The following is a 72089-nucleotide window of genomic DNA, read 5'->3' on the forward strand; positions in this document are numbered from 1 at the left end:
ATCAACTAATTAAGATCAAACAATTTGACTTAAAAATTGTCAAGTAAGATAAAAATTATCTCTGCCGAAAATCATTAAATAGTCTTCAAAATTTGTGTATTACCTTTTTTATATAAACACAACACATGCTTTTCTAGTATTCAGAAGAAAGCCTTTCTCCAAGTGTTTTATTGGTGAGGACAGAGGTCAAATCGATACCTTCGGGTCAATCTCATGTACATATAAACTGTACCACGGTGATGGCGCTTTATTCTACATTTTCTTAAGGTAACACGTAAATCATACAAATCAAGTAAAATGAGTTAGAAGAGATGCAATTTAAAAATGAGCCGCGTCACGACAAAACCAACATAATAGGTTTGCGACCAGCATGGATCCAGACCACCTGCGCATCCTCGCAGTCTGATCAGGATCCATGCTGTTCGCTATCAGTTTCTCTACTTGTTATAGGGTTTGTCAGCGAACAGCATGGATCCTGATCAGACTGCGCGGATGTCGATTTTGTCGTGACGCGGTTCAAATGAATAATTAGCCAACGGTTTTAAGCCCGAGGGGGCATTGTTCATTCAGGATCGATTATAATGTTTTAATTAAAATATATATTTTTGTTAATTAATTTGATAGTACTGCTTTTGCAAATTTTGTTTGTAGAGAGGCTTAAAGAAGCTCAAATCTGTTAAGGGCCTTACTATATTGATACAAAGAATGGTACTTAAGTTTCTATTGTATTTCCTCTCCCCTCCCTATTCCCTTGTTAAAGAAACAAGACCCTTTTATATATTCATCATTTTATTGACGTTACGTGATGACGTCATTTGTGACTCTGTTGCGCCTCTGTGTTCTGTGAAAGTCGATAAAAGGCCACGTAACCTTTATTATCATTTGAAAGCACAGTTAATAGCGTTACTATAAAAAATAACATTAAATGTATGAAAAGTGAAAAATTAAAAAAGGTCAAACTTGAAATGATTAAAATCATACAGGGCACTGGAAGGTCGTTATATTTCCCTTGCCGGTCTCGACGATGAAGATGTTTCTGAGTTTCAATTATCAACGACTGTAAAGGTCTTGACGAAGCCAAAGCTGCTCCGTAAGTATTATCAGGCTCATCCTGAAATTATTTTTTTTTTACTTTTTAACTTTCAACGTTTTTTTACTATATTGGTTGAGGCATGGTCGCAGAGAAGTCAATCGAAAGTGATATTGACTCTAGGTGACATATATAAATAAATGAGTAGAAACCCCGGCCAGAAAAGTAACTTTTCAAATATAAAACACGAACATGGCCATTTTATATCTAAAATAACTGACATTGGAATCTAGGAAGCTGAAACCTTAATTCAAATGTGTCTAATGAAAACTCCCGAAAACGTCCTTTAGGGATTGACATATTAAAAAAAAACACAAAATAACATATTAACAAACTTGCCTGGATAAAATTCATATGGGTGTTTGCCACCATTTCTTTTGCTGGAACCAAGTGAGCAACCATTTTACTGGAAACCCAAAATCCTTGGCTCAAATTTGAATCAATTAATTCATAACATCTATTTAACGTCATGTTATATTTCTCTCTCTTAGATAATCAGGTGCTTTGTAACACACAACATGGTATGGCAGACGGATTTCTCGTTGATGAACAAATCAGTGCGTCGTCATGGCAGCTTATGTATCCCCCATCCTCTGCTAGGCCATTCTCCTCCGGTTGGTGTGCGGATGTGTCGGACAAAGATCCATACATAATGGTGTGTAATATTATTTTTTTGAAAAAGTCATTGCTGAGACTTAAAGTACCTCGTAATGTGCCTCTTATATATAAAAACTCATAATCCAATTGATACTTTGTAAGTTTAAGACAAACTATTCGAAGATTTACTATTTTATAACCATATGTATGTCCTGTTCTTAAACGTATAAAGTCTGTGTATATTTGGGCATGCATCAGGAAAATTCTTACTACTTTTATTGGATCAGTAAAGGAACGATTGTATATTATATGAACGTTTAAATGCATAACGGAATATTGCAGAAAGTATTCAGCTGGTAATATCAAGATCTGTTTATAAGGTTATTGGCAATAGTTGTTCTAAAGAGAGGTAAAGGTTTTTCTATAAAAATAGGGAAACATAGCCCAATCCCATAAACTTGGATATAGAGTTAGGTGAATTACCTTGAAGTGGGTTGGTCTACTTTGGGCACATTTTTGTCCTTACAATCTTAAATATTGAAGAAAAAAACCCACAATAAAACTGTTTTCTCTTGCTCAATCTGATCCACATATTTAAACAGATTTGTTTTTATTTCTGTATATAAAGTTATCATTAAATGACCTCGTACCCAATTATTTCTAAAGAATCATTTCTTTAAAATAAAAAGAAAAAAAACAGATCTGATCTAAGTAATTCCAATGATATCGGCAAATAACTAACTGATAATTATTTCTATGAAATACTTAAACACAATACCGTGCATGGACAACCTCATACTGAGTTTCCAACAATTTTATTTATGCAGTTTTGAACGTTCTTTAGGGATTCTTTATTTCACTATAATAATTGTGAGCATTTTTCTTCGCCAAAGGCCATCTTTAATCAGTTTGACTTCTTGTAAAACTTACAGTAAAGAACTGAGTATAAGAGGATTTTTTATTGGTCATTTCAAATTCCAAATTTAAATCACTCTGGGAAACCTCATTGATCGTTCTAAAATAAAATGTAGTAAAGGATAGTTCTTGTTTCCTTTTTTTACACAGGTTGATATGTTGTATAGCGCCATATTTGAAGGTATCACCGTTTTGAATTGGTATGAAACAGTAGAAAGTATCACTGATGGTATATACACTAAGGATATCATTTTAAAAGGCGTCAGTACTATTCAACTGAATTACTTTTCTAATATTGATGAAAAGAATGAGGGGCAACCAATGGTAAGTAATATCTGTAAATATGTTTAAGGTACTTCTTCACTGTGAACATAGATTTGTTCATTTGCGACCATAATCTGCATGCTATTATGCATATAAAAACGGATATAAAAACTTACGCATATAAAAACGAATCTATATAGGCATGAGATCATATGTTTCTTATGTTACTAAATTTTATCAATGTTAAGTTGTTTTTGTATCTCGGCTAAGAACCTTTATTAAACTACATTACAGATACTCCAGCTCGATAAGTTTTTGCCTGTTGATACACCGCAGACGTTTTACCACAAGGCATTAGTGGCAAGGTACATAAAAATACGTGTGGTCAAATCAGTGAGTCCTGACACGAACTGTTTGAGATTTGAACTTATTGGCTGCAAAAATAAAAGTATGACTTTAATTGACTTTAAACCAAATCATATATCCAAGATAAGATAGATTTAAACATATTTGTCCTTTAAAGTAATTTATTTTAGTTATTTAGTTCTTTCTTAATCGGCCGTCTAAATGTAAAATGATGATTTTGAAAACATTTATGATGATAGTTGTGATAATGATGAGGATGATGTGGGAGGAGGATATTGATGACGATAATAATAATATAAGCGAAAACAACCGATAAGTTGGAAGTATTTTTAAAATTTATCAATAGACAATGGATGGCAGTTCATACAACCATTGTCTGCTGATGAATTTGTCAATTTCTGATGGTTTATTGGTTCTTAATTATTATTTATAACTTTTAAGAATGACAATATCAAAATGATATATTTTTTATCAGAAAACTTGTATCTCCCGGAACTTAGTAAATTGCACAAACATAGAGGACTGACCGACACCGTTAAGTATGGCAACATTAATTTGCAACAAGTACAGTCTGTTATCACAAGTATTGGTTACCCGACACAATATAGGAGTGGGATATCATATACATGGACAATAAAAACAACCGACAACAGATACATCGAGCTGCTGTTCAGTCAAGTATCATTTTCAGAATTTGAGGTAATGCTATTGGTGTATTATAGCTATTTGAATTTACATTATTTGAAAAAAAAATCATTCGAGTCATCTATACATTTTTATTGCATTTTATAATGTTTTGAAATGCTTATGAAAAATATGCCCATTATAGATCTATCCAGTTTAACATTGGTCTACATTTATATAAAATGCTACAAAATTATAAGGTTCTTTATATTTGAATGAAACAAAGAATAATTGATTTTGACCGTATATAGAAAACATTATTTAAGAAGTTGTATAAAGCACACAAGGAGGGACACAATGCATTATAGAAAGTGATCAAAAAGCCTGTAGACATTAAACGGACCAAAGCCGAATGGCTGGAAGTGCAGGCTTTTCCTAACCATTTTGGAAAAAAATACCTTGCCCAGTTTATGAAATTTTGCGTTGTAAATTGCTTAATTCAGAAAAATATTCAGTGCCTTTTGAAACCTACATTCACGCTATGTTGGCATTGCATTCTCAATTGTTTATTCTGACCAATTCAAATATCAGTCAAAACATAAAAATATATAAAAATAAAATAAAATGTGTGGAAACATCTGTCTGATACCATAATGGAATGAACTTTAGCAAATTCGTAAGTTTTGATATCGAGAATTTCAATTCAATAGGGAATTTGTTTTGTTTTAAGATTGGAAAAATAAGCATATGTGCCATCGGGTATAGGTCTGGTTTCATATTTATACCACATAACACAAATTCAACGAAATAATAATGTTTAAAAACAACATTTCTAGTAAAATATACTGGACTCACATACCTGTTATATCTTCCTAGCGGGTATCCACCACAAAATGTCAGCGGTCTGATGAAAGGACAATACATTAATACTAGACCATTGACGTCGTCTTGAATATTATATGATCATTTACAGGCCAGCTGAAACTTAAGTTGATAATGAGGAAACAATTTAACATAAGATATTATACATACATGATAATGGATGATAATAAATACAACTTCTTGCGTGCTCATAAACGTATAAAGATTTAAAACACGAGAAAAAAAGTGCATTTTTAATATTGCAGATGTTTTCTGGTCCAACTATAATTGGTTCGTGTAATCAAGACAGTATTGTACTAAAGAATGCCTATACGGATGAAAAGGGGTTAACCATCGACCAAGGGTTTAATAATGTCATTTTTGTGATTCAAAGTGATGTTCGTTATTTGTCACTTACATTTAAAACATGTGTACCAACGTCAAGAATAGTGTCTCGAGGAACAGGCTTCGAGGCATTTGTAAAGTTTTCAGGTAAAGTAGACTGCTATTATATTGCAAATGACTATTTTATATTAACCGACAATCTTATAAACATCGTCATCTTTCTTTGGTTTTTTTTTGTTTTGTTTTTTTTTGTAAAAATTCACTTTGTGCATAACGGAATGGTAAACACTTTTAGCTAGTTATTGAGGATTGCCAGGCGCATGGATCCTGTCAAGGGTAAACTGATGTTAATCCCTGAGCAATCCAGGAAATGGTTATTAAGTGTTACAATAAAGCTTGCTACATAATAGAAATAAAACAAATTCTGTATAATTCGATTGAGCATAAAAAGACTTGTAAAAAAAAAAGAAAAGATGTGCTTTGCCTGTCTTCACAATTTTATGATAAATATTTTACCTCAAAATAAACGAGGGTAAACTTTGCTCTGATTTATATATTGAGACAGTTGTTTTAAATGTTTAAAGAATATTTATCATGTTCCTTTCCCACTCCCCCTCGTTGCTTCACGTTATGTCAATAAACAATATATGTATATCATCTACAGATGCACCTACGTGTTTTTCTTTGAAAAACGATCTGCCAAAGGAGATACTGAATAGTTGCAGTTTACCTGCGATGCTCTTGGCGTCTTTGTCCCAACTTAACTTTCCATTTTCAACCGCTTCTGAAAGATGGAGAATAGATGTCCGGAGGTTTTCTGTACATCTTGAACTGATTGACTTCAATGTCAGATGTGATTCAGGTATCATGGGTGTTTTTATGTTTGTTTATAGGCAATAAGATATTGAAATAATATTCTAGAGTGCGCAGGAAATTTTAACTTACACACAAATTATTGATTATTATTCGCCAACGGATCTCTTCTGAAAGTAAGAGCTAAGATGAAATTTTGACTGGAGCCAAATTTCAATAAACAAAAATGTTTCAATGAAGGTTTCTTAAGCATTGTTAACTAAATGATTTACTATTTAGGCTCAGTATTTTCTGTTACTGACCGTTTCTCCGGAACAAAGACCTATTGCAATCTGAACTTTGTACCAAAACATATTTATTCGGAGTCAGAGACGCTGGATATTGACTTTGATAAGGGTGCAATCACAGACAGTGCGTTGCGTATATCAGCTAAGGAAGGGTTTATTGTGGCTTATAGTACAAACACAGAAGATTTAAGTCATATGCTAGACTCATTTGGGACTAACTTCCAAGGTATTTTGTTTGTGTTTTAATGTCAATTAAGTGTAGTTGGTAGTGTTAACCAGTTTCAACACTAAACTTACTGCACCTGTAGATTAAACGTCCAGTTGTAGATTTCTTCATTATATTTTCATGGAATATTAAAGGTCCATAAAAACATTAAATTTGAATTTCTTATATAAATGGGTGCACTTAAAACAAAACCATGTTAAAAAAATAATCAAGAAATATACTTAGAAATAAATTGAAAACCGTTTGTTTTTGCTATTCTTAGTACGATTTGTGTAAAACCGTTGCAATGCTGTCTTCGTCAAATTAGACTTGTCTGCGCTATTTAATGGTTACAAAAAATATCACAAACACAATTATTCTTTTGTGTAAACCAGGTCGCACAGTAACTATGCATTATCCCTGTGTTACAAATGGATAAGTCAGTCAGTTTGCATAATACTTTTAAAACTAGAAAGGTCCATTAACCCAACATGAAGAAATTGTTATTTATTTTACAGTGATGTACCAGTTATACAGAAATGACAAATATGGATATGATGGTGAGTCTTTTTATCATCTTATTATGGAAAATCTGAAATATTTGGATTCATGTAATTGCTGAAATTTTAACCATAAACGGAATTAGGAAAAAAACAACCCCCAAAACCCCCAAAACAAACAAACAAACAAACAACAAAAACAAAACGCATACAAGTACAAAAAAACTTGCAGCAACGTTTGTTTCATATTATATTATTTACAAACTATTTCTTTAAATAAGCAAAATATGGTGAATTTCGAATTGAATTGAATTGCTTTCATGATTCTCCAGATTATACAAACTGCCACTTACAAGATATATATTGACCAATTTCATATTTCCGTTCTAGCAGTATTTGCACCTTTCCAACTAATAACAATGCAGTTATACCTTTATTTATGCATTGTACAAAATTAATTTTTTTATATAAAATGGTTACTCGCGTGTTTTGAAATGACGTCATTTCGGCGAGTCTGATGTTTATGGTGATATTATTTCACTGTGATGAATGAAATGTAATGATTAAGTTTCTATGCATGTATAAAAAACCTAAAAAGAAAATAACCAACAAAAACAGCAGAGCCTCGCTTCCTCAGATTACTTTAATCCTCTGGGTGGATATTCCAGTCTGCGCCGCCAGTCTCTTTGAAAAAAAAAACGAATGGATAAGAGATTCAGAAATGATGTGTTTTTTTTTGTTTTGAAATACGGATATGTTATATTTAATGTTTCTTTTCAATTGCTGCTAATGATAGTACAAATAACTATGAACTAAATCCGTATCATTATTTTTGTTCCTGTAAGGTTTGAGTTGGCAAAATGCAACACTCCTAGCGTATAAAGGTAGGTATTAAGTAATAAAGTAACATATTTATGTACATCAAACAAAAATATTTATATTAATTAATGTTGTTGGCAATTTATAAAAAGTATAGCCTGAGTGTGTTGGTGAATCCATAAAGACGAAATATTTTATCATAACAGAAGGTGCTTTTATTAGTTATGCATAATTTGGAATGATATAATCTTATACATCACTCCCAAAACAGAGTCATTAAAATTTGTCTCTCGATGGAGATATTATTATGGCAGGATAGTAACAAACAAAAAGTACATGGTCATTCTTATTTTGTGACTCTTTGAAGGATGTTCGAAGATGTTCGGAAAATGTTACAGTATATTTTATCGTTTGGGCTCTCCGTGGAAAGCAGCTGGGGAAGAATGTTGGATCAGAAAGCACAGGCTTGTGTCTGTTCATTATTCGGAGGAGCAACAACTTCTGAAATATATGTTGAGGAATTTCAGATATACAGATCTAAGTCCATATAATATAGAAAATGCATTCCCAAAGAAGACAGGACAAAGTGACTCGTTTTTCTATGCTCACATAGGCAAGTTATTTATTACAATGATTTTAACATTAAAGCATACATTTTGTGCACACTTTAAAGCGGCTTCCACTTTTTCATTTTGTGTTGGGAAAACAATTCTAAGTTTTGTTTCAAACTAAGTATTTCAGTAACTCTGGAAAAGTGCATTGTAAGCTTTCTTTAAAACAGCATCCCGAGAGGCTATTATTAGATTGACAGTGACGTTTGTTTCTAAATATAGAAGGCTGGGAAGCTAATCGACCGCTTTACCTATTCAAAGGTAGATTAGAGGTATCGAGTATTTTCTTTATTGTTTATGTGTTTTATCGTCGGCAAATTTCAATTTTCACCTTAATTCTTTCGATTTGACAATTATATGAAACGATTTATCTAAAAATAACATATGTAACCTGACCTAAAGGCCGCTTTAATATAAATAGTCCGTTTCTTTTAGACAAAAAAAGCAATTTTCAGTATTTTCCTATTTATATAACTGTATTTTAAGTTCATATAAAGTTAGATTGATGGAGCAATTTGAATTTTTCATAAGTAGTACAAAACAATATTAATCTGAAGAAAAAAATATACAAAGTATTTTATACTGAATATTCAATGACTTACATTTTAAGGTTTAACGCGTGTAAGAGAACGTGTTGGCGGAAATTTTCACGTATGGGAAGATGGGTCACCTGTTACATTTACCGCATGGTATGAACGTTTATACGTATAAATGTTGAATTTTGATATGCTTGTTTTTATATATACAATATAAGCTATTATCTTGTTTACTAGTAAGAGAATAACATAATATTCTACTGTAAACAAAGCATTGGAAAAATGAGGAACAGAATAACTTAATGTTTTAATTTTTACGTTTATTTTAGTGTTACCATTATCATCATTATTAACTATTTCCAATAAATAAAAATAAGCATACAGATGTATATTCACTGGTCTTTTAATGTCATTTTTTCTTTATTATTTTTTTTTGTACTTTTTTATCGTTGTAAAGAACACTGTTACAAAAGATTCAAATGTATGAACTAATTCAATGCTAACTTTAAATGAACGGACAGTGATGTGCTAATTATTTTAATTATTATTTCGCATGAATATGTTTGATATAGTTAAATTTATTATCTTATCATCATGCTTATAGCATAGCCCGTTTTTAATACGGTAACGGTCTTGCTTGCATATTTTAACATTTTCAGGGCTATTTTCTGCTTTATCAGATCCTGTGACTGAATTCGTACATTTAACAATGGTCTGTTTTTTTTCCAGCTTAACTTCAAATCACTTGCCCCTAACCACTGAGGGTTCTTATCCCGTCAGAGCCTTCTTTGTATTTTTTATTTTAGGAAATGTTTTATTTTTTATCCTGTAAGGTAACGGAACATCGGTGGATTTACTAATTGGTGCGTTCGTGCTTGAAATAATGCACAGAGGATACCTGACCTCTTTATCCACCATTAAAGCTTGAAATTCGCCACATGACATAACAGCGACGGTGTGACTTAAGACAAAACAATACGACGTCCAATCCAACCAAATATTATAACATATAAAAAAAACTGTTTACAAAACTTTCTCCTTTTTCATAAAAGAACAATGACTCTACAAAAAAAAAACCTGCTGCACTTTAAAATTGAGGGTTGTTTTACAGTTTAAAAGATTATTCCGGTATACCGAAATGTTCAAAATAAAACTATGCAGATATTTTTCTAGGAACACAGGAGAGCCGTCGATCATTGGAGACTGTACAAGAATGAGTTTTCATCAAGCACACCGGAACAACACATGGGAAACTGCAAGTTGCGAGGATGACTTGGCAAATTATTTTATATGCGAAGAGCCTATCTCTGAAAAACTACTTAGTAAGTCCTGATGATGTAAAGCCGTTTTAGCAAAAGCATATTTCAAATAAAATTCCTTGTTAAACCAAGACAGGCATAGTACAAAACAATGTACCCCAATAGGACTTTCAGCCACTTCTTTTAAGTAAATCATCAGTTTATCATATTGCAATTATTTTCTATCATGTAAGGTAGCTGTCTAGCTTGCTCATGTAACAAAGATGGTTCTACTCAGGTGTCCGTCCGTACCTGAAATAATGCACGATGAAGCAACTTAGATTTTTCTCAACAAGTCGCCATATGATCGCCATATGATCATGGAAGTGTTGCCCGTCCGTTTGTTATAAGGTTGATAAGTATATTTTTGAGAATTAATTATGATAAAATTAAATTAATTATTAATTATATTAATTAGAATATGAAATGTAAAACATGGCAAATTTAGAATTATTAATTATATTAATTAGAATATTAAATGTAAAACATGGCAAATTTAGAATAATATTTAGATAATTTTTTTATCAAGTCCATAAATGCCTTTTAATGAATGATGACTTGTATGTCCTCACTGTATTTCAAAAATTAAAGTTTTTACTCAATTTCTCACTAATGTTACAGCTTTGTCGGATTCCTTTAAGCCTCATTTGTACAATGGAACTCTGAATTATACGGAAAATGGTATACCGTGTCAGCGCTGGGACAGTAGTTATCCACATACACACGGATATATATTGTATGAGTATATTTTCCCCAGTGGAGACATGATGCTTGAGGAAAATTATTGCCGTGACCCTGAGGTTAACGGCTATATATGGTGTTACACTATGGATCCTTCAGAGCGCTGGCAGAAATGTACACAACCACCTAAAGGTTATTTTTGTTCTCATCTCGATGTGTTCTTACTAGTATTAATTTTAAATGATATGCAAAAAAAACCATACAATAGAAATCCTTGAAATATTTTTATCAAAATTATAACTATATTACAAACAGAAGGAACATAACAGATATTCAAATTGAATTAATGTTTGTTATGTATAGTGATTTTTTTTCCTTCAAAACTTTGGTCATTCTTTACTTTGGAAGCATACGCTGCTTTATGTGTGACACTGAAGGTTTCATTTTCACTGTCGTGTGTATATATCATGTTTTCTAAATATCTTTTGTCATGTTAGAATCTTGAATATTGGTTAAGACGGTACAACGCGGCGTAGATAACTATTACCGTCCAAAATAGTTTCAATTCAACCACGCTTGCAACGTTATCAGTTTTGCTGTTTTGGGTGTTCTTTAAGAATTTTATTTTGCAAACATGCTATGCTGCAAATATAACTTGAATAAAATAACAGAAAGCCATTGCATTTTTTATTTTGAGTTTCTTCATAACACAGATGAATGCATGATGATGATAATTATACTTGGTTAAAATACGTATAATTGCACAAACCAATACATGTTTGTTTTTGTATAACAAAGTGCTAGAAACAATTTTTCCTCATCGCTATTCCGGCTGGCTCAGCAAGACCTCTTCTGGTAGAACTTGCCAACGTTGGGATAGTCAGTATCCGCACCCACATAAAGCCGGAGATTCAAATTCGTCTTTTCCGGAGGATACCGTAAAAGATGCCGAGAATTACTGTAGGGATCCAACGATGGAAGGCACACTTTTCTGCTACACGACCGATCCAAATAGAGAATGGGAGCCGTGTAACTATAAAGGTTAAGAGTTAAATGTAAACTGTATTGTATTTCTGCTTATTAATAGTCTAACTGCTTTTTGGAAAGAAAATGATGATAAAAACAAAACAGACTATTAATTATATAATGATAATAATAATAATAATAATAATAATAATAATAATAATAATAATAATAATAATAAATGTGGCTGAGTGGTTAAGGTCGTTGGCTAAAAACTATCGCTCCGTACAACTGTGTGCTCGAAATCCAAGGGGAACTTTAGATTGGAGAAGCTTTCCGGTTTGATATTATATTGCAAAAAATACCTGTGAAGTTTTACTCAAATATTGATTTAACATTTTTTGAGAATATTCCTGAAGTGTAATATGTTGGAGATAGCATCATATATAGTTAGCTAAACAGAACGTGTTTTTTTATAATTACACCATGAACTTACATTTTAATATTTTTACCTATACTAAGAGTAATATGAAACAATTTGTAATATTTTAAATAATCTTTTGTGAGCAGTATATCTTTTTACTTATCTGCGTCTTTTCAAACAAAGATAAATCATATTCATATTTGTTTCGAAAGTCATACTCTTTTCTGGTATTTCGTAATAGCCTTTATACAGCGGTCAATGTAGTGTTTAGCGCGCTCCAATATTGTTTGTATATAACGCAAATGACGTTACGTCAAAATGTTATTACGACTAGTGTAATTTTTTGTTTTCATAAAATGGCTTTATTACGCTCCTGCATCCTAGTTTATGTAACAAGTAAAATGGTTTCCTGCGGGGAACATTTTTAATGATATAAAGATATTCCATTTAACTATTTTCAACATTGTTTGGGGGGAATAAATAAACGCGCGGTTTTATCAGGAATATAGTTGACAATAATCGATCAAAATAGAAGAAGGTCTTTGGAAACTGGTGACCGTTGATGATCGGAGAAGGTCGAACATACACAATTATTTCTTTTTAAGAAAATGATTAAATAGGCCTACCATTTTATGAGTAATTCCGAGCAAAAAAAATAAATACAATGTACACAAGTTTACGCAGAAAATATCTCTATTTATTCTGGCAGATGCAACTACGAAAATTTTAATTTTGTATAAACAATTTATTGTTTTTTAAATTTGAGATACATATTAAAGAAACATTGATAATTGTCAAACATATCATTCAAGTTTTTCCACCTTAAACGGTAAAATAATTATAGAAAATTAGAAATATCACGTAATAATTTTTGTTCTTAATTAGGTGTCACTCTGACTAATTCCCTAGAGGTAAATCCGTAACGTACCGCAAACAGTATTTAGCCAGGCTTTCGAAAAGGTCAATTAACCAATCATGTTTACAGATCACATGCTCCTCCATGTACCGAAAACAGGTCACGTGCTCCTCCATGCCTCAAAAGTTAAACGCGTACCAATACCCTGCGGTCTCCAGACCGCAGGGAATAATTTTTTCCTTATGTTTTTTCAGACACGGAGTCAGATCGTTGTTTTATTACATTGACGCCGTATACAGGACAATGGAACCAGACACGTTCTGGTAAACACTGTAAAAACTGGCATACAGTTAACCTAAACAAACAATTAAAGAACAATTTTAAGTTTCCGGATGGGTCAGTAAAACAAGCTGTTAACTACTGCAGGGATCCGTATAAGGAGGGTTTTCTCTGGTGTTTTACATCAGAAATAGCTGCCCAATCCGAGCCATGCTTTATTGATTGTAAGTTGCAAATATGCGCTCACAATATTAATTTTCTAACACTGAACAATCATAATTAAAAAGAGTCAAAGCATTAACATTCAACACTTATTTTATGAATACATAATAAATACATGTATCTTATTATCCTTTAATTGCAAAGTTCATATATTTAGCGTTCCGTAAGGATTCCTTATTTTCTGTTTTATTGTTTCAAGATGGACAACAGTACAGTAGATGCGTCGCATGTTAATATATTCCAATGACTGAAAAAATTTCTTTGTCAACGCCAGTACTTCAATGTAGATAAGAATTATGATCCTGATGAAATATTAGGACCATGACATAATGCAGAATATCATAACTTGATATAAATATATCCGAACACATGTCTACTTCAATGTTACTAATAAATTCTATTCGTCCGTATTTCGATGCAGATAAATACACAGCTGCTGGTTCTTCAAGTATAAACACAACCGTGGAAGGTTCATTTGAATGTGCCAATGGTGATACAATTTCAGTGCAATATTTGTGTGATGGTATACAAGACTGTGTTGATTTTTCTGATGAAACAAGTTGTTTAGGATCAGGTAAAGGTAGACACTACTTTCAAATTAAAGTTTTTAAAGCATGCTAGTAGTACATTAGAAATGCTCGTTATTTTACTCTTTGTTTTGTAGGATATAGCTGATCACATATTCTCAAGCGGAAACCTTTTGTTTCTGGCAATTCAAACCTTTTCGATGTTAGGTTCAACATGTTTGGAAACGACTCATGATTGCATTAATTGACGTGATATCTACTGAACCAAAAATGAAACGCATGGCGTTTTTTCTGGTCTATCGTTTGAATGCTGATTTAGCCAGGACTAGTTGCCATTTGCCATTAGCTCTTTAATGAGCAAACTCAAGAAGTTTAGCCCTGTATAAATGTGCGTCATGTCAAGCGAACGTTCTGATCTTGCACTGTTTGCAACATTTTCCTTTCTTGTAAAATCATCTCACAAGGTGTTTTTTGGTGTATTTTTTTTCCGAGCATCCTGTGGTTGCTGACCTTATTCGTTTCAGTTTATTCATATGACCGCATTGTACTTTTGTCAGCCGTACCATGATACTGAAATGTTATATTTATCTAACTAGCGGTAAGAAATGAGAGGTAAATTATGCGATATAGCAATATTTATTGAGTAACATGTTTTTATTTAACTGGAAACAATCTACAGAAAAAATTTTATAACTGTTATACTTTTTTCTTTCTTATTATTAAATAAGAAGGCCGTACTGGAAATAATTATACATATCTTTGTGTGTGTACATTTTGTAAGTTACCTTCTCTAAATAAAGATTTTATTTCTTTTATTATTATTATATGTATTATTATTTTAGTTAAAACGCTTCTAAGAAACACGTCCAGTTCAAATCATGTGACTATCCACAACACGAATGGGTCATTACACTTATGTAACAATGGGGAATGGATGTCAATGCTTACCCGATGTGACGATGTTATAGACTGTCCCGATGCTATTGACGAAATTAATTGCTCCAAAGTTCTTGGTATGTAGACATCTCATTTTCTTTTGGTACAAAGTTGTCTTGTTTTAAACCTTTTCAGTATCTTAGGTGTTCCATTTTGCGTCATTTTAACGATAAACAAGTAACTATTTTAAAAAAGAGCAAATGATCATATTTATACATTTTTCAACTGGTCTTGTTTATCACTTATTAAGACGCAAAGCATTTTTTCATAACCTCTTGTTTATCACTATTTAAGACCTTAATGTGAAATGCACATAATTTCCATATAAGGTTGTTTATCATTTTAAAGAATTTAAACGAGATATGCAAAAAAAAACATTTTTCATATTGCCTTTCATTACATAAGATATTGAAAGAGATAGATATAAATTTTAAAGCGCAATAAAATTTTTTTTTATTTTGTTATGATTATATATGTATTTTTAGATACATGTGTGTTACCTCTTAACCCATTTTTGTCGTTTACAGATACGTACACGAGATCACAATGTTCGAAAGATGAGTTTACATGTGGTGACAGTATGTGCATACATGTAAGTCAGATGTGTGACTTCATTATCGACTGTGTTGATGCATCCGACGAAGATTGTGGTAATTATTCTAACCTCAGTTATAAACTTTGTATATCGGAAATGCTTTATTCGTATTTTACTATAAAAGGCATTGTTTTTTAACCAGGCTATATTCGCACAGTGTAAAAGAAAGTGTAAGATTTGAATAAAATTTGTACGTTGTGCACCTTTAACGACGTAGATGTAGAATATCATTTTTTTAAATTTATTCTGTTTACTCTGCATTATGAAAATTATATATATAGCACGTTATATTTCGTGAATGCTAGTATGTATAAATGTATAACAACATGTGTAAAATAAAAACTATGCATTAAATAGGCGTGTTTTGTACTAAATGATTCAATTTCAGAAATAAAAGATCTGAACTATCTGTATGATTTATGCCATCAAAATTGTTGAATTTGTATATTTATTGCTTACATGAAAGTTAAATTGAATAAATTACTTTTTTTTCACTCATTTCCACCAGTAATTCTTTAACTTATTATGATAAACCTTTGTTAATTCTTATTCTAACGAAACGATTAATGATCCAGTAAAAACATAGATTAGAATAATAGCAAACTGCTATAAATCAGACGGAATATACATTTTTTTATATTAACAATATTGAATGACGTTGAAACCGTTCAAAGTCCAGGACATGAACGATTTTATTTCAGATTATCCACAGTGTTCAGACAGTGAATTTCGTTGTACAAATGGACAATGTATACCACTTGAAAAACGTTGTGACTCATATGAGCACTGTATTGATGGCACTGATGAGAATAGCTGCGGTAATAAGTATTATTATGGACATATCAGATGTTTCAGTTAAAACAAGTGCAGATAGTTTTGAGGTTAAAATCGAGCTTGCAAAGTCTTAACTGCACCGATTGCATAATATTTGCCAAATTTATATATATATTTTATACCATTTTTATATCCACTAATAATTACTGATTAGACTTTAAAACTGATTTGACTTTTTAAAACTGAAAATCAATGCATACATGACAAATCACATTCAATAGAAAATACTGCAAATTAATGTGGTTATAATTTAAAAAATAAATAATTATATTGTTTTTTTTTTGCTGTAAGACATTTGTAAAGAAGGCACGTTCCATTGCGACCTTGTAAGGTGTATACCAAGTCGTCTTGTTTGTGACACGTACGCTGATTGTAAAGATGGTGATGATGAGAAATCATGTGGTCAACCACGTCATAGTTCTTGTGAAAACTGGTGGAATGCTGGATATAGAAACACCGGAATATATCGGCTATGTATGACTAAGATTTACATTTCTAGACTTGATACCTATCAGAACATATAGTACATGCATTATACATGAACAATCTGTATCTTTAAACGTGTCAAGTTACATTCACACTTGTTACATGCCTTTTATCTTGAGTCACATCTTGATGTCCTTGTAGCGTTATTATTTGTCCTTTGTTATATCAAGAAGATGTTGATGTCATCCTTTCTTTGTGCATTGTCTTTTCATATATTTGCTTTCATAAATTGATTGTTTGTGTTCATAATAGAACAGTTGATCAGTGGTTAAAACTGATTTGCACATAATGTTTGATATCTATATTTACTACATTTTACTCTAGAAACTGACGATTGAATTTCAGATGACATACATGCTGTGTGCGACTTTGATTCGGTGCTTGAGGAAGAAAATATATTCACAATATTTCATTCTTTTGAAGTTACTTATCTGTAAGTACAATCTTATTGTTTTTTGTCAAAATTGATGATTTGAGATAATTTAAATACAGTTTAGAATACAGAGGATTCCATTTAATATTCTGAAACATGTAGTGTATTTAAATTACACCACGCCATGACTTATGGTAGAAAATGGCTATGTACTGATTTTAAATTTGTTTCATGCCCTTGATCTTTTATTATTATTAACATTTGTTAAATGTGACAATGTGTTAAATATATCGATTTTTAATTAATTATCCCGACAAGTGGTAATAAGAATTTAAATAATAATAAAAAGCTTTGGCAAAAAAGGCACGCAATAAATGAATATTCTCCGAATTAAGAACATCATTAAGTTTGTGTATTGTGTATTTTCATATAGTGGGGATAGTCTAGAACAGATTCATTCAACGGAAGGAGAACTATTTTTAGCAAATCAGTCAAGCGTTGGTATGATTGACATCCTTACAGATCCATCCTACACTTGTACTCAAAATGTGGGTATTTATTTTCATATTTTTATTTCATATTTGCAGTCACTTTAAGCGTTCTGACAAAAGCATCTCGATGGATAATAATGGATTTTAAATTCATCTATAATTAATCTAAATGCCATTTATTTTTCGGCTTGCAATTTACTTAGATTTTAATGACATTATTAAAATCAGACTTTGTAGTTAACAAGAGTTAAACTTTTCCATCGTTAATTGTTTTGACGTCATATATTGTTACAAATCATATATTCAGATTACCCAAACATGCATACATGCCGTCGAGGCCCTTGCTCAACTGAATGAAACATTCAATATATCAATAAGTTGTGACTGTGTTACATTGACAGTGTATCCCTATCGAGCACAGAGGTAAGTATCGAAAACTTCAACTTTTCTATAGACATGAGCATGTACTTATCATGCAGTTTATGTTTACGTTTTATTTATTAAGAAATAATGATGTCATTGAATGCTTTTAATATATACAAATGTCTGTTGCTATCTCTTAAACATGATTTACGGAAAAAGACGAGGAATGCCGAATTTAAACAATGCTTTGAAAGATGTAAGCCTTTCTTCCTATCCGCTCTGTCAAATGTATGTTAGTAATGTGAGTTTTCATAAATGTTTCACAGAACGTTGAGGTATTGCAATGATGGGCGGGTTTTGAGTGACACAGACGTGGAGAAACACATGCTATTTATCTATTCTGAAACGAAAAACAAACAACGCATACTGTCCTACAAAGAAGGATCATTTCCCCGCGATGCAGAACTTCGGTTGAGCCCTATCGTTTGTAAAAATAGTCAGTACTCAGGTTCATTAATAATAGATGATGAATTTGCTGATTCAAAGCAAATAAAATAATTATTTTAATTTTCAAAGTAGTTCATACTTCTAATATGTCATTTGGAAAAATAATATTTTATATGACAATGCAGTAGAAAGAAAAATAAAAGTTGACCTTGGTAAAAAAATAGTATTGCCAGCAAAAACACTTTTAGTTTGTTGTACGAATTCCGCCGGGCATTCAATACCAACTCTTTTGTTATAATTTTGTTTCTATTGTTAATAATCAGTACATCAGAATACTTAAAAATTAATATTTTTCTAGATAGAAAGAGTCCTTGTTTTCAAGCAAATCTATTATTATTTTTTTTATTCTAGAAATATAATTATGTCATTAAATTAAAATTCTAAATAAGCTACTTATAATAATACATTTGAGTATGTAGCTTTTTAGACCCATAGAAAACAATTTAGAATTATTTTATTTTGTAGAGAAAACGATTACGGAGTCTACAGTAGGTTGTGGGGACGAAAATAATGTGTTTCCTTTGTCAATAAGGTGTGTTTACGAAATTGACGCTGCTGGATTTATGATTGGCTGTAGATCAGGAAACCATTTACAAGGATGTGGTAATTTTTTTATATTCATGAAAACGATCGAGGTTAAACTGCAGTTGAAGTTTTTCAGGATTCAGGATTCTAGTACTCTTAAAAAGTTAAGGGAGTCATTTTAAGTAAGACTAAATCAACAAATGTCATTGCATATATTATCTTAAACCACCGTTATGTCACCAACAAAATTAGGTGATTTTTAGATTCTAGGCACTTGAAATAACCTGATTAGAACCACAAACTTTTATGATTGATAAAGGTCATAAATTTAAGAAGAGCCTGTCCCAAAACGATATATCAAAAGTAATTAGAGAAGAAGAAGAAAGACTTGTACGATTAGGTGACCATATTCTTTGTAAGACATGTAAAACAATCCTAAAAAGGATTCTGTTTACGTAATGATATAAACGATTAAGGTATCTCCTTATGTGCACTGCGTAGATAACCGTAAGTATAAAAACAGGGTTTGTGACGTAAGAATAAATGTTTAAAGCATGTTATCACAAGTTGAAGAGCATAATTATTAAGTATTTTATCCCCTGAATATAGAGCGTTTTCATACACATTTGGTATACAATCATATTGTTAAACAAATACAAACATGCATACATGTATATCGAGTTTGTTTTATTTTTATTTTGTAAACTTTAATCTAGGAAACTTTGCTTTAAAAATGTGTTCAGTTCTCATACATTGTTTTAGTTATGAAATTAGAAAAGGAATATTTTGAAACTTATATACAAGAAATACCAATAACTGCTATTTCAGAGGACTTCGAGTGTCCCGTGACCACTGTTAAATGTCCACGGAGCTTCTGCCTTCCCGTTAGATTTATTTGTGACGGTGTTATACATTGTCCTGATGCTGATGATGAGAAGGATTGTGGTATTTATTTATAAGATATTACGATAGCTATACGGGCCTTGCACTTTATGCCGGTACCGGTCGTAGTTCCTGGCTCAGGGGTAACGAGTTACGACTGCCAAAATGTTTTGCAGACTTTCCACTAAAAATGTTACCCGAGAGCTAGATATTTTTGTCTGTGATGACAGCAGGTGTTATATTCTTTTTCTTGCATATTACATTTAACTTATAATTCGGAGAGAAAATACGAAAACTAATACTTTCATTTAGCATTTTAATGGTATGACGTCATTGTAAAAGCTCGCGACATGTTTTGTGTGTGGGTGTAAGATCGGATTTTCTTGCAAAAGAGAAAATCCTGTCAACAAGAATTATTCTGTCGACAATTAGCACAGCATTTGAAAATAATTTTCCATTTGAAAATAATATTCTTTCATATACAAAAATATTATGAAAAATATATCCTTATTGACAAAGAGCATGATTTTGATTTTTGATAGGCAAACAAGCAAAAATGTGTGTGCTGTTTCTACAACTTACAACTCTTTAATGCGTTAATGCATACATTAGTTACTTTTTACTTGCCTTATATGCGCAAATAAACTGTTATTAAATCATTCAATACAGGTTGCAAAAAAAGTGAGCGGGAAGTGATAATTCTTTCAGAGAGAACACTAAATGACAATAGAGTTCATCAAGTGAAAACTTTAGCCAGGCAGTTTCACTCGCATGGTAGCATTATAAGACATTTACAGTATAAATCACGAACAAACGATGCTAAACTAGGTTTCCCTCACAGATTTCTTGATATATCAGACGAAGTGGTTAAGAGTCATGAAACTGTTATGAGACAGTTTGTGTGTAACTATTCAATTTTAGCATCCGATTTTGTTAATTCTATACATTTAACTAAGAATGGGTCAAAGGGCGTAATATTTGTTCAAGATAGTAAAGAATCGGACATTATCGCAAACATGATGTTCGGAAGAATTAAATCAAAACCAGATTTCCATCTATTCAGAGTCTTTCGAGGAACAAGTGGTATACCGAGAAAGCACTTGTTTAATTTTGTTAATGATGTTGCCATTAAACGTTGGAATATATTGTCCAGTATCGGCACTACGTTCTTTCCACAAATTTGCGAAGGTATGTTTAGTTCAGCTTATATATTATCATTCGGTATGTTTATTTGCTTTTATAAATTAAACGGTATTTACATAAAGCCCAAATTATGCCTGACGTAGACATGCTAAAATATTTCTTAGAAGCTTTTTTTTATTATTTTGAAGTGGTTTATAAAATCTATATCTTTAACTTTCAAAACAAAAAACTCTGTTTTTTCTCTATTTAATAAGTAACAAGTATATTGAAATATAGACATAAGAGGATACATAGAATCCAATTAATGTAGATTTAAGGCATTTTGCGTCATTATAAGTACAACTTTTTCATTTGATTCTTTTCACTCGTTTTGCTCTTGCATTTCCAAATGTTGTCTTGTAATTGACATTCACAATGACTTAAATAATATGCTTTTTAATTTGGTTTGCTGACAGCTTCCTCAAATGTGCTTTGTCCCGGACAATATAAATGTGCAGCAAGCAAACAGTGTATATTACTGGAACAGGTTTGTGACGGGCATAAACATTGTATACAAGGTGATGATGAAAGGCTTTGTCAATACACATGTCCGGCCAAGTGCACATGTAGTGAATTTAAAACCAACTGCAGCGGAATGAGTTTAGATGTAGCCGATGTTGTGACCATTGACATAAATTCTAGACTGTTGGACTTAAACCGGAATCCAAATCTACACGACGTGTTTTTACATTCGTCATTTGATTTCCCTTATCTCGTTCACATGTACATGTCAAGCTGTAACATTCATACAATGAAAAGCTATGGTTTCCAGTCTTTACCTAACTTAAGAGTTTTGGATCTTAGTCACAACAAAATTTCAGCTTTACCGGGATTCGGGTTTTTAGGTTTACAAAAACTAACTAGTCTGAATTTAATAGGAAATGAAGAAATTTACAGAATTGAGCCCTTTGCGCTGCAAGGACTACAAAGTTTAAAAACCTTTGAGCTAGTCGGGGCAAACATTCAATTGATATCATCAAATGCATTTTCAGGATTATCACTTAATGTATTGAATTTAACTGCTAACAAAATAAAAGAAATTGGGGACAATATTTTCAATGATTTGTATGCAGAAAAAATATATCTTACTCACACTATTGTAGAAAACTTTAATGAAGGTCTCTTTAGAGGTGTGATTGGTTTAACCACTCTTATGACACCGTCATACAAATATTGTTGTATACGTCCAAACTACCTGATAGAAGATAACTGTTTTCCTAAGGTGGACGAGTTTTCGTCATGTGAGGATCTGTTACGTCTATCTGCACTGCAAACAATGTTGTGGCTGATTGGGGTATGTGCTTTGTTTGGAAACCTGTTATCCGTGATGTATCGACTGGTGTACCATAGAAATAAATTGAAGCTTAATTATGAAATATTTGTAACCAATCTGGCTGTGGCAGATGCCATCATGGGGATATACTTACTTATAATAGCTATAGCTGACGCAACGTTTAGAAAAAGGTAAGGATGAAGTTTTATGCATTTCGTTTTTTTTTTTCATTTTTATATTTATATATTTTTTTATATTGGTTTGTATTGAAGAAGACAGTATAGTCAAAACATGTATACAATGACATTATATGAATTAGAATCTAATGGAGTTGTCTATATTAAATTTAACATTTTTTTTCTAAAAAAAATTTAGTTGGAATTGAAATTATATGATAAATGTTGACCTATTCACGTTGTCATTATAATTATAATAGTTGTGTATGACGCTCATTGTGTCAGTAATGAATGTCAAAACGTTGTAACTGCTCATATTGAAACATGAAATGATTAGTTTCATTGTATCTTTGAGCAGTAAAATATTAAAAAAGAAATCTACGGGAGGAAAATCATTTACATTTGAAGTCAATGTTTATGTATATATAGCCTAGTTCGAAGTACGATATGCATCTTAGTATAAATTAAGTGTTGCAAATATTTTTAAACCGAACAGTCACAATTTTATTTCAGATACATTTTTATGGATGACTATTGGCGTAATAGCGTTTGGTGTACCTTTGCTGGATTCCTAGCAACAGTTTCTTCTGAGGCCAGCGTATTTTTTCTTTGCCTTATCACTTTAGACAGATTTCTCGTTATTAAATACCCATTCGGCCAGTTTCGTCTTAATTCGAAACATGTCTTATTGATGTCAACTATTTCCTGGGCAATATCAATTATTATTGCACTTATTCCGATCATCTTCGATAACTTCTTTTATGGGCAATTTTATTCTAAATCTGGTGTTTGCATCGCACTTCCGTTAACGAGGGATCGACCGCCTGGTTGGTCATATTCTGTACTTATTTTTCTTGGACTAAACTTTTTCACCTTCTGTCTTATTGCCTGGGGCCAAGGCTCAATCTATCTGGAAATTAGGAAAGTTTCGTCCGAGATTAAATCCGTTACATCCAAAACCATGAAATTTTCCCAAAAAAGAGATATGACAGTTGCTAGGAATCTGCTTTTAGTTGTTGCATCCGACTTCTTGTGCTGGTTTCCAATCGGTTGTGTAGGCAAGTATATATTGAAAGATAATTTAACGATATAACGTCTAAATAAAGGATCTATCTCTGTTACCATTAGCATGAACAATTATCATAAGCATAATTATGTCTAAACAGAAATAACCTAATTCTGAAAGTTAATTGGCCAAGCATTGATAATAGACCTGTAAGACCATCAATTATTTGTGTTTAAGAAATTAAACAGTATCCAGATGCTATATTTTTATAATTGCTTCTATCAATATTTGATTTGTTGGTTTGCTTGATTGGGTTTTACGTCACACCAGCACAGTATAGGTCATTTGGCGACGTTCCAGCTTTACTGGTGGAGGAAGACCTCAGGTGCTCTTCCGTGCATTATTTAAGGCACGAACGGGCATCTGAGTAGAACCACCGATGTTCAGTAAGCTACCTTGAAATCTTCCTCACATAAAAAATCCAAAGTCCCTGTCATGATTCGAACCCACAGCGGTGAGGGGCAAGTGGTTTGAATTCAACGACCTTAACCACTCGGCCACGGACGCCCCATCAATATTTGAAATACATGTGGAAATTGCCCATACATTAAAATTAAATATAATATGGAATGACAATAGAATATCTTAAGTGATGAAATACGATAATTAAAATTAAATCTTTAAAATGAGAATACATGTTGGATTCTATTTCCCTTACAGGTTTCATGGCAATGTCCGGGTATGAGATATCTAGCGACGTTTATGCTTGGATTATTGTCTTCGTCTTACCTTTAAATTCCGCGTTGAATCCGGTACTTTACACGTTGTCCGTATCCAAATCAAGCAGGGTAACTTGTCTTTTAACTTATTTTTCTGTTGATTGAATGTCTCATTTCGTTTTCTTTCTTGAACAGTACTTTAACTTAAGAAAATTGAATAGATTAGTATAACATTTTGCTTTTTTTTTCAAATTTCATTCAGAAATTATTGAATTATGAGTGTAGATTTAATGTTAAATTCATTAAACGAGGTAAATGGAATCATATTATCATGCGAGTCTCTGGTGAGCATAATATTTTTTACTTGAATTTACATTGAATCTTGACAAATATATTTTTTTCCATTATTACATAATTTTTATATGAATTAAGAAACGGTTTATGTTTAAAAAGAGTCATTTTTCATTGACACGCATATAGTGTAACGCTACCATTAGCGTGCATGTGTTTGTATGTAACGCAAATGACCTCACCTCAAATTTTTATTTCACATATATGTTATATACTCGTAGTTCTTTATTAAATGAAGTAATTACACTCCTGCGTCTTGACATATTTCTAGATGACTTTGTTGCCTTTTTAAGTTACAATAGATACTTGCTTACATCATAAAGTTCGTTCGTTCGAATGATTGAAATCCTTAATGAAATGCTTAAAGACAATGTTATAACAAAAGATATATCTATTATGAAACATTTAATGATTACATTACAGAGGCGCACTACTACACAACCATCGACAGCCAAGAGTACTTTGAAAACGAAAAGTAGTACGTCAATTGACTTTTTATAGATATTCATGTCTTCCAAAACTGTTATTTTAAATATTTGAATAAGAATCAAATCAAATCAATCTAATCAAACATTTTGAAGTTTAAAGGACTCTCATGAAACATATATTACCTAAACAATTTTATATGTAAAATCTTGAACAAGTATGCTTTATATATAATGATGAAATAAAATGCGTATTTTCATATTCCGTATTTTCACTGTAAAGAATATTTTTTACTGCAGTAAAACATTTATTTTCCGTATTTTCATTGGTGTCTTGGCGGAATACTTTCTTCTAAATTCTACCAGTACATACAATTTAAGGGAAAGTCTTTAAAATTGTAAAAAAAAAACAACAGAAAAAATGTATATAATAAACAGAAAATTCAAGTTTTTTTCTATAAACACTTGATTTTTTTCATCTTGTGGTATGAAATTATCATATTTCACCCGTGGCTACCACTCATGAAATATTTATTTATTCATACCACTCGATGAAAAAAATCCTGTATTTGTTGACAAATATACTTGAATATCCTCTGATTACTTTTGCAGCAAAACAAACTGGAGCTTTGCCGGATTTATTCCGCTACTTCTTGGTAAAAGATAGACAAGATCAGGGTTTTATCAGCCTTAATGAGGTTATGTGTAAGAAGAAGAAGTTACATACAGTCTCCATGTTAAAGATTTCTTTGAAACTTGCCCATTGCCTTCATCTTCTCCACAGGGCAGACCTGTCACTCGACCTTCTTGACAAGGAGGGGCTGTTTGTAGGCATGAGACAAAATAAGGTTGTTATTTTTTTCGTTCGGATTCATTACACTCTTAAATCTTGTGCTAGGTATACAAGGAATTTTGTAGTTATTTTCATTATATGTCAGTCAAATCATATCTGTCATTGTAATCTATTCTTGTTGTAATGGCGTTCAATGTAAAATGTTAAACCATTAAGAAGATCTGAATTCCAAAGTTTTGAAAATAATGAAATGATTTAGTTTTGTTTTTTGTAATTTATGACTTGCATTTAGAAAAGATAGCTGCTAATGAGTTTTATTATAATATACTTCATTCTTTCAGATTACAGGGGATATACAAATAAGAAGAAAGCCTACAAAATGTAAAAGCAACAATTGGGATGATATTGAAAAGTTAGGAAATATCATTCTTGGCCTCTTGGTTCTGGTATCGGAGAGCAAACAGCCACAGATTTAAACCAAACTCTATGTTGTTGTATGGTCACGTCTTGTTTTAATTTTCTTAAATTATGTTCGTTATTTCTTAAAATTGCTTACTTATGTTAAAGCAGATTTTGTTTATTTTTTTAATGTAATGTTGTCATGTATAATGGTTAATATAAATTATTCGAATATTTGTGTGTGATTTTTGAACCTCGTACAATTATGTATCATGTAAGTTTCAAATTCTTTCTTAAAAGCAGGGAATAGATATTCTGGTAGATGTTTCAATATCATTTTGACTATTTCATTTTGGGAAAATCGTATAAATTGCCTTTTTAGTAAGGAGAGGACATTTGGAAAAGATTAATACGCAATTTTTAGTTTTATCGGTATTTTGACACTTGCATTTGATTATTCTTTATTACAGTTAGAGATATTTTGGTGTTTCATTTTGATGCAAACGTGCCATAGTTCATGTGTTGAGTTTTACATACATACATACATACAAGATGTTAGAATTGTCAGATTTGTCGTAACTGTATATTCAGTGAAATCTTTTTCTGTATGAAACATTGTATTGATAATACGCATACATACATACATACAAGATGTTAGAAATGTCAGATTTGTTGTTACAGTATATTCAGTGAAATCTTGTTCTGTATTAAACATTGTATTATAAGATATTGTATATTTGTTATCTATGTTCTGTATTAAACATTGTGTTATAAGATATTGTATATTTATTATATTATATTTTATATATCTATTGACCAATAAAGCTTGAACGCAGTTTTAATTTAATTTAACGCTATTCAAGGCAGTTAAACATTTTACAACAAGGCACAGACCTGCTTACCGTTCAAATCCAGGTGATTAACGGAATGACCTTATATATTGAAATAATTCAGAATGAACAATTAATTTCAGTTTATTTATTTCAAATGTAACCAACTCAATGTAAGTGATTCTCGTTATAAAAACAAGTTATGTGAACTACTATGATCTATGTAAAATGGATCCAAAATGTGATTTCCTGCCATAAACGTAAGTATATTTTAGAACGAGACTTTTATGTCTTTGTATCATCCATGGAAAATCTTCGGCTTTTGCACACATTCTTTCCAATGAAAGTAATCTGTTTATAGCGGTTCTCGTGGACGAATTACTGGCGTATTTATTCGTGCCAAACTTTTATGCTAACCGTGCAATATCCGTGTGTGTCATAGGAAAACTGTCTTATTTGAAACAAATGTCTTTAAATCTACTAGTGAACAATCTACTTCTATATAAATCTACTAGCATACAAATGTACTACTCTATAAATCCAATTGTGAGGGAGAGGTTGCCTTTAAGGAATCAGGCATGAGAACTGCAGCCACCGTGTATACCTGCAATCGTAAAAGGCGACTAAATGAGATAGAATAACTGGAGACTGTATATGCTCAAGCAGGTGAGGTGGTTTTGACTCCTGGTATTGCTTTAAGTTTGTATCACCCGAGGTTAGCCAAAATCATTTTCCTGTTTCGGCGCCTTATGACCCAAATTGTGTCGGTGCACTTTAAAACCAAACAAAAGATCTACAAGTCTACAGATCTACAAAACTACCAAGTCTTCTACTCTACTAGTGTTTTAATCTACTTGTTTGCAAATCTGCCAGTCTATAAATCTGCTATTTTCAAATCTACCAATTTGCAAATCTACTAGTCTATTAACCTACATGTCTTACAAAGTAAAACCATTTGTCTATATTGTTGAAAGTGCAATTCGGTGATTCATATTGAGAGATTGAACATGAAACCAGCTTGAAAGAAGTGCACAAAATACAGGTAAAACAATCATATATATTGGAAGCTGATAATTATAAAGAAATCCACTGGATGTAAGGTCAAATAGAAAAGATCAAATAATAATTTGATGTGATGTTTTCAGAGATAAGAGTTGAAAGCTTCTTTATTAAATGGCTTAAGGCTATCAAAACAAATGAAAAGAGGAAATTGGATAAATATACGGATAATAAAATGTAATGAGATCAATGGTTATTTTGTCTGTTTCAGAAAACAACTTGAGGCTCTTTTTATATTGTTGCTGGGTGATTTTCTTTCGGGAAAATTAGATTTAAAATTCACTCTTTGAAATTTATATTCATCTGCCAATCTTTTCTAAAAAAGATTGCATATTTCTTTTTAGATATTTTGATCTAGATTTTTTTAAAAAAAAATGTATAATTAAGACAATAAAATTATGATATTTCGCTTGAACATAAATTGGAGGTGAAGTTTTCTCTAGGTATAAACGGTTTAAAATTCGTGCAAAAATACACAGAATGTTGGTCCAATTATCGTGAATATAGATTTATTTATCTATTTATATACTTCACTTTTCACATCATAACTGCGACATGCCTGGTGAACGATAGCTTGGAATGCTTTTTTAATTTGTCAGAAAATAAATTTATTTGTACAGTATATAATTATTTACAAAAAACAAAAAATAAATAAATAAAAAATAAAATGCATAAATTAATTCATATATGTAATGATATATTATAACAGAATATCATTAACTATATTTGTATCTGCTTCCAGAACAAAAGCGGATTTTCTGGACTGTTCCTCATTTTTACCTTTCATGGACATTTTTATTTTTTAGTAATCAGCTTTCAAAATGGTTTGCTTAAATTGTGTGAATTTCTTTCAAGTTTGACCCCTCATTGAATATGAATCATTGTATTCAGTAATTAATCGAGATTTAGGTGGAAATACACAATTTCAGTATTTTTAAATATAACAATAAAAAAAGAAGAAAAAAAAGAATTTACATCTGGAACATACAATGGAAATTCAAAATATGTAAATGTGTATAATGATTGATCAAAGTCATATCTTCTAAGCGAACATAAATATATAAATTGACAAGAAATAAAAGAATAAATGGGTCCAATCGAAACATAAATGTTTCATTACATAACAAATACTATTAATTGGAGATTTATGTGAGCAAAGAAATAACCATGTGTTAACATGTCTGCAGATAAGTAACACATTTTTACCTCTAACTGGTAATCAATTTTACCTCTCGCCAATAAAATGAATTATCTGTTCTACGGTGCGCTTCATTCGCGCATACAAAAATCACAGTGTGTGATTTGCGATGAGAGATATGCAGCGAGTGATATGCAGCGAGTGATAGGCAGTAAGTAAATAGGTTTTCGTAAGAATTAAATTGATAAAAATAGGCAGTTTCATTCAGACATAGTATTGAAATTTCTAATTAAAGAAGTCTAATACCTGGAAATGAAATACGTAGAAGATTCTTGTTTTACATAATAAAGAGAAAATCAAAAGATTCGTCTTGCTTGCTTCCTCAGGGGGAATAAATATTAGAACTATAGTTTGCAATATATTTTCAAATTTGCTTCCCTTTCGTTTGATACTGGAGAATGTGTATGCTCAAGCAGGTGAGGTGGTTTGGGCTCCTGGTATTGCTTTAAGTTTGTATCAGCCGAGGTAAGCCAAAATCATTTTCCTGTTTCGGCGCCGTGTGAACTTAATTGTGTTTGTGCGCTGTAAAAAACAAAACAAAAAATCAACTAGTCTACAGATCTTCAAAACTACCAAGTCTTCTACTCATCTAGCTTTAATCTTCTTGTTTGCAAATCTGTCAGTCTATAAATATGCTACTTTTAAATCTACCAATTTACAAATCTACTAGCCTATTAACCTACATGTTTTTCAAAGTAAAACCTGTGTCTATATTGTTGAAAGTGTTATTCGGTGATTCATATTCAGTAAGAGATTGAACATGAAACCAGCTTGAAACAAGTGCACAAAATACAGGTAAAACAATCATATATATTGGATGCTGATTATTATAAAAAAAATCTACTGGATCTGAAAGTCAAATAGAAAAGATCAATTAATAATTTGATGTGATGTTATCAGAGATTAGAGTTGAAAGCTTCTTTATTAAATGGCTTAAGGCTATCACAAACAAATGAAAAGAGGAAATTGGATAAATATACAGATAATAAAATGTAATAAGATCAATGGTTATTTTGTCTGTTTCAGAAAGCAAATTGAGGCTCTTTTTAAATTGTTGCTGGGTGATTTTCTTTTGAGAAAAGTAGATTTATATTCATTCTGTGAAATCTATATTTATTTCCCAATCTTTCAGAAAAAATGATTGAATATCTCAATTTAGATATTTAGATCTCGCCTTCTTTTGTATACTTAAAACAATTATATTTCGCTTGAACATAAAATGGAGTTTACATTTTCGCTACGTATGGATTGTTTCAAATTCACAGAAAGTTGGTTCATTTATGATGGCTGAATATAGATTTATCTATTTATAAACTTCACTTGACATAATTATCAAGATATACGAGAATATGACATGCCTGGTGAACGATAACTTGGAATGCATTTTTATTTCATAGGTACAATTTGTGTATTAACTGAAAAAATTGATAAAAAATAAATTAAAATGCGTAAAATAATTCACATGTGTGATGATATATATATAAGATGGCGCGATAGCTCAGTTGGTTAGACCACTGACTGTCACTCCTGAGGGTCCGGGTTTGATCCTGCGTAACATTCTTGGGATTTTTCAGTGTTTCCCACCTAACTAGAGGTTTACTGGTACGAAACCCAGGTAATCCTCGCATGTATCAGTGCTATACACTGGGCATGTAAAAGAACCAAGGAATCTATTCAATAAGAGCTAGGGACTAGTTCCAGGATTTCCTTGTATATCATAGCTGTCTCTAAAGTCTGCTGAGGTAAGGATCCTACTGGAAATAAGTGCACTTTCGTAGCTTATCCTTGACCGCCCGGTCTAAAGAAAATCAATCAATCATATCATAACAAAATATCATTAACCATACTAGTATCTGATTCAAATAAAAAGCGAATTTTCCGGACTGTTCCTCATGTTGCCATATTATGGACATTTACTTTGACAGCTTTTAGAATAATTTAACTTAAAATGTGTGATTTTTTTTTCAAATTGTCCCAATGTTTAGTTTCTTACAGGGTATAAATCATTGTATTGTAGCAATTAAACAAGACATGGTGGAATTGTATAAAAATACAATATTATTTCATATTATGAAAAAATAATGAATTTGTTTCTCATTCATTTAATGGGAATTCAAAATATGTAAATGTAATTTAATGATTGATCAAATATATATCATCTAAACGAACATTAATATATATTAAATGAAAACAACTAAAAACATAAACGGGTTCAATCGAAACATAAATGGTTTATTACATAAAAAATAACTATTAATTGGAAATTTGTTTGAGCAAAGAAATAACCATATGTTAACATGTCTGCAGATAATAACACATTTTTACCTTTAACTCGTTACCAATTTTACCTCTCGCCAAAAAAAAGATTAATCTGTTCTGCTGTTTAATGTAACGGTGCGCTAAATTCGCGCCAAAAAAGTCTCAGTGAGTGATTTGCGATGAGTGATACATGTAGGCAGTGGGTGATATACAGTGGGTGCGTGATATACAGTGAGTGATATGCAGTTGGTGAAATACACTGAGTGATAGGCAATAAGTGCCGTATATGCAGTAAGCAATGTGTAGTTAGTGATAGACAATGAGTGACAGAAAGTGAGTAATATGTAGCGAGTGATAGATAGTGAATTATATGCAATTAGTGATATACAGTGAGTGATATGCAGTTAGTGATAGACAGTGAGTGTTATACAGTGAGTGATATGCAGTAAGTGATATGCAGTGAGTGATATACAGTGAGTGATTTATAGTTAGTAACATGCAGTGAGTGATATGAAATGAGTGATATACAGTTAGTGATATGCAGTGAGTGATAGGCAGTGAATGATATACAGTGAGTGTTATTCAGTGAGTGATATACAGTGAGTGATATACAGTGAATGATATACATTGAGTGATATACAGTGAATGATATACAGTTAGTGATATACAGTGAGTAACATACAATGAGTGATATGCAATGAGTGATATACAGTGAGCGATATGCCGTGAGTGAGTAATAGGCCGTAAGTGATATGCAGTGAGTGATATGCAGCGAATGATATAAGGTTAGTGATATACAGTGAGTGATATACAGTGAGGGATATGAAGTGAGTGATATACAGTGAGTCATATACAGTGAATGATATACAGTGAGTGATATACAGTGAGTGATATGCAGTGAATGATATGCAGTGAGTGAGTGATATGCCGTGAGTGATAGGCAGTGAATGATGTACAATTAGTGATATGCAGTAGAACACCGATTTTTTTTTCGTAAAAATTAAATTGATATAAATACGCAATATCATTCAGACATAATATTGTAATTTCTTATTAAAGAATACCACTACCTGGAAATAATATACATACATGATGCAAGTTTAACATCGAAAAGAAAAACAACAAATGATTCGTCTTGCTTGCTCCGTCAGTAAATTCAATCCTATTATACAAAGGGGAATAACTGTTACAACTATTTTGCAATATATTTTCAAATTTGCTTCCCTTTTGTTTGTTAAGGTTAATTAACCAAAACACAAAGTGTTGTAAATCGGCCACATACATAATGAGATATAAAATTTAAAGGAACATTTAGCCTCAGACTACAATGTTTGACAAAGTTTTTAATATATGGTTTTACAGCATGCCATGTACTCATCCCTTAAAAAAGCACTGAAACACAATGTGGAATAATTTGTGATAAAATTAGTAAAAACATAAACAAATTGGTATTTTTATGTCGATACAAACTACTAATTAACTGTAACTATAACTGTACTTACAGGAAACTATCAAGTACGCGCTGCCAATATAGCCCAGCCATCTTCAACTCTTTTTTAAACTGTACTTATGGCCAAATTTAAAAAAGAGTTGAAGATGGCTGGGCTATATGGGCAGTGAGTACTTGATAGTTTCCTGTAACAGGATGTACACACCAATTAAAAAAAACTTTTGAAAGTTATGGGCCTTTATCAATTGAATGTTGAATTATTTTTCACTCATTTCAAAATTGACTTATAAATTCTGTTAAACATGTTGAAAATATTCACAGTGAAAGAGGAATAACTGGTAAGACGGTTGTAGGAATACAGATATACTATTACCCCCTTATGAACTGTTATAGTTCTCATCATGTTTGATTTGCCATTTAGAGACATGGTTCGATTTGTGTCAAAGGAGCTGCCAATTTTACACAAAAAAGATAAATGAAATGTGGGCATATAGAAAAATGATCTAATATATGATCTAATAAATGATCTAATAAATGATCTAATAAATTGCTAAGATTTCTGCATTAGAAAGTCCAATATTTTTGTAAAAAAGCTAAACATTTCAAAAGGACAACATTTAACTCTTTCCGATAGAAATATACTCAATGAGGCATGATTTGAGGAAAACGTTTCGTAAAGTATCAATATAGGAGACATAGTTACAACAGCGTTTTGCCAGTGTAAAATAAAGTAACTAAACAATAAAGAGTCATAGGTAACATTCGCCCCCACATTGTCCTTCAAATCCGCTTAGTTGCTTATTATTTTATGACATAATCTATATTAAAGAGTGATACATGTGTTCGGACAGGATGGATTCGGATAAAGTTGTTTTTTAAGCAATCTGAAAAACTTGTTATATGAATGTATCAACTTCATCTCAGCGGGAAACTCATGTTTAGTTGATAAGGCAAAAACAAGACAATGTCTGTTTCGGGCCATACAAATTCATAAGGAAATCATCAATCTAATAAAGACAGACCAATAAAATAATGTTTATAATTAAAGTATAATTCTGAAAACTTGCATTAATGAATAATAACGTTGCATGTTTATTACTTTTGCTATTCGACATCGACCTTGAATTTTGACACCGCTCAAATTAAGTTATTGCAACAAAAAACAATTGTTAAAAAGAAATCTCACCTTTTTTGTAGAAAAAATATTAGGAACAGAGACAAATAGGTTGTTAAAGCAATAAGTAACCCCCAAAACACTAATAAAATATCACTTTTGCGTTGCTTATTGTAGTAAAAATATATATTATTTTAACGTAAGCTTTAATTTCTTTTATTTGAATGCCAAATTTACAAATTTCTACCATAAATAGCATTGTTAAGCCTTTCTGTAAAGCAACAACATTTATTTACATATTTATAATTTAATGTAATTGTGTCCCCCGGATATACTTAAGACAAATATAGAATGTTAATGTTCGTAATAGCTTGCTGAATTCGATACAGGGTTAATATTACAGGTACGTAGGTGTTACTAATTGTCAAATACCGGAAACATATCAGTACCCGAAGCGATTTGACCTATTTTTGCCATTTTGCGTTGTAAGCAGTGTTGTCCCGAAGGTTGAACATCACACCTTTAAAATGTTTTTACCGTTGTATTTAATACAAAAGAGTTTCATTAATATATTATTAAAGCACAACCTTCAGCCCTTAGGTTTTAGAGTAGCAAATGGTAACAGACATATAAACGTTGCTATTAAAAAGCAATGGAACAAGATGTTTAAACATTATATTATACAGTTGCAGTTTCCAGTAAAAAAATCCTTAAAAGCTGATTGTATGATTGTGTGATGTTTTAGTTCAATTTTTATCAAACTGTTTTCTTGAACTTTGCAGAAATAAAATATAATTTTTTGCTTGTTAATACTTAATCAGAAGGCCATACTAAAAACAAGTATACATGTTCTCTTTTTCTGTAAACTTTGTATGTTACCTTCTCCAAATAAAGATTTTATAATAATAATAATGATGATGATGATGACTATGATGATGATGATGATGATTATTATTATTATTATTATTATAATATATTATTATTATTATTATTATTATTATTATTAATTATTATTATTATTATTATTATTATTATTATTATTATTAATAATAAATATATAAATAAATAAATAAACAAAAACAATAAATAATAACTAATATTGCAAAGCATTTTTTTCAGCCCACATAAATAAACTTGCTTTAAATACTTAAAGGTTATTATTGTAACACATTCATGCGAAAACACATAAACAAACCTTCCAACAGGCGACATTGAAATATGAAACCGGAAAGCAAATTATATCAAATCAGATACTGCTGTTCAAGACACTAGTTTCATTTTTGTTATAATCAGCATTGTTTTGATGAGCATTATTTTCTGATAATTACAGCGAGGTGCGAATGTTCGTCTTGTGCTTTTTTTGTTGATATCAAAACAACACCTGTAAAATGTTGAAAACAAAATCATTCTACAAAAAAATAAATAATTAGATGTTATGACAAAAGGACCTTACCTTAAAGCAACCCATCCTAACTTATGTGTATTATTCTGCAAGAAAGCAAACACAACAAGCAATTTTTTGACATTTGCTTCAACTCCGATTTGTTGTTTACTTGTTTTAAATAAACAAACAAACAAATAATCGGAGTTGAATAGTATATATTTATATTACCAGCTTAAATATACATGAATGCATAAACTAAACATTAAAATATTGAAAGGATTTTTACACACATGCCTTGCAACCGGGTTATGTGAAACATTTAAACATTTGCCAAATAATACATGTATAAGACAAATATGTACAAACAAAGTATAAAATATTTTCTTTAAACATACAGTTATTTGTTCAAATATATAAACATATAAAATTTCAACAATAATAACATTTCAATATAATATACAAAAGGACAGTTTTCTATGTATAAAAAACTGAAGAATAATAAAATTTCAATAAAAATTTTAAAAAAGACATTTTTATCTTTAGTTGGAATTTCTTTAATGATTTTTGGACTTTTTATTGGGTTTAACGTCACAATTTATCCCTTAAATTCACACATCTAATATAGTTTCGCTTACAATATATTTCAATCTAAATATACATTGCAATCTATTATCTTGACTGGACTTTTACTTTTTTAGTCCAGACTTAATATTGATTAAGTTTCGTGAGCCTAAATCTGGATTCAAATCACCTGTCTATTATTCTACGATCAGAATGGTACATTTACATTTAGATGTATTCATTTCCATCCAGCTGTTTCATTTACAACATGCCTCTGAATTAAATTGAAAAACAATTGAAAGAATGTATTGAAAACAAATGTTTCACTAAAAAAATAGATGGTGAAACAACAATTTGATAAAGTTAAATGTCATCAGCCGAAATTCTTTTTGTCTTAAAAATGGGTACCAAATAATCAGCGTAATAATAAATCATGTGTTCTATAAGATAATTTAATACACAAAAATAAACATCTTTAATTCCACTAATATTTTGCCATACACAATATTTTTTTAAGGGACAAACTAGAGAGAAATAGAATCCAATATTGAAAATGCTGCAGTCCCGTAGTGATTGAGCCTGTTCCTGGACGGTACTGGAAAGTTCAAGCTACATACCACGTTCCCTAGCACCAGGTAAAACAGTAAAGAAAGTATGAATATGGTTACACACATATTAGATATATTCTGGCTTGTAGGATTTGAAATCGTTAACTTAAGCTTAAGACAACGTTCTAGAGGATTGAGATAAAACTTTTTTTTCCTGACACTACTGTGGAAGACGCATTGATAACGCAAACTCTTTACGTCAGTATGTTTTATTTTCAAATATTTATCTTATGTAAGCTTTATTTGGCCGGTCATGAGATAATATATCATAAATCTAGGGTAAAATCATTATTTGTTAATGGAACTACAATTTAAATATAAAAAAGTTTTTTTACAATAGAAAATTTAACTTAACATACAAAAATAGTAAACTGTTCTGTAAATGACCTCATATGAGTGGCAACCATCTTTATTTTTAAGGACTTTGACTTTTGAATAATCAACCAGAAGTTAAAAACTTATGTAAATGGTCCTTAGTGCTAATATCTTAAAGTTTTATTCAATACTTAAGTTCTTGTCAATACTTATCAGTTATCAAACAGTAAATTTGATAAACATTCCCACACGAATTGAAAATGTCAAGTTAGTGCATATTTTAAAAAAACTGCCAGTATGTTTGATTTTTTATTTTGATAGTTTACAGCGTGAAAACATTAACAGTTAATTATATTGTTTGTGTAGAAATTTGTTTCTATATCTTTTTAGCAATTTTTTATGTATAACTTTCAGTAAAGTAAAAGCTCTTGCTGAAGGACCTAGAAAGCAGTACCACAATGTTAAAGTGACATATCTAGAAATTCTAACTAAAAGAATACACGAATCGGTCATGTCAAAGCACGTATAAAAATATTTAAGTACGGGCCTTATTTTAAAATATACGAGTAGTACACTAATTGAAGTTACATGTAAGATCTGATTATAGATTTAAAGATATGTTTTCGGATAAAGAACGCTACTAGAAATGAAACGTTTGCTTTGTGTGTGTGAAGAAATATTTTCACTGACACATATAAGACTTGAGGTAGTATTTTATTTCTTGACAAAACTAATTATTACTATTGACGGATCTACCCTTTTTAAGATTGTCAGCAAACATTTAAATATAAACAATGCATACCCGTTTATCACATCATCCCATTTCTTTTACAGATAGAAATACATTGCTTTAGAAATTTAAAACTCATGAAATAGATATTCAAAATAAAATTTGTCGTTTAACAGTTTAAGACCCTGTTTTTATGAATGTTCTTTTTCATATTATTTAATTAGTGTAAAAGTGGAAAAATCGTACTTTAGAATTTCTTTTTATAGAAAGCCTCACATTGATTGGTTCTAATTTCTATAAATAGCTCTGTAGTTGTTGGTTATACGAAACCAAAACTATTAACACAAATTTGATTGTATCACCCGGAAATACTTCAGATGTTTATGGCGGTAAATGTTTGAAACATAACACGTGGGCAATATCACAAAAACAAACGTGGGTACTTTAATTGGCCATTAACCTTAAGGATTCAATAATAAAAAAACATTTTGACCTAGTCTTTCTAGTTTGCCGATTCTTCAAGAATTTCTTGCAATGCTGGATATACGTACACATGTATTGCATTTTTCAAAGAAATAGATGCACAGTCTCCAACGGCAATCGGCGTAACATTTTTTTAAATATAAAATGCATGCATCATCTTGATAATTATTTTCAGAAATGTAACTTTATAAAAGATACATGTTTTCAGTGGGAAAACCTCGGTACAATTTCAGTATAAAATCTACTAAGCGGTATGGAGACTAGATGTCTACTCACAGAATTTTGAAAGTTTATAATGTAAATTGTTGAAATACTATGCTACCTAAAAATCAGTTGCATTGAGTTAATTTTAAGACGCTTGCTTTTATAGACTATGAATAATTTAAGGCTAGTAAATCTGTACATACACCTTAAAAGCAAATTGTATTATTGAATTTGATTATCTTTCTTTCTCAATAAAATTGTTACAGTATTTTTTAATGGAAGTGGTACTTAAGCACTGAAAATGCCGGATCGTATATATTTTGTTATCAATAAACATTTTGTTTTTCAAAATAATTTTAAACACAAAAAAAGTTCTTTTATTGCTCATAGCGATAAATCATATTCCTTTCCAGGAAATATTATCCTTATTGTAAAAATAATCATAAATGATGTAAAGGCTCTTAAGACATTGTTTTGTCATTTATAAATCACTTTTCTTGTATAAATATTGATATTGGTCATTCCGATAAATAAAAAGTAAGTAAATAACTAAATGAATAATTATTTAATAAGAAAAAAATCGCAGATATTTGGCAAGATGTACAAAAATCAGACTTTAAGAGAGTTTAAGGAAATTTAAAAGTGATGTTTTGTGCAAAAATATGAGTAATAGAGATACATTTGAATATCAATTATCATTGCATTCGGAACTGCCTCAATAACCTCGGAAACAATACGGATTGAAAGTAGTTCTACCACGTGGTTTCAGATGTAAACAGAAACAGAGATAGTGTAAAACGAATGTATATGTTTGACATCTAATGTGTGTCCCGGTACTCTTATGCTTGAAAATATGTCTGACAACAATTTGCAATTTAAGTATGCCCATTGATGTTCCATTTTAAACAAATCCGACTAAATGTCAATAGGTTGGTTTTTTGTACTTTCGGTTTCTACAACAATAATAATAAATGTATAAATAATGTATTGTTTGCTATTGTACCTATGAACTCATTTATTTTAGACATATATTGGAAATAAATTTGTCAACAACTCCCAGCATTAAATTTCTACTTGTTTACATGTTTAGTTTCTTAGCGTAGGTTAGACCGAAATACCGTATCCGTTCTGTGTATTCATACTATTGTGTTCGAGGTCCTTATCCGAAGACTGACGGAGAGGGCCGAGTAGTTGCGATTGTTATTATTGATATCATTTTGCCACTCTGTTGCTAATCGAATAAGTGACTGTTTCTTTTTTAACATCTGATATGTACAAGGGGGCATAACCCCGAGTATAAATCAGATTGCCAAGTGTTTTGATGTTCTTTCACTTTTGCATCAAAGGCAAAACAATCCACTATCCCTGCAAACTACATAATAAATGAACCGATGTAAAAGCATCTGAATAATAATTATTATTACAATCATTATCCATTGTCGTCATAATAAGTAAACCCCAGAAAAAATGTAGCCAATCAGCATGCTCTATGTTTATCCCTGACAGACAGTGCGGTAACAAGAGTGTGGGTAACTAATACTTGCACTCCAGTTAACATTCTGTGATAAAAGATTAATCAGTGAAAAATTTTCAATAGACAGGTCTCCAAACAAATATGATAACACTGTTACATATTTAGCTAGTGTATCAAATTTCAGATTTTAAGTTTTTTCCTTCCATAAATATTTTATTCGTGGACAACTACATGCACACCAATCATTAATCATGTACGTGACTTTTCTCATCTTTAAGTTCGGGAAAGTCTCATTTGTTATTCGAATGTTTTGCATTTATAAAAATAAAAAAAGATTTCTGAATTGTTTCACTAAAAATGACGAATAACACTTTTAAGCACGAGACAGTTTGCGAAGTATTAGAGTCACTATTTGGGAAAAGAGGAGATTTGTTTAAATGCAACCGATTTCTATAACTTTGAAAAATGATGCATTTTCTTGGTACTGTAAAACTATTATAATATGTGTTAATCAATACAATAACTATATTTGCTCGTTTACTATTTTAATTTAATTTTTGAGTGTAAAAATCAATATTATTAAGTATGTAGATTACAAAATCATTGTTCTAATTTTGAAAAGAATGTTTCCAAAATGTATGTATGGGAGAAATATGTTTGATAATTTTCTGAAATAAAAACACATACACAAAGTCATAGAGCCTATTTAAAAGAACGCCATTAAGTTTTGTTCCGTTACATTTTACGTATTATGTTTCTGTGCAATTTTCAGTGTTCAATTAAAGAGGTATTCTATGCCATTACTCTTTCCTTTCGAGAATCAACCGTAAGAATATTATTTACTATGAATTTCGTAAAAAAAAATTTTATTCTGTGATGGTTCAGAAAAGTGTGATGGACGGATAACTAACACATAATCACATATATGGGGTATTTTTTTAAACATTATATTAACCAACAATTGTGTAACAAATTGGTTAGTTAGGTCATTACCATTTATTTGTGTTTAAGATAATAATATAAATATCTGGGAAAAAATGAGCCCTCGGAAGCACTTAAATCAGCAAAATCACATGAAAATTGCAGACTCGGTTTAATTGAGTCTGTACTAGAGGGGAAAAGTGCAACATCCTCACGCCCGCTAGCACCACCCTGAACGTCACTCACACTTCAGCAGTTAATGTGCTTGAACCAATGATTTCAATGGACCAGGACAATATAACAAAACTCAAGTGAAGTACGGGGCATTTTTTACGGTTTCCACACGGCACTTGACACCCGCTGTTGTGATATATAGATATATAGAAAAAAGTGAAAACCATTCTTAAGATCACTTACTCCATTGTATTCAGAAAGAACATTGTTTATTTTGTTGATGATAAAAATATTGGCCATTTTACTTAAATCTAAATACACATGACCACCTACTCTATAAATGACGCGGTATTATGTGGTAAGATGGCACGTATATTGCGTGAGATGCAAATAATATGTTTCTTCCAGACAAAACCTGTCTTTCACGAGTGATAGGGAACTAGATATGTATTAGTAATTGACAGTAATACATTATGTTATTGCTAAACTTTTTTACATAAAAATAGTAATTTTTAGTCTATTTATTAAAGAAAGGAATGGAAACGAATATTTTTTTTAAAATTGGATTGCGACTCTAACACTTTTATTTCAATGTGTTACGGTAATTTGCATTTGTATTGTATAAAAATCTTTTGAACAGTTCGAGTATCATAAAAGACAGGTAAAGAAGAGATAATCCTGAAAATGAGAAATAATTCGAGTGCAAAAGCTTGTAATAAATATGAAGAAGAAAAAAACAGTAAGTTAAGCAAAGTAATATTTTTACTTATTTATAATCATGATTAAAAAATCCAATTCAGCCAGTGAAAATGATACATGTACTACGCCCAGTGAATATGATTTTTTAAAAAGTTCTGTTGACTACTGTTGGACCAATGAGATTGCAGCTATTTTTAAATCATATAATAACTCTTGTTGTTAACGTAATTTACTAGTGTTAAGAAATTATTGTACATGATGTATTTTTGAATATATTGTATGTTCTGTTCTGCTCTTCATAATTGGAGGAAATAAAAGAATCTATCTATCTACCACTTCAACAATCTTGTTAATTTCAAATGTAACTCTACCGTTACATACTGTTACATCAGTTTAAGTTCATAAGTTTTTTTCTCTATAGATAATTTATTGCTGAGAACTTTCATGTAGAGCAACCATTAATCTTGTATACACGTGTTTCGTATTTCAGTTTCGAAAATTATCGTTTGTTTTTTGTCAAAATCATCATTTTTGAATGTTTCTGCAATACAAATGATATATAAAAACAATTTCAAACATGAAACGAAGCCGGTTTTTTGTTTACAAATCCAATATGCTCCCTATTCATCGGGTGTACTTATATTGCAGAAATAAACAATCTCAATTTATTACTCGCTTTATTTTTCAATGTCATATATGACTTTAAATGTAAAGTATTTGCCTATTTATGTACTTAAAAAAACAATGCGTTTTAAAACATTTTTTTTTAAATAAACTACTATCATAAAAAGCATTTGTACTCTGACATAGTTATTTGATAAAATTATAAACGATCCGAAACAAAAACTGAAAATCTAATATACTATATCTTCAATGATAGAAAACAATATATATACAATAGCACATCCAGGACAGTTTTAATAAAAAAAAATATTTATTTTGACACAAATTATATATAAAAACGTGTTTAAATTAAAATTTAGAGGATATTTGTTTGTTTTGAATGTAGGATTAAAATATATTTACTAAGTAAACACCAGATGCAATATTTTCACGAGTGGTGTAGCCACGAGTGAAAATAGAACAGCTTGTGTTCACGAATGAAATATATGTCAATCTTATATGTAAAACAAATAAAGTTTCTTTTTATTTCATGCTTTTTAAGTGATTTTAAGTATCCTTTTTACTGATTTTGCCGCGTACTGTCGCGCATTCTCCTTCATGACGTCATCAAATCATGACGCCACGTCATCAATTTTTGAAATATAGTTCTGTTAAATTTCTCTAATTTACTACATTTTTAACATGGTGTATGGTGACATTAACTTTCTTTTCCTAAAGAAACAAAATTTACGAATGACGGCATAAGTTTTTGCCTGTTATTCCATTAATATTCCATAATATTCTTTTCATCCGCATTCAGATATGGTCCGGCTACAGTGAAAATTATATTTTATAAATTTCACTAGTGGTTTATCAGGATATAATCATCTGATATATTACAGTAAAACACTGGAAAGCATGAAATAATTTTCCTATCATATTTTCTGGAAAACGTTCGTCTGATATAAACACGTGTAAAAGATTAATTGTATGAAAGTAAAGCTGCTGTATGTCCACTAAACTTAACGCTATGATTGATAAAAGAAACAAAACATTGTGTATCTTAGAAATTATACGCTACAAACATATTCGTATATTTTTAATTACTAAAGAAGAAATAATACGCTTATTTTATAACAGTAATTGAACAAAAGATAAGAAATTCAATTTACATTAGGTAGTTAAATAGACATTTGGTATTGGAAAATACTGATTAGTTCTATGCAGTTTTTCTTTAAATGTTAAATACAATTCTTTTGAGTACACACCGAGAATATTTGCTGCGTTTTAAATACATGACCATACGTCAAGAACATAGCGCTTTAATTTGTAAGAAAGTATGATTGTCTAGACATACCTAAATACAAGATAATACATTTATCGTATAATCTAATAAGTAATATCTAGAAACGATAAGCAAATTGTAATAACCGGTACGAATCCAACAAAGTTCACCAAATGTTCCTTAAACTTACAAAATTATGCTTATAGACTTCAGACATTGACAATATCAAAATAAATATTGACAAGGACCAGCTGATCATGATGAAATCAAGAACAAGGATTAAAATGATCTCATACAGTGTTACTTTGGAGAAAAACGTTCATATTTTTGCTAAAATCAAAGATTTGTCAAGACATAATCAGTTTATTGTAGTATGCAATCAGTTCTGCGTCTTTCTTGCAAACCTATGCATCAAGGGAGTTTAAAACTGTTTGCGGATAATATGAATCCTAATCACAGAAAGAAGTATCTGTGTGGAAAATACTACACCACAACCCTTCAACAACCGACCATCGGTAGGGAGCGCAAAGGACGCCAAATAAAATCAAAAGAGTACACAAAGGCAGAGCACGGACTGGTAGTTATTACACATAATTCAAAATAGTCAATTGTAAATCTGTCTTCAAGATGATACTTGAAGTCATGTTAAAACTTTAAAAGTTAAAAAATATTTTAATGAATAGATAGTTTTAAATAATAAGTTTATTGCAATATGAAAAGAAGTTTATACCAGCTAGCAAACATGTATGTCCACCTTACCAAGAAATAAATCAAGGAAACAAAAAGTTAGATTTGACTAAACTAATACATGTAATATAATTTGCTCTTTTTTCAGAGCAAAGCCATTATTTTCTCGTTTTGTTACCTCGTAAATATTTCATATGAAACATTCAACAACAATTTGACCATGACAATTTACTCATGAGTAATGAATGATTTGAGTACCTCCTATATCAATATTGAATGTTTTACTACTGAACTAATGATTTTTTTCAAAACAATCAGTGTATTATCATAAATCATATGTGTGCAAGAGTAAAAACAAAAATAAAAAAATAACCAATTAATGATTTAGTTTAAAAAAAAATTATATTCTGGTAGGATTGTTTTTTACAATTTGATTATAACCTAGCTGCTTATTGAAGACAAAGCTTCTTTTTTCTAAGTTTCTCCTGGTTCAGCATATAGCCACTCTACTTGCGATATTCGAAATGCGCCTAATGCTAAACGAACGACTTGAGGATTTAATTAGTCGCCGGTAAAAACCGGCGACTATATTTGTAATAGTTTAATATTATACCTATGGTAGGAGTAGCCCTTAAAATCTGAAAATAAAAGCATATCAATCATTGAACAATCAAAGACAACAATTCTTTTTCAGTAATCACAAAAAATCAAACATATGATAACTTTGCTCAGTGGAATGAAATATGCACATACTGACGTCTTAAAAAGCAACATTACAATTTTCATAAAATGAATCAATAACGTATCCCCAAGGATCAGTCATTGAATATTAGAGATACTTTTACTTTTTTCTATGTGTCAAGCATTGCTATTTTATAACAAATAAATCATGAATGATATTTGAAATGACACTTTAGAATTATTTGGTTGTTTATTTTTTATGAGACATTTTATATTACATTATTTTATCTAATTATAAACAAATGCTCCCTGGTCTTTCGTAAGAATCACGTGACTACATGTTTATATATGTTGTATATCGTTATAAAATCTATTAATAGTTACAGATTGCTGATAAGACAGGTAACTTGTTAATGGTGGTAACTGATAAGATGTATATCATTGTAATTTTGTACAGATAATTACATAAGTTATTTTTCATTAATCAGGTTCATACTTTATATCATAAGAGAACCCTGTTTACATTAAAAATACATTTTCAAAACCTTTTCCTTTCTTCTAGGTAAAGGGTTTAACTTGGCCCTTTCTGTCAAACATTCGACAAGAAAGTTCATTTGTTTACTTTAGGTTGAACACCCCAAAGTAATGTTATGCTTAAGAGGCACATTATTGAAATATATAATGGTAATCGCTGATTTCGGTATATTCCGTCGGTTTCCGTCACCCAGGTTTCCAAAACGGTATGACGTCAGGGGTCCGGAATCGTATTAGATACATGAAAAAAATAATAAACTATCTTTGTGTTGATAGTTTATCGCACTGAAGGGCAATTAAACGTTAATTTTATATATCGTATGTAACGATTGGAATACGTGTATTGATTTCAACTAAATTATATATTTTTTATAGCACATAATAATGATGTACAACACTTTTACAGTAAAATTGTATTGTTTCATGTAATAATTAAATATATATTTTCATAGTCACTTTGCAAATATTCGATGATCGGTAATTATTTGTCGGTAAGTATCTGAATCTGAACTAGTAACCTATACGGATTTCAATGTATGGTACAACAGTATATGTATAAAGTATAATTACAAGAAGAATTACAAGCATAGCACTTGCCTTACAAGCCTCAGTGGCAAACATTACTCAACTCATTGTTCCTCTTATTTTTATACTTGAACCATTAAACTTATATTTTCTTATATTTATGATAATACAATCATTTTTCTATCCGGCGATTTGATGCTTTAGCATCAAAATCTCTACTTGTAATTTATAGTATCAAGTATTTATAAATACGACTTCCGAGCAGAAACCGTAACTTACAGAACCATAATCTAATTTTAATCTGATGAGACTGCTATATCATTTGAATGAAGTAGACGGATTTTATCTCCAGTCTATATTAGACAAAACCTTCAATCAATTTATGGGTTTAAAACATTTAGTTTTTAACCTATTTACATGTGATATAAATCTTTATAACAAAGAAAAAGTTTCCTGAAATTGATAAGTTGTACTATTGAAGTCTTGAAACACTTCTTATATACATTATAGATTGACGAGTATTTCAGTATACTTCATGCATGTTACATAGCGTTAGATAACATCTATTGATGGTGCTTGCTTAACGTTAGTTAATGTTCAAGAAAATTGTATTATTTTAAAGGCATATTTTGTATAAAAAATAAATGTCAGTTACTGACACAGTTTGCTAAAATTGTAACTACTGATATTTGATGATACATAAAGTACACACGAAGCAAGGTTGCCTATATATAAATCAACATAATGTCGTTTTCATCAGAACAACTTAATATGTGACCAAAAAATCGTATTCAATGATAATGTATTAGAAAATAATAAGTCTTTACTGGGATATAATATAATGGGACTAGCAACTGGTGATTTGTTTCATCCACTCAAATGTATGCTAGGCCATTTAGTCTTGTTGTCATTGTAAAAATGTAATTTTAACTTATAGGGAAATAAAACAAAGGTATTATCATTCCTGGAGTAACTAAATGTTATTTACACGATTTTATGAAGATTTTATCTATGTACAATTTTTAAATGATATTGCTAACTAGCAATTATAAAATGTCAGGCTGATGTCCAACGATATCAATATTATTTTTTTATATTTGCTTACAAGTTTAGTATTTATAATTTAACACTCCTATAACAAGCAGTAATTCGTTATTATCACATTTATTCTACTAGTTATGAGATCATAACAAACATCATTATGATGAAAATACTAGATTTTCACACCTTCCTAATCCGCCTATCTGCAATTATTGTCGGATTATATCAAGCATTGTAGCAATTAATGAATATCCCGTTGAGAATTTACGCACACTTTCGGACGTGTCTAATAGTTAAAAGTATGGCACATTTACACTTGAGATAATCACTTCTTCGACAAAGTTCAGCGTTCAAATCATTGAAATGAATATATATAAAAAAAATGTCGATAATAGTTGTCTAATTTTTCGAATTAACATTTTCTTTAAATTAAAATATTTGATATATTTGCATGAATGTTTTTTAGCAAGCCGAACAAAACACATTGGTTATTGTCTTCCCTAATGTACATTATTAACTTCCAATAAGGAGAACCAAAGGAATTTACAAGTTACCACCACAGAGCAACACAACGCGAAGTTGAAGGTCATTATCATTTTACTGCTACCACTGTGTTAATGGGAAAGATGAACATGTGTTCAGGTATACTACATGCATAGGAGGTGACGGTGCATACATATGCAAAATCCTTCCAAGATAACACCAACGATATATTTTTGTTTATTTCAATGCCGATCAAAAACAATATGAAATAAATATTATACTGGGCATGTCAAGGGCATCAGTGGGCGAGTGGTTAAGGTCGTTGAGAAAGCTATAAAGCTAGCTTACGGAACATCGTTGGTTATACCAGGGCCCGCTTGTGCCTGTAATAATTTAACGAGGAGCACCTGAGGTCGTCCTCCTGTAAAGCTGGAAAATCGCAATATAACCTATACTGTGTTAGTGTGACCTTCAACCTCATTCAAGAACAAGTCATGTGTTATTTCTAGGAAGATCTAACCTTGGTCTTATAATATAATACTGATAACGTTATTGTTTTCCGAGATTTATAACAGTTATTCCAAATGAGTACTTAAAAATGCTCATTACTTGCATTAATTACGTTTTTTCTTTCTTTTAATTCTGTTTGATTTAAACTTATATAAAGTAAAGATGTCTTTATTAATATGATGATTCATTTCTCTATTTGATAATAAAAGTAAGATAGAAATTCAACAAAAACATAACAAAAAACCCAATCATTCGAAAAAAATACATTGATCTATAATCAAAATGATATTTTATCAAAAACAAATTACTTACAAAGTAAAAATTACAAACAACTTTCAAACATTATATGATAAAAACACAAGTCATATAAAATATATTCTAAATATGTCCCATGTCTAAATCTAGATTTGTAATATATACTCGTAGTTTATAATGTATAAGCTGTAAACAATTATCTCCTGAAATCAGATATTTGTATTTCTATTAAACGAGCAATATTGTTTACGACATCCGGGTATTGTTGATAACATCGCTTGTGTAATCAAACACCGGAAGTCAGAAATGTTGCTGAAGGCGCAAATAGATTAACACGACAGTCACGTTAAAGCAAATACTTAACCGAAGAATAACAATATAGAAAAAAGTATATATCTAATTTTTAAGAATCGTTTCGTTGATCAAAATGGTAACAAAAAATTCTACATCAGTAATTCGATTTGCCACATCAACTACTAATTTTAAGTTCCACCATTAACAGACAGCAGCTCTTAACTGGAATAATTTAACAAGGAAAAGTAAAAATGCATGGTTACAAACATTTACATGTTGAATACTACCTCATAATAAAATGAATGCTACGTACTTAAAAAGTTGTAATTATGATGCATTAAATTGTATTTGTTTGGAAGTTATTATGCACAGAAATATCAGGCCCAAACCCTAACCCCAGCAAGATATCCGGGAGATTTCGCGTGGCATGTACGTTTTTTTTGGAACAGGCAATGTTATCCTTATGTATAAAAGTGAATAAATTTTCGACAAAAGCACCATTATTTCGAGCCTACTGTTAACACACCATTTGTCTGATTCCGATGCGGATTCGTTTTTGTCTTATTTTGATGGGTTTTCTTTACAATGATATAAGACAAATGTACAATAACCAGCTGATATCCGTTTGGCATGGTCGGTATTTTTGACCGGCGATATGTTCTTTCTGTATATAAACTGTATAAATATTTAATAAAAAATATTCTCGAGCCAACCCAGAAAAACGTTTGTCTGATTCCAATGCGGAATCGTTTTTTGTTTAAGTTTGGTGGGTCGTCGTAACAGTAATATAAGGCCCAAAGCCGTTACCCAAGAAAAATGTCCAGGAGATTCTGCGTGGCATGATCGTTTTTTGGACCACCGATTTGTTCTTTCTGTTTATAAACTGTAGGAATTTTCGTAAAAAAGGACAATATTCTGGAGACAGCCGTGAAAAAGCCATTTGCCTGATTCCAATGCGGATTCGATTTTGTACAAGGTCGGTGGATCATTTTTATATAGTAATATTAGGCTCAAAGCCCTTACCCAAGTAAACTGTCCATGAGATTCACGCGTGGCATGGTCTTTTTTGGACAGACAATTTCTTCTTTCTGTATAGAAACTGAAGACATTGTCGTAAAAATACAATATTCTTAAGACAGCAATGAAATATCAATTTGCCTAATACCAATGCGGATTCGATTTTGTACAAGTTTGATGGGCCTTCTTACAGTAATAGAAGGCCCAAAGCCTTATCCCAAGTAAATTGTTCAGGAGATTTCTGCGTGGCATGGTCGTTTTATTTTTGACCGGCGATTTCTTTTTACACCAAGACATATAAATGCTTTCGATACGAGAACATGTATCTTAAATATCAAAATGCATATACTTCATAATAAAACCACTAAATAAAACCACCATAATAAAACATTAAATTTTGGTGTTTATTTTAAGGAAGTCATTATTATAATCCAAGATGCCTTTCCCATTTATAATAAATTAGATTTGTTGATAAAGAAGCACGTATGGTAAAGAAAAACTTGAAATGCAGAATTGAGATACATAGAGCACGACACTTTTTTTTGTTGACATGATTTGCAGAATGTTTGAACCTGCTGTTTGATTTTCCAAGGTTGCTATAAAAATGAAGACTTATTATACCACATCATCACACAGCAACAGCCGGAATAATTTAACGAACGAACTACCGTCAGAACATTCATTTTTGAATTAAATTTGTCCCATTTAAGTTCTTTGTTTCTAACTATCAACGACTGGTGTCATTTCGAACGTTTTGAAATAAGTCGCGTTTAATCTCAGTATTTTCTCAATGACGATACACCTTGTTGATTTTTATAACAATATTTATGCTGTCATTATGGTTTATGCACTTTTTAGTTACCAAGCTATTATAGTTTGTTTTTTTTTGTGAAAATTTTTAAGCCACATAAACCAATGGCATCTCGTTGCAAATATCCTCATTTAATGCTGTATCATTATTATATCCCATTTACTAGACCACAATTTAATTGCAATATGTTATAGTGTGTGCATAATAAAACACAAGTGTATACTATGTAAAATACTTTATTTGACATTAACATTAACAAAGGATAAAAGTATTCGAAAACATTATTGGGCTTTTTAAATTGCTCTTATATTTAAATGATCTACAGACAATAATTTCAATCTCTAACATGATCAGAATAGAAATTGAAAACGTATGGACATCCAGTGTGGCAATTAAAGCAAAAACGAAGAAAAATATAATGAAGATATTTACACTAAAAAAAGTTGAAAAATCAATATTTAGTGCCGTTCCTTGCTTAATCTAAATTATAAAAGAAAAACTTTTTAAAAGCTCCTTGTGTTTAGGTCACGTATATAAAATCATTATTCTAGAGTAAGCGAATGATCTGAAATTTTGAACAAAACAACTGTGTTAAATGCTGCCAATATCTAAAAATATATTTCCAATTTTAGTTTTGTCAAACAATCTCAGTTAGATACTTTAGGTTGTAGTAATATTACCAACTGTAACATATTAAGCTCGTGTATGAAGTTTCAGGATTTTTTCACGTTTTTTTTCTTCTATATCTATTTCAATCCTTATCAACTACATGCACACCAATCATTAAGCTTTTTTATCGTCAAGTTTGGGAAAATATTATCTGTTATCTTAATTCTTTGCATTCATCAAAACAGATTCCGAAATGGATTTTGTTAAACAAATGACGCATGACGCTTTCAAACACAAAACAGTTTTGTAAGAGTTATATTCATATTTGACAAAGCAAAGATTTTGTAACCAATGTCTTAAAACCTCATTTATTTGATTTATTTTCTTGGAACTGCAGTAATGGTATCAATAAAAAGGTTTCAAACAATACAATAACTATCTTTTGTTGGCTCACCATCTTCGTCGAATTTTAAAAGTATATAGGCTCTGTTTTATTAGTACACTTGAGGAAGAAGGGCTCGTTGTGAGCTAGTGTGGTGGCCCCTTTCCGAGGTCATCGGTTTTCCATTTGTACATAAAAATCTTCTCATGCAAATCAATAGCGATGACTTAGATATTTGGCATGAGATTTTGTCCAGTGGATTTCTGTCAAGATTGATAAACTATTTAAATGAAGGTCCATGATTCAATATAGGCCACTTCGAGCAGGATCATTGGTTTTCCTTTGTACATAAAATCTTCTCAAGAGTTAAATCTAAGCTTTTTGACATGCAACTTGTCTAGTAGCACAAAGTCTTGTCAATTAGACTTCTATTATGATTGTTCAAATCATAACCCTGGTGTGCTAAAGTTGTTCCTGCTTGAGGTGTCATGGCTGTCCCATTATACATATAGTAAAATTTAAATAAACATTCACTCCCAAAACAAGAACAAGAGCTAAGATAATTGGCATAAAATTTTCTACTGGACCCTTACCATTATTTTTTTTACAAAATATGCCTTGGCACAAAATAAGCCCACCCCCTCTCCTGGTTGTATATTCTTTCTTAACCTAGATTTTTGACCCAATGACCTACCTGTGTAAACGGAGCTAAAGTTTTGAAATCGGGACGTTAAACACTTTCATGTGCAGACTAGATTTGTTCCAAGTGACCTTTTAATACTCAGAAATATGAAATACTCTCACAGATCCATATGCAGATTAATACTCTGATGAGTTTACCTAGATTTTGACCCATCGCACACATTTTTGTAGTTAGAGCTTTATGAATGAAATTTCTTCTTCATGGCCCTTTTGTTACTACAATGCCATGATTTATTAATTACACATGAAAAAATTCATCAGTATTTGATAACAGGCTTGAAGTTCGAATAATTAACACTTGATGACATGTATCAAATTTTTACAAATTAAAAATTTTTGTCAGAAAACGAAACCAACAACAACACTAACAAAAAAAAACATGCACTGGGCAATACCTTAATAATAAAATGGCATTGAATAAGAACAGTTTTACTGATAGTTTATGATAATAATTTCAATCATTTTATCTTAAATCGAAACAGACATAAACACCTACTTGCAATTGTGTGTTGCGTGCAATATAAATAATGTGCTTCTTCTAGACAAAACCTGTCTTACATGAGTGAAAGTGAACAAGATACGTATAAGTAGTTGACAGTAATACAGTGTGTTATTGTTGAACTTTTTTTGAAAAAAAAAATTAGCAATTTCATACCATTTATTAGAGAAAGCATAGAAACCATGTTTACTTAATCGCATTTTTTCAGTCTTACGTTTTATCAATATTTCAATGGCATTTACGTTTGTGTTTTGTTCAACAACCATTTCAACAGCTGTTTCAAAGAAAGATACTTTAGGGCAAAAATCATGTCACAAATAAGGGAAAAAATATTTTATAAGTAAGGCCAAGTAATGTTTTTACTTCTTTATAGTAAATAATAATGATATAATCAGGACACGTCATGAAAAAAGAAAACAACAACAACAACAAAATAAAAACAAAAACAAAAAAGAAACCGTCTTTCGCGTTACTCGATTATATGTGATTTAACATTTTACAAAAAAATTGAGAACCGCTCATTAAGTACGGATTATAACGTATAATTGTAACTTTAAACTGTAACATGCTTTGTAACTAAGGAATAAATTGAAATGTTCGTGCTACAGAAATGTCCATGTTACATGTTTGTCTAAGTACATGTATGTGAAAATGAGACATACCACCTCCGATTGTCTCCATGCTCTATAAATTGACAAACGTACTATATTAAAAGCTTAAAAGCATGAGTTGTTTCGTCATTGAGCATTATGCAATAATGTCCAAAATCAAACAAAAAACAACAACACACACGCCAAACGTTCAAGTACAATTAACATGCAGTTTGACAGTAACATAAAAATTATGTAGTTTTACGACATTCTCTGAAAATACGTCACTATGTCACCGTTATGCTCACTTCCATGTGCAACAACCGTTAATCTTGTTTATACGTTTATTTTTTATTTTATTTCTAAATTGTTTTGAATTTTCATTTGTCAAAATGATTTTTAGAAAGCTCCTTTTTGTAAAATGACGTATAACAATTTCAGACACGAAACAAAATGACATATGAGATTCATATCAGGACTTGATTTTCTAAATTTGCAACAATTGTTTAAATACTGAAATATGATAAATGTAATTTTAAGATACAATTTTGTAAGTATGGTGCTAAATATCACAAGCACAGACTTTATACTTTTATCTTTTTATCGAACCTTTAAAGGGTTTCATAGTTTATATATGTATTTTTATGCTAACAAGAATAATTAAAATCAATTCTTTTACTTAAAATAAAGCGATAAAATCCATAATGAATATTTAGTATATTTTCATAAATAATTAAACATTTTGTTAAATTGCAGTCAAGTAAATCTTGTATTGGGGATTCATTTGATTCCATTTAAATCTAAGTCGTCATATTTAGTCACACTGTGAAATGCATGGGTTTAAGCCAGTACATTCCATGAAACAACAAATGAAATAGAACATCTAGTAATACACATTCACCAAGTAAACGAAATTCTGGTGCGAACCGATATACATTTCGTATGCTTAGACAATTTGCCAAATTTTTTTTTGCAATACCCATGTGACAAAAGTATCATTAAAATTATTTGCATTACATAATATTACTGTCATTTGTTCATACCTATTTGATTTGATTTTGTTTACTATACTGAATTTGTTCACATGTCATTTAATTATACCTGTATATTGTAATCTGTGTCATTCCAAATAAAATACACTGTATATGTTGTGTTTTTTATTAAAAAAAATACTGTGGCAAATATGTGTATTGTCAGTCACTCAACTACCAATACGCTTATTTCTTTGAAATAAGTTAGTAAGTAAATTTAAGTTTACTTATTTAACGATACATGTTTGATCAAATTTCAAAAACATACTGTCAACTTTTGGAAAATTGATTGTCTAGCCATACAGATATGTGGGATATCATATATCTATCGAATAATATAATAAGTTATATCTAGAAAAGACAAGCGAACAGTAATAACCGGTAAAAATCCATCAAAGTTTTCCAAATGTTCTTAAGAATATAAAAATACCTACAGACTTTAGACATTGACAAAATAGACATATCTAGTGAAAATTGAAATAAGGACCAGCTGAAGAAATTATATAGAACGATTCTTAAAATGATCCCATTGAGTATTACTTTCTGAGTAATATCAGAATAAGATAAGTAAAATAGATAATTTTCTCAAGACAGAATCAGAAAACCAAAGTTTGCAACCTATCGTTTTATGTGTCTTCTGTTACTTTTTCTATCTGTCGAAACATAACTTTTAGGTGACAATTAACTATATTTGGTTGACATTGTTCAATACATTTAGATCAATCTAAATGTATAAAATAATTATCAGTGTAAGAAAATAAAAAATAAAAATATCAAACTACATGTCTTCTTGATACTTAGTATCTTATGTCGATAAAGGAAGATAAAAAAATGCATGATTAATATAAAATGAGATTAGCCGTCAAATGCTTACCAGCCCAGTTATACGAAGCCATACCATTAATATTCTCAGTTTCAAAACATGTTTACTAGTAACTAAGATTACCACATTATGATATAAAGATTTATTTTAAACTCTCGGTCCACTTGGAGTCCATTCCGTTTTTATACAATTAAAGGGTATCATAATCAGTATTGTAAAATATGTATGTAACTATTTTTTGACCATTTTTTTAAAGAGATTTTACAAAGTTAACATATGTATGTAATTACTTTTATTTGATCAATTCAATCTTGAAAGAGATTTTACAAACATTTTACTATGCATTAACTCATTCTGATAAACTAGATTGATAAACTTGATTTTGTTCCATTGAAAATATGAATTGTATGAAAATGTCTGTATGGAGCAATATTTAAAAGGTTAAACCAGCAAGTAAACAAACAGGTACACCTTAACCAAGAATATAATTATTTAAACAAACATTTGTAACGTCTTGATTTAAATAATACAATTTGCCTATTTTTTGCCGAAATAAACCATTATCTTCTCTTTCTTTTGTACTCGTTAATATTTCATGTAAAATGCATTCAACAACAATTTGACCTTGACATTTTACTCATAAATTATGAATACTTTGAGTACCTCATACATCAGTATTGAATATTTTACCATTGAACTGATGATATTTTCCAAAATCTGTGCATTATCATAAATCATTTGTGTCCAAAAGTCCTTAAATAACTTCACAGTTTCTGTCATTTTTTTTCTTATCAGGAAAGTTTTATAATAAAACATGATGAATACAATATAAAATTGTATCAGTCGGTTCCTTTTTAAATTTAAGATTCATTGATGAATGTAAAGTTACTGTTTTGATTGTTTTTTAAAAACCTCTTAAAGTGAAACGAATGTACCATTCACAAGATTTCAAAACGGTATTACCATTGAATATTGTTTTTAAAAAACCTCTTAAAGTGAAGGAAATGCATTGTTGTCGTATAAGGTTTACATTTTATTAACCAAAAAATGCGGAATCACGCTTACGTTATTTTTACATGAACATTAAAAACTTATTTTACAAGTTATCAAGTTTTAAAAAAGGGTCAAATAATGACAGTAAAATATAAGATTATTTTATACAATTCTAATCTGTAATTATCGTCGGATTATATCGAGTACCGGTTGCAATTAACATGCATCCCGTAGAGAATTGCGCACACTATTGGACGTGTCATTAACTTAAAAATAAAACATGTTCATACTTGAGCTATTTGCTATTTCGACAAAGTTCAGTGTATTATTTTATTATTTCATTATTTGAAACCTCTTTGATTCAATTACAATACAGAGCTCTTAAAACAGCTGAAAACCACCTTAATTGTTATTGGAGAAGTGTTTAATTCATTTATATTTTGCGCAGTTTAAAACAAAATTTGTTATCAATCATTATCATTGAAGTAGAGAGCTCTTTAATTATTTAAAAACCTATTTAAATATTTGAGTTTATATATAGATTTGGCCTACCATACTTTTATGTTTATTTTTATATAAACACATTATTTTTTTCAAACAAACAATTTATACAAAATGAGTATATAAAATGCTTATTATCTGCTTGCACTTTTTTCTTTTAATTCAATGTAAACTGATATTTAATAATGATTGTTTAAAACAGTTTCATTTACTTGTTTATATATATAATTATAAGTGTTTTATCTACTTTTTACTTAAAGTATGATATAAATGAAACAAAATTAATACGTATTTCATTCAATATTTCGTTCCTTTATAAATTATTTACACTTTAATTGGAAAAAACACCATCAAATCAAGATTTGTTAAAACGTAAAATATGACAAATACATACCATTTGTTACTAAATATGCCCTATGTCTAAATCAGGATCTGTAACATATAAAGCAAGCGTATAGAAGTAAATTTTATCTGCTGAAATCAGATATTTGTATTCGTATTAAATGAGCTTAAGTATTCGTGACATCCGAGTATTGTTGATAACATCGCTTGTGTAATCAAACACCGGAAGACAGAAATGTTGCCGAAGGCACAAATTGATTAACACGTTAAAGCAAGCATTCAACTGAAGAATAACACTCCACTACGCAGGGATGAATATTGGTAGAATCGTGCATGAAATAAACTTAAAATCTCGTTATCATTTACCCCTTTGGATAAGTGACATAATCTTTATTTATTTCAATATCAAGATTTTTTTTATAATTTGTAACAAACATTAGGTTTTTAATTTCATATTACAAAACTATTAAACAGTTCACAACCTAGGTCAATATCAACTAAAGTACTTTTGTGGCATCTAATTAGGATAAAAAGAGAGAACAATTTTTTAGCCTTTCGTATCCAACTTGACATAATTGACACTAGCAGTCAAACAAAATTATTTCAAATTATTGAAAATGTTATACGATATATTCAATAGCAAAACAACATAATTCTCATGTTTCAGATATTGATACCGTGGACTTTCTATGAAAATACAATACAATGCTTTTCTTTCTTAATGTCCTCATTAAGTTAATTATGCTCAAAACCGGAAGTCAAATATCAATGATGTAATACCATTATCCTATTAACCTAGTAATAAATAAATAAGTGACAGTCCAAGAATATTCTATAGATAAATGTTTAAAATGACGCATGGCCCATGGCTGGCACCATGCGATTACTAAGGATACGCTCTTTTCTTTGGACCTTATTTTTCAATGTGGTGACACAAGTAAAAATATCTAGAAGAAGCGTGATTCCTCGGAAGCATTAATCACAACAAAATAACACGAAAAATACAGACTCGGTTTGATTGAGTCTGTACATCAGGGATAATTGATAAGTGCAAAATCCCTCACGCCCACTAGCACCGCTAGAAAAGGTACTTTAGACTACTTCCTAAAATATTGAATACTCCGTTTATGCTTTCTAAGACAATTTTATTCTGGTCATTCCTTTTCTATATAAACAACTTAAAAGCAATTTAGTATTATAAATATTAGTATCCCGCCAAATCAATCTTTTGTGTTAACATACAGTTAAGTCATTCCAAGAATTTGTTTCCTACAAGTCATATGAATTGAAGAAAGAGATACCGGAGTTAGAAAATGTGGCCTATTTCAATCTAATCCCGAGGAGAAACAAATATTTACTATTACATTTTTGTAATTTTAAATCATTATAAAATCCACGCGTTGATCACACTATTGTCACTGTGAATTATTTACAGTAAAAGTATATTTGTACCACGGGGTTGAGATGGAAAAAAACTCGTATTTGCCGAGATCCGAATAACATCAATTATTATTTTATTATATGCACTTATAAGGACAACGTAAACATAATTTTGACGAGAGTGGGAAATAATTACACACACCTTATCCGTGCTAAAGAAAAACACAAAATGATACAAGACACATTGATACATCTCCTCCCTTCATTCATGGTTATACGTTGACAATGAATTCCCATTGATTCAAGCTGTCACACAAATTAAATAACAGGACTAGACATTGTGATGTTTTATCTAGTTATTTAATTTGTGCGATTATTAAATTCTTCATCATAATTTGATTATCCGACAGTTGTTAATATATATATATTCGTGGTTTTCATAGTGCTTATGTACACCAATAAAAACAAGTATTTGAGGGATAACAGCATAATGTTTGTATTGCTTGAAACATACAAGTCTCAGCAAATAAATTCAAAAACAAGAAAATAGATAAAAATTGTATGATAATACTAACTTGATTTATCAACTCATCTGTAATAAAACGAAAAGGCACAGCAACAACAACACACAGCATCACAGTTTGTTGGCAAGAATCTACCAAGATATTCCATAACTTTAAAAAACATTAAAACCACATGCTTGAAACATTCGTGCTATTTATGTTGAAGTGAAGACATTTGTATTTAAATAATTTTATTTCAAGAACTGCAATCTACGGAAGCCGGTATGAGGCACCGAATTCTCGTTGTATTGAATAACTCGCGGATACGACATCATCTATTCATTCCGGTACCCCATACAGGCTTCCATAACAATATATACATTGTGCATGCTATCTTAATGTGTCGATTAGATGTGCACATTTTTTACACTGGATTGTTTTTTGTTTTGCTCAGTTGCTATCAATATAAAGGTTCATTATATCGCACAAACAAGTAGCAACTGTTAGCCGGGCCGGAATGATTTAACGAAGAAATAACTATAAGAACCTTTATTTTTGGAATACATTAGTCGAGATTTAAAAAAAATCGAATCTGTAAAGGAATCAGACAACTGGTGCTTGGCTCGATAATATGGTACTTTTGCAAAATTTATAAACTGTATATACAGAAAGAACAAATCGCCGTCCAGAAAAAGACCATGCCATGTGGAAATCTCCTGGACATATTTCTTTGGTTAGGGCTTTGTGCCTTATATTACAAAAGGAATACCATCCAAAATTGTATAATATCGAATCTGCAAAGGAATTAGGCAACTGGTGTTTAAACGATTGGCTCGAGAAAATGTAACTTTTTTGAAAATTTATACATCTAAATTTATTCTTTATATACAGAAAGAATTAATCGTCGGTCTAGAAAACGACCATACGGACATCTCCTTGGCCTTATATTTTGTAAGCAAAACCCTCCAACTTGTACAAAATAAATTTGCAATGGAATCAAACAACTGGTGTTTGAACGATTGGCTCGAGAAAATGGTACTTTTTTAAAACAAAAATACACTTTATATGTACTACGTAAACATGTAAACAGTTCTTCAATATAACAAAATTGTTAGATATGTTAAACATTTCTTATTGCATCTAATAACAATACATGTAAAGTATTTGACTAACTTATGTTCATATTTTAATAAGAACTTATAATAAAAGAGCTGAATCTTTTCCAAAATACATAATTAGATAATCACAAATATCTGTCATAGAAAAACGAGACAGATAATAAAGTCATACGATTAATAATTTTCAATAATTCTGTTCATTAACGGTCCTGTAACTGTATGATACTGCATTGCATATTTACCTCCTAACCTGCTAACAACAACATATTGGTTGACAATACTTTTCATATGATAAATTTATGGTGCAAAGTTAAGTTTCAAAATGTTTTGAAAATTCTGAATCATATTTATAGTCAATTCAAACAACAAAGTTTGAACAACGTTTACTTTTGTTACCATTTTTTTCTATTTATTTTTTTTTAAATTTTATTTTATTATTTATTTTTAGTAATCGTTTCAGTCTATAATCTGGATTGTGTAAGAACATTACCCTGAATGTGTAAACAAACACTGATCTTGACCATTAAAATGAAAAATGTAAATCAGTGTTATGCCAGAAATGTAGATAACATACATGTCTCTGGTCGTGCTAAGTTAGCACTGAAAAACAAAGAATGTAATGACGTGTTGAATTCACAAGACATTTGATAGCTAAAACAGGATGAGTGTTTGGCGTAATTTCAGAAATTATAACTTTTTTATATTCTTTGGGAAGGGAATATCATTGTGTGTTTTCTAATGTTTTGATAATAGACTTGGAACACGTTAGATACTAATCAACTGAGGAAATTGACTCTGAGTGTAAAATTAATTGTAATAAGAGTAGCAAAATGAAAGCAAGGTAATATTTTGGCCTCCATTTTCACTATAACTGCTCTAAAAAGTGAATGGGGAAACAATCTTTCAGCTATAACTTTTGGTGAATGTGAAAGACTGCCAAAATAAGCATTTGTGTTTAAAACTTTGATGGGCCTTTAAACGCATATGAAAATAAATTATGTTTTAAATAAATAAAATAAAACAATATAAAACCTATTTTGGCAAATTATTTGGGAAAAAATAGTTCAATGTCTACTTACTTCAACCATTTATCACTCTTTATACTTTGTAAATGATTACAGATCCTACAAATACTTTGTCATGACATTAACATATAATAAACGCCTCCTTCATTGTATCAAATTGTAATATAGCATGGGGTTTATGTTAAAATACACTTATTTATATGGTATCTATATTGCGATTATATTTGTTTTTATTCAATGTTTTATTCCCTTTTCGAGTATTGGTGTTTGATTATGTTAGGAATGAACTTCATAAATATATATAAGCATGTCCCTTTATATTTTATAATTTGTATAAAAAATATTTAACAAAAAAACATTATTTTTAAAAAAATTACCAAAAACATATATACCCTTTTTCATATACACGTTCAAAGACGCTTTGCAATGATATAAGCTAAATATTACAGATAGTATCATTAAAACATCTAGACAGTCTTAAAACAATCAAATGTACAACATGCTAAACATATAATTCACAATAAAAACGTGGTATTAAACTAAGAAACTTAAGTGGAACCATTTAATGTCATAAATAAAATATAAGCTAAAGAAACTGCGGAATTATCAAAATAACACTATTAATATAGCTTTTACTCGACATCAAAATTGCGATTACAACTCAAATCAAGAATTCAAATAAATAACACAGGATATATAATGAATTGTAAATTATGATTAAGATGACATCAAATAAATATATAGCATGATAACACAAACTTGTGATCATGATAGTTGCTTTGGTCAAATAATTCATCAAACAGTATTATTTGAAAATAACAATCGTTTATTTTCCTTATTTTATTGCTATACAAGTGTAATGATTAACAAATAATTTGATCAAAGAATAAGAATAAAATAATAAGATAAACGTGCAATATTCCGAAACCTACTTAGATAATTAAACTTGAACTGCTAATAAATAAGGACTCTAGTCTTTCTAAAATCGGCGGTTGACTGCATATCGTATGCTAAATGGCTAATTATTAATCGAAAGTTAAGTTCATTTGTAGCTAAATAAACATTGCTTAAAATGACGCATGCATATTTTCATATCTCTTTCCAATGGACTAAAATCGTTTTTTCTTGAGAACAAAATATCTTCAGACCTTCTGATGCCAACAAAACAATAAAGATTTTAAATGGTGCCTTATCCGATTTTGGAGAGATTAAATAAATCATAATCTTTCAATAGAGTTTTTATAAAATGCCTAAAATCATTACATAATAATTAATATCAAAGTATGTGACGTTGTATATCGACGTTAGACGGCATATTTGTTTATTTCCCGGCAGTCGATCCACCACTTTCCTGGACCAGTAATAACTAATTTCTCTATAAGTGACCGACTTCTAGTCCCACATGATTTCTGATTCAGCGGTGACAGGCTGATGACCATTGGACTCATTGTACGAGATAAATTGTCACAGAGAGTTTTACCCAGGGATCGTTCCAGTGACCTATGAAAACACTATTCTAATTTCAATAAGAAATATGTATATTTAATATAAAAGGTATCATCTCGATCTTTAGACAGAAGAAAGAGTAAGCTAAGTCAAGTCATGTTTAAGATGTAATTGTTTATCAAAAAATTCTATAAAGGGACTCCTCTTACTTTTACTGTATTTACTTATATCAAATTTTTTCTAAATAATATGTATATAACTTTCATGAAGTTTCCAAAAATAACAAAATTAACCAGTCGAAAGTAAAAAACAATTTCTCCAGTCATATGTTTGAAAAGAACATAAAGCAATCATAAACCATATTAAGGGCAACACTGCTTTGGTATCTTTAGAAATTATGAGAACATTTGTTGTAAATGTCATTGTAATTTTCTCAGTAAAATAACGTTTGTTGTTGCGGTATAAGAATGATAAATTGTACTCCCTCGCAAGAACAATAATGAAATGCTGAAACATTTTCATAAATCCAGTTGCAATAGTTCTCTTCGGAAAACAAAAGATGTCTTCTTATAAGAAGGGGAATGAATAATAGTCTGAACAAATAACTTTTATTACAAAAATAATAGTCTATAAATAAGTGAAAATTCTATGAGCATTCACATCTCTTGTATAGCAGCAACATTCGTTTGATTAAAGATAAAATAAAGGCCAGTAAACTTCTACATTAACTCCTGCCAAGGCAGTGGCATTAAAAAACTATTTTGTTCTCCTCCCACGAAAAATATAATCCCTATACATTAATTTATACTGACGCTGTTTTGTCAGTTGTTTGATTTAACTTACTTTAATAATAGACACATAACATCTTTGGATTTAACGCCAGTACAGTAAATTTAGATGTAATTATGTTTATAATTTTAGTCTTGCACGAATAAAGTATCATTTAAGTAGTTATAAAAGTACATTTGCCTTTCCAATAGTTGTCAGCTATAACATACATTTAAAATAAAATGATAAAGAAATGGAAAATTTGACTTCACATGCAATTATACTTAAGTTAGATTAGTTAAAACGAATTGTTTTATGTCGATGAAGGAGGAAGCTTTATGCTTAAAGACACACTCTCGAATCCGTTCCTGGAACCAACCAGTTCGAAGCAACGAGTGTAAGGTTTCTTGCTCATGGAAACAACGGCTTACCCCTGACGGGTTTAGAACCAACGCGGCTAGCAAACTTAAGATTACCAGCCCGATGCAAAAACCACTTGTCTATGCCTAATACCATAATTAGTAATTAAATCAATTTTATTCTTTACATGTTATATATAAACGTCAATCCCTTCTGTAAAATGAAGAAAGGAGTTCATAAACAAGTTTGGTTTAAACACCTGAAAGTTGTATGATAAAGCAGGCGTTATTTATTCAATTTGTATTTAATTACATTTGATAGGTTTTAATAGTATTTTATCGACATACAAATTTGTAGTATGGTAGACAAAACAAAAAAAGCATACTAGTACCTGATATCATGCCAATACATGCTAACGAAGTTATTGATAGTCGTTTTGAATTTTATAATGATTAGAAAGTTGTTGCGCTCTTCTTGTGATCGTGATGCTGCTTTTCACAAATATATTCAATGAACACGCTCGGAGTAAAGGCACAACGTGTGTTTATTCTTCATTTTATTCAGTACCTGTTTTATTCTCCCAAACTTCATGCCGGGTGAATAAACGTGACATTGCGTATGCATTTTAATACAGCAAGTCGGTTAATCAACATTAATCCCAACAAATATTTGCTTATCTTGATGTTGCTAATTCAAGCATGTCTTTCAGTCAAAACATCTTCAAAAACTTGAATCTTGGAAATGGGAGATCCTTCGAAAGCCCCTTGCATCGATTAAATTGAGTCGACAGACTATTGTTTGCGTGGTTGGTTTTGAAGACATGCAGACTTTATTCCAGCTTAATTAAATGTGTTAGACCACAGGTCACTCTTGGTCTATTTTTTCTGCTTCGGACGTACAACATAAGTAAACAAATCTATTGGCGACTTATCTGCATATGCGACCAGTGCGTACTCAGCCAGCACTTTTGTGACGTCTGAACATGGAATCTCACTGCTTGCTTCTCTGACAATACATTTTTAAAACTTTCCACTCAAAATGATGAATGGTTTTGATTGGGCGATAGCAGATTCCGTTTAAGATAGTTAGCACAGTATGGGTTTGACTATAGAATGCAATTATTAGACACAGTTTATATTCATTGGTCAATTTCATGTTGTAAACAGTGAATATAAATCCAGACCTAATGACACATTGTGGATAAGTGACACACTTTATATTCAAGGGTCTTTAAAACATCGACAGTACAGACAGGGAATAATAATGGTCCTCTAGATGTTTAGTTTGTAAGTAAATTCTTGTTAATAAGCACACAATTATTTAGATAAAAGTTCGGGACTTCGAATTACGTCCAACATGGGAACCATAACCTTGGATATTCTGTGCGCAATAAAATAATTTGAAAAAAGTAATTCTCTCTTAATGCCGGTTTCCTACCCACTTCTCCTCCTACAATGGAAAGAAGATTTTTTCTTTGATAGAACTTAGAGCTTGCGATTAAAAAATATCGAAATATAAAATAATTTGACAAATTTTTAATCTGTTCAAGAACAATTTCGGTAAATTATGTATTGTTGTTGTACAAAATAATCTTTTATTTACCAGGGCTTTCACAAAATGAGTGTGACCTTTAAATGATTAGCCATAAATTGCCTGTGATATTGCAGAGTTGTAGTGACTGGAAATGTTCGCCGTTATATTAAATATTTTTTTACTGCATTAAATATCGTCTACAAAGAGTTAAATAATTGTAAAGAAAACACTAGTGATATAGTTCTACAAACAGGGACCATGCATTTCATTATCAAAATACAAAAAAACAGACAATGAAAACTAAAAGTTACAAAAAAAATAGATGAACAGAATAAACGGACGGTTGACAATAACAAACAACTTCACTCGATAGGAATTAATATGTTTTGGATGGTAAAATTTATTTATTTGAATAAAAAGGGTTCTTTATGTCAAAGAATATATAGTCAGTTCAATGAAAACAAACGCTTTTCTTTTTCTTTCTTTTCTTTTAATGCAAAATAACACATACAGTGTATTATGTGTTATTTTTATTGAAAAATAGCATGCTGGCTATTTTATTATTCTAATTCTAATTATTCTTTACAACGCCATATATTGAGAAGAAAAGTAAATTGAAATGGAGTCAAAGATATCTTGAGTCGCAATAAACTTGTGAAGTTCTCTTTCACTCAGTATAAATACTGTGAATAAATTCTAGGCTACCAGAATTAATTTAAGAGTATGTTAAGAGACAACACAATTTGTCTACTTCATAATGGTTAACTGTCATTAAGATTTTAGGCATTTTATGTCACAGAAACAAATTCATGTTTTGTTTCTTTAAAAAGGGCAAACAAGAGTTTTAAATCGTTAAATAAAAGTTACCACTGTGGTTAAAGTTGATTGGTCTGTAATGAGCACACATTTTTCCATAGGTATTTGTTTCAAAAATTTGTGAAAACAAGACAAATGTGTTATTTGGATTTTTTCTAATTTTTATTTCTGGAAAACAAAATATTGTGAGAGTTGTGATTTAAAAGTGATTTAGTATGAACATGTTTATGATTTATATCAACACATAATAAAACATAATTGTAATGAATAATGACGCTAAAAATAATAAGCATATTACAGATTTCCGTTTCCGACCAATTCACTTTATGCTTTGGGAGCATTTTAGATGCTTATGACCTGAAGAAAAATACACGCAAAATAAGAACTTATTTGTTTTAAAAGTAGCAAATATAAACAAAATGCTATTTTGACTTTCATACAAAGTACATGTACTTAATTATTTTAATTGTACTTCTTCCAAAAAATGCAAAGAAGGAAAAGATGATTCACCACAGGAAATTGCCTTATGGATATGTTTTTTGGAAACAATATCAGGAAATTAAAATACAAAAAAAAATAGAAATCGAAAATAAGAATTTCAAGGGCACAATGATTATGATGAATTTGAAAATAATAATACAGTTGATTTCCTGAAATTTAATAATAACTTAATAATTTGAGTTGTATAATTAACATCACTATTCGTCTATTCAAGAAAGTTTGACAAAAAAACATACAAAAGAAAGACAAAACAAAAACAAAACAAAAAAAACGAAATGTACCTATAACTCAATCCTGCAAGAAATTAAAAGTTGGTGTAACTAATACATGTATATCCTGCATTATTAAAACATTGGACATTGAAAAATCATTTAAAATAACTATAAAATGTTCAATCACCTTTCAGTTAAGCTTCAACAGTTAAGCAGTAAATGATTGAGGTTAGTCCGTATAAATAGATGCAAATGGACAGTTTCAGACTCATTGAAATTAATTTCACATTTCACATTTGCAACTATATTTTCCTGACTTAAGATTAGAGAATGAGGAGCGGAAATAATTAGTTTTTTACGACCAGAGATGCGTAAACTAACAATGCATATATTTTCAATTTATCACATCACGGTTCTCGAAACAATTTCAGAATTATTTTGTAAGACAATGGCGACGAATTTATGCGCACCGCAGTAGCATAATGTATTAATTTTCATCTCAGCGAGAAAATAAGTTGAACGTTCCAAACGGCGAGAAAACATTTATTTTAAGAGTGTACATTCCTAAAAACGGCATTTATTACAAAAAATATAAATCCCCTTTTTATCAACTATTCCTCAAAAGAATCATTGTAAAAATTCTATTTTTTTTAAAGTATATGCTTAAAAGGAAAATACTACGGTTTGAATAGACTTTAAATAGCATAGAATTATTGAGTTTTAAGAAAGCAATCGTGTTTTTGCAATTGGATTAAAACAGTGCAAATCTTGCGATAGCATTCGAACCTCCTCGCTGACTACCAATAATCATCTAAGATAATCATCTTATTGCACGCAATTTTACCAAATCAAAAAGAATTTCAAGATCAGAATAAAATTGACAATAGATAATTATCAAATGCGTTTGACAGAAAAAAGTTGCGATTGTTTGAGGTAGACAAAGATTTTATAATAAGTCGCAATGTCATTGGCCTGTTGTCTTCTTAATTGTTTTTCTTTTAAATAAAAAGGTATGAAATAGACTGATTTAAATGATAAAATCAATTTTGTTGTAAATATTAATAAACGATTATAAAAGATTTTGTTTCTACAATTTGTATTGTATATTTTTAATATTATTAAGAACATTAACATAGTCACTATTTCAATTCAGGTTCCCTTTCCAAGTCCAATTTGCACTTTTAAAACATCATTTTTTTCCATTTACCTTCCATGACCGGTTTCATGATATTGAATTAAGTGTTATCGCCTTCTTAGTTATACTTTTTAAAGTGTAGAATCTAAGTCAATTTAAAACGAAAGCAACTGTGGAACAGAAATAAATATATCTTTTTAAATCGTTTAATTTTTGTCCCAGCAGTGGTAAATGAGAAATAAAAGCAAGACATAAAAATAGAAACATTTGGTAGTCTTTGTATGCGAGCTAAATTGTTATGTCAAAAGGGGTATATTTTAACCAAGGATTTAAACATTACACAAACCACATTGCATTGAAAAATTTTATTGTTTTTTATTTCTGCACAATAAACTCAATATACATTGTTGATAAGATATATTAAATTTATTTAATTTAACACATACCCATGCCGCTTTTACGACTCCAAAATATGGTATTGCACGGCCGTGAATATATTTTGACGTGGCGCCATTTTCGTTATACAAAAGTAGCGTTAAGACGCACTAAATGTTAGCGTTATACTATAGGGGCATCACCGAAAAATGTATCTTTTTCCCTTCAAACGGTCTTTATGTAATAGAATATTAAATTCGTGTAAAGGTAATGCTAAATTTATTGAACTTGTTGAATAAAATAATATTATGCTCGCATGATATAATTTAATTAAACTCGTCTCAATAAATTCAGTATTAAACATACACTCATTCAATATAATCTACTTAATGAACCTTCAATCTATAATTATACTAATTTCCATAGTACGAGACATTATTATTTACAAATATGTATAAGGTATTGTCACAGCTATTCTAACAGACAATCGTACTTGTGGTTAAACAAAAACATAAAATCATTAATTCTAATTCGAAACAAATTTTAAACAAAATTTAACATATTCAAATAAAATAAATACAACAAGAGCATAACTCATGTGTATATTTCCCTTCGCATCAAGCGATTTCATCTGCTGAATTAAGGTCGGGCGAAAAAAACAATGTTACTGTATATAGTAACACAATTTAAGATATTAAAAATCAAATTTAGAATTTTCTAAAACGTTATTTTTCCATATATGTGTGAAGGGTTGTTAAGTGCTCTTGTAACGAAAATTGCAGATACCTTCATGTGGGCTGCCAAAGAAATTATGTTTAAAATCGATGTTTATAAAACTCAGTAACAAAAATGCGACGTCAAAAGAAAAAGTACATTGTTTTTTTCAACAAGCTAAGATTGTTCTTCACGTTTTTCTATGTGATAACTGTTGTACTGAAAATGGTATTTCAAATGAAACATGAACAAACAAATAAATCTTGATCGTTTTAATCATAGACTTATTAAATATTGCAAAACCCCTTTCATGTACTATGTATTACTTGAAAGCTCAGTAATAATCAATAATAAAACCTTTTAAAGAGTGTCCTTGTTCATGAAAAGTAGCCTTCCAATTGAAAAGATTTCAAATTGAAAATTCAATTCTTATTGAAAAGACAATTAGTCCAAAACAATACGGAAGAATTTTCCAATGCTGCATACAGATAACGTGTACATAACTACAACTAACTATGTTGTAATTTTCAGTTTGTTCCTTATAATCCAGAGAGAGAACGAGCATACAGTGATAATGACATATAGGTGAACAAATAACCCATAATTTGCGTCAAACTGATCTTTCTTCTTCTGATTACTACTCTACTTACTTCCAGACAATCTGACTGTCTATTTAACAGAAACTTTCCTTATTTTGTCTATTCCGAACGCGAGCTGTTCATTTCATGACTTGCAGTACAGTATTAACCGCTCTTGAGGTTCCGGTTAAGCCTTTTAACTTTAATCATTTTCAAATCAAGTGAAATTGAATTCAACAAATGTTTAAAGAATTTAAAGAGATAATTTGAATCGAAAATTGGAACATTTTGCACATCAAAGTGAATCATCTGAATTTATCGCAGGAGAAAACAAACATCCGATTTTATTTTGTAAAAAATCATAAAAAGACTGTTCAATTAAAAAATTAACGATTTTCTCAGCATTACTATCATTGAATAAGTTTACGTATTATGAAAAGCTAATATTATACTTATGAGCACAATTCAATTCTCGTTTAAGCTCTTTGAAATTATTTTGAAATGTCTACTAACAAACAACATTTTTGTAATGTATGTTATGTAACAGTATCAATTGAAAAATATCTCCTTGGTTATTGTCAAACTTCAGCTTATTGAAAACTGAATTATAACGTTGCATTCTGCTTTCGGCACAACTCTTATATCAACATAAAAACAATCGTGTGATAAATGATTTACATATGTCATCAATTGATAACATTTGTAGACAATGAAACACAGTTGCCTCGTGACTCGTTTCTCTATTTTTCCAATCCGTTTTATTTATTTATTTTATTAATTTTGTTGTTGTTGTTGTTGTTCGATGCGTTTGTTAAATTCATATTTTCAACTTAATCGTCCATTAAAATTCAATTTGTTGTCGTTGTTTTATATAAACACTCAGATTCAAGATAATATATCTGTAGACAATATAACAAGCTTATTCATCACTTTACCAGAAGTTAAAAAAGAAAAAAGGAAAGGAAAGAAATTATGATAAAATTAATAATGATAATAAAATTAGTTTCACAAAATATAAATATTCATCGTTATTAACTTCAATGCTTTATCTAAATGATTTGATTATTATCACTATAAACATTGAATTGAATTGACTTTTACTCGCACAATATACGGAATTCAAAAACTTATTTATTACTTTGCCGGTTATTCGAAGCAACGTTTGCTTTAAAGTTCATATTTTAAATTTTCCTCCAAAAATGATGATGGTTTAGATGTCCGTTTAAGATATAAAGCATGATAAGGGTGACTACAGAATGCAACGTTTAGACACACTTCCATATCCATAGGTCAATTTCATGTTGTAAACAGTGAAGATCAGTCAAAAAGCTTCATTTTAAATTGTAGATAAAAGGCAAACTTTATATTTAAGGGGTCTTAAAATATTGACAACAACAGACAAGAAAATAACAAATCGTCTTTAGATGTTTAGCTTGATAATAAGCACCCAATTATTTAGAAAAAAAATACGAGACTACGAATTACGTCCAACATGGGAACCATAACCTTGGATATTCTGTCTGCAATAATATAGTTTAGAAGAAAATGTCAGTGTCTTTAAATGCCCTCTTCTTAAAAAAAGGAGATTTTATTTAGTTAAATGCTGTTTGATACAACTTCGGACAGACGACAAAATGTAGATTCCAAGCAAATAACCTAATATAATATCATTTATGAAGGTGATTTAATCTGTGTGAATAAATACATTGCTGTTATACGTAATAATTGTATGTGTTGTAGGGTTTTCTTTTTCCAAGAACATGATCAATGAATTGTATTGCTCGTGCAAATTTAATACGTGTATACATTGATTTCATGGATATCACGGTAATTTTAGTCCCTGAAATGAAAACAATTTGGCTGCATTTAATATTTCCAAAGAGTTATATTATTGTAAAGTTTCAGTACCATTGACCATAATTTTTCTAATTCAAAATAACAAAAGAAAAAGAAGAGAAGAAAAGGTTGCATATATGCTTGACAATAAGATTTACCTTCACTCGATAGGAATTTATATGTTTAGGATGATAAAATTCAATTTCTTTGATTAAAAAATGTGGAAAAAAAAACACATAAACACAAAAGTAGTGCGTAATGTGATATTTATTATAGAAATAATTCACAAACTTGTAGTTCTGGCTTCCAAAACTTTATAAGCCGCTTTTTAATATTTTTGTTTCATATGATGCGGCATTAAAGTTTTGGATAAGTCCCGTTATGAAATGAAACCTAGCCAGAATAACATAGGTTGATTTAACCCTATTTTTGTTACTAGCAAATACTCTTGTTCCAATCAATTCTTGTGCATTTTGCGATAAAACAATTATTTTCATATCGTTCATTTAAAATATCAAAATATTTATACCGTCATTAAAATTGCCCATTTAACTGTAAAACATCAATTACGCCGACTACATTCGGCCATGACATTTTGGAGCTACGCGAGACCTCGTATGACGTCATTCGCGGGAACCGACTAGAGTAGAGTCATGTACTATATTTAGAACATTTTTGTTGACATGATTTCAATATTTATAATTCAAGATAATGTTTTTATTTATTTTC

At 30.3% G+C, this 72089-nt stretch overlaps 3 protein-coding genes across 3 annotated transcripts; all 3 read left to right on the forward strand.

Annotated features, from left to right (window-relative positions):
• The first annotated feature begins 6799 nt into the window (after window positions 1-6799).
• Window positions 6800-14177, forward strand: LOC132727795 (apolipoprotein(a)-like). Its single transcript, XM_060713379.1, has 9 exons — window positions 6800-6927; window positions 7713-7751; window positions 8054-8299; window positions 8908-8986; window positions 10007-10155; window positions 10753-11004; window positions 11611-11853; window positions 13310-13558; window positions 13978-14177. Exons 1-9 carry the CDS (start codon window positions 6888-6890, stop codon window positions 14175-14177), a joined length of 1497 nt encoding a protein of 498 aa, XP_060569362.1. The 5' UTR covers window positions 6800-6887.
• Window positions 14178-16266: 2089 nt separating this feature from the next.
• On the forward strand, window positions 16267-18792 carry LOC132727796 (LDL receptor repeat-containing protein egg-1-like). Its single transcript, XM_060713380.1, has 6 exons — window positions 16267-16432; window positions 16740-16922; window positions 17280-17367; window positions 17741-17855; window positions 18106-18221; window positions 18488-18792. The coding sequence occupies exons 1-6, from the start codon at window positions 16267-16269 to the stop codon at window positions 18717-18719; spliced, it is 900 nt and encodes a 299-aa protein (XP_060569363.1). The 3' UTR covers window positions 18720-18792.
• A 347-nt stretch (window positions 18793-19139) lies between these two features.
• On the forward strand, window positions 19140-27042 carry LOC132727797 (G-protein coupled receptor GRL101-like). Its single transcript, XM_060713381.1, has 9 exons — window positions 19140-19271; window positions 20022-20138; window positions 20745-21263; window positions 21674-22721; window positions 23220-23764; window positions 24403-24560; window positions 25206-25260; window positions 25820-26055; window positions 26342-27042. Exons 1-9 carry the CDS (start codon window positions 19232-19234, stop codon window positions 26474-26476), a joined length of 2853 nt encoding a protein of 950 aa, XP_060569364.1. The 5' UTR covers window positions 19140-19231; the 3' UTR covers window positions 26477-27042.
• The last annotated feature ends 45047 nt before the right edge of the window (window positions 27043-72089 follow it).

This window comes from Ruditapes philippinarum, unplaced genomic scaffold, assembly GCF_026571515.1.
Source record: "Ruditapes philippinarum isolate M1 unplaced genomic scaffold, ASM2657151v2 ctg432_1_1_1_1, whole genome shotgun sequence".
NCBI classification, from domain to species: Eukaryota; Metazoa; Mollusca; class Bivalvia; order Venerida; family Veneridae; genus Ruditapes; species Ruditapes philippinarum.

Bases quoted from the DNA above. Each gene is read 5' to 3' on its own strand.
- LOC132727795 (XM_060713379.1), top strand. From the start codon at position 6,888: ATGTACCAGTTATACAGAAATGACAAATATGGATATGATG. The intron at 6,928-7,712 runs GTGAGTCTTTTT...TGTTCCTGTAAG, and splicing joins TGACAAATATGGATATGATG to GTTTGAGTTGGCAAAATGCA. The intron at 11,005-11,610 runs GTTATTTTTGTT...TGTATAACAAAG, and splicing joins ATGTACACAACCACCTAAAG to TGCTAGAAACAATTTTTCCT.
- LOC132727796 (XM_060713380.1), top strand. From the start codon at position 16,267: ATGACGTTGAAACCGTTCAAAGTCCAGGACATGAACGATTTTATTTCA. The intron at 16,923-17,279 runs GTATGACTAAGA...ATTGAATTTCAG, and splicing joins CACCGGAATATATCGGCTAT to ATGACATACATGCTGTGTGC. The intron at 18,222-18,487 runs GTAAGTATCGAA...AATGTTTCACAG, and splicing joins TATCCCTATCGAGCACAGAG to AACGTTGAGGTATTGCAATG.
- LOC132727797 (XM_060713381.1), top strand. From the start codon at position 19,232: ATGATTGGCTGTAGATCAGGAAACCATTTACAAGGATGTG. The intron at 20,139-20,744 runs GTATTTATTTAT...CATTCAATACAG, and splicing joins TGATGATGAGAAGGATTGTG to GTTGCAAAAAAAGTGAGCGG. The intron at 26,056-26,341 runs GTTGTTATTTTT...TCATTCTTTCAG, and splicing joins TAGGCATGAGACAAAATAAG to ATTACAGGGGATATACAAAT.